The 72,089-nt window shown below is 37.1% G+C and overlaps 1 protein-coding gene across 1 annotated transcript; it reads left to right on the top strand.

Moving 5' to 3' along the window:
- The first annotated feature begins 16,851 nt into the window (after positions 1 to 16,851).
- On the top strand, positions 16,852 to 35,065 carry LOC124354355. The gene is made up of 4 exons (XM_046804743.1): positions 16,852 to 16,902; positions 31,330 to 31,620; positions 33,365 to 33,637; positions 34,530 to 35,065. Exons 1-4 carry the CDS (start codon positions 16,852 to 16,854, stop codon positions 34,809 to 34,811), a joined length of 897 nt encoding a protein of 298 aa, XP_046660699.1. The 3' UTR covers positions 34,812 to 35,065.
- The last annotated feature ends 37,024 nt before the right edge of the window (positions 35,066 to 72,089 follow it).

Genomic DNA, 72,089 nt, shown 5'->3' with positions numbered 1-72,089 from the left:
TGCAACATCACATTGGTGCCTTCTACTCGGCCAGAATCGAACTTCGTAAAGTTTCTGTAGCTATACAAGAAAATTTGTGGTACTAGAGTTGCTGTGAGAGTTGAATTTACCTATTACATCTTTCCACTTTCTTTAAGGCATAGTTACTAAAGCTCCATATTTTTACCTTTTACCAGTGAACTCATTGGCAAATAACATACAAAACGTCCCCCGGATCTCCGGTTTCGGACCCCCCCCCGAAAGAAATTTCTGGCTACGCTACTGGCTGGCACCTGGCTAATGGTGGGAGAGGAGGAGACTGTTGGAATCGCCAGGTCCGGTGCACCCGCAGTCTTTAGAGGTCTCTCCGATACGACCCTCACAATCATCCTAGCCAACAGCCGCTTGCCTCTCATTGTGAGATGTTGTCCGTGCCTCGTGAAGAACTTTCGGCCGATCCCTCCCAAGTTTAGCACTCTGGCATTATATCGGGCAGCCAGTTCCTCGATGTAAGCATTGACGAGGACGGTCTGATCGTGGACAGGAAGGTCTGGGTGCAGATCATAACGGTGCGGCAGGGTGGCAATGACGAACTCGGCATCGGCTTGTCGGGCAGCAATAAATCCTTCTAGGTGGCGGTATATATTTCTCTGGGCACCGACTGCCAAATCATTTGTGCCGGCAATCAGTACCTCACATCAAGGTCCAGGTCCAGGGGATGACTGGTTCAGCTTGATGATGTCCAGCAGTCGGGCACCAGGCATGCACACGCCGCCGATCGAGGTCGCAGAGTCGGTCAACTCCCGCACAAGTCCCGTGATATGCCGGGTGTGACTGTCGCCATTAATAATTATTCTTTTACTGTGGGGAATGGATGTCTTAAAGGAATGTCTATTTTTTTTTAATTTTATGCTGATATACGCAATATATATGCTGCCATTAACGCTGATATACGCAAATATTTTTTCAACGACATATCACCGTTTCCCCAATAACGCTGATATACGCAATTATTTTTTTTAACGACATATCACCGTTTCCCCAATAACGCTGATATACGCAAATATTTTTTAAAACGACATACCACCGTTCTACCACTGACGATGATATACGCAAATATTACGAAAAACGACATATCACCGTTTCCCCAATAACGATGATGTACGCAAATATTACGAAAAACTACATATCACCGTTTCCCCACTGACGATGATACACGCAAATATTGTTTAAAACGACATATCACCGTTTTTCCATTAACGCTGATATAAGCAAATATTTTTTTAACTACATATCACCGTTTCTCCAATAACGCTGATATACGCAATTATTTTTTGTAACGATATATCACAGTTTTTCCATTAACAATGATATACGCAAATATTACGAAAAAACGACATACCACCGTTTTTCCATTAACGATGATATACGCAAATATTTTTTAAAACGACATATCACCGTTTCCCCAATAACGCTGATATACGCAATTATTTTTTGTAACGATATATCACAGTTTTTCCATTAACAATGATATACGCAAATATTACGAAAAACGACATACCACCGTTTTTCCATTAACGATGATATACGCAAATATTTTTTAAAACGACATATCACCGTTTACTGAACTGCGTCTTGTCGTTTGCAAATTTATTTACCAAGCGTAAACTCGGTATGGGACTGTCGACATCAGGTTGTGTGTATCCCCACACACACACACACTGCAGGTTGATGCAGGCGTTCCAGACAAACTGTGTAGGGTGTAAACCGCATGTAAAAATTCTCGTTGCTAAAGTACATGGCATTCACGACCATCTCTCACATCGCTCATAATGTATAGACACAAAGAGATGGTTGGACCACTAGATAGATTGACTGTCTGTAACTATGGATCTAAAGACTACGCTCAACCGGCTGCAAGCACCACGCTACACACGGCTCACCGACTTGAGTCCTAACGTACCGTACCGAGTAATGCAATTCGAGCGATGCACTACACGATTAGGAGAGACCGTCATGGCTATCCTGGAAGACAACGAGGGCCAGTACCGAGTGTTTCTCCCCGAACGTTATCTGCCTGCACTTAAAGACGATGACATAACAAAGTACGACAGAATCAGAAAGTCTTTATTTGTCAATCAATCACACATTACAAAATGAATAAAGAGCTACATGGGACAAATCCTGTGCGTGGCTCTGAGTTCCATTAAAAAAACTGTGCGCTTACTACATAATATATAAAAAGACAGAAAGAAAGATAAAAAAAAGAAACACATTACACTAAAGAACAAAATAATTTTAGAAATATATGTACAGTATACGTTAATAAAAATAAGTGCAAACTAAGACTGCTACAGAATAGTTGTAACTACACTTAATACATCAACCACCGTATTTGACTAGCACTACAGAAATACTTTTCTTCCTCATGTAGGTTCAAAGATGTTTTTAACCATTTACATTATGAAAAATACTTACGAAAAAAGTAATCATTAAAAACAATTAATGAATTAAAACATAAAAACAAAGTATGAACTGATAATAAAACCCCGGATATAAATTAATTTAAAATAGGATAAAAAGTTCAATTTAAAATAAATTCAATTAAAAATTGTGGGCTTTCCAAAAAATTTAGAACTTTAATATTTCAATACTCGCATGGACGAGGGAAGACTAGCTCAGACACAGTGCTTGTGTAGATGGTGTCAGTCAGCAATTTGATATATTCATGCATACTCAGGACAGATTAGCAGCTCCGCGTAATCAGCCCCCACCTCCACCAGCCAGGCGGTGATCAGTTTTTTTTTGTATAAACTAAGTGAAACCTGCAGATCTCTTACATGGTCAGGTATTGTTCTGTAGAGAAAATTTGCGACATAGAAAGAATTTGTGCAATTAGCAGATGTTACTACTCTGGGGACCTGCATACCAACATGTTGTGCATGTCTGGTGAAATGTTGGTGTGTAACCTCAGTTATCACTGAGTCACGATGCGTGAAGGTGTAGACCAAAACCGATTTTATATACAGTTGCCTTACTGTAAGTATTTTTGTCTCCTGAAAAAGCTGAATTGAGGGGTAGTGTTTCGGTTTTTTTAAACCCGGCTTTTATTATTGATTTTTGTAAAATGTAAAGAGAGTAAATTAGGTTTTTACGAGCGCCTCCCCAAGCAACTATTCCATACAACAGGATAGATTGCGCATAAGCAAAATATACACGCTTGATTTAATCACAATTTAGTATCCGACTCAGCTGATAAAAAACATATATTAATTTTCTAAGGTTGTTCTTAATTTTCTCGATGTGGATGTCAAATTTCAATTTCGAATCCAAAATTACTCCCAAATACTTATACTGTTCTACACCCTTTCAATGACGTTGCAGGAACAGCACCGATTTACTGCGTTACCACAAGAGTGGAGCATCAATCTAAGATCAGCGGGCGGCCCACCCGCGGCACGAAGGGCAATTGGCAAACATTTAGTTTTGCCTACGTTCATGGTTAGCACATTATCATTAAACCATTCATGAATTAATGTTATTTCTCTTGATGGAATTTGATACACTTAATTCCAGTCCCTACCTTTTAATATTATTGCCGAGTCATCTGCAAATAGAAAAAGTCTTCCTGTTAAATTCAGTTTGTCAATATTATTTATATATATTAAGAATAGTAAAGGTCCGAGTGTACTGCCTTGAACTAAACCATACTCTACACTGAGGACATCACTAGTTTGATTATTAATTGATACTACTTGTTTCCTATCATTCAAATAACTCTTAAACCAGTTCAAGACCAACACCCCTCACTCCAACACATTCTAATTTGGAAAATAGGATTTGTATGCAATTGAGTCAAATGCTTTCGCCAAGTCAGTAAAAATAACTAACACTTTTTTATTAGCATTGATTGACTCCATGATCACTTTGTTTAGCAAGAAAAGAGCGTCTGTAGTATTTTTTCCACTTCTAAATCCAAATTGGTATTCTGATAAAAAATATTATTAAGTTCCAAATACGCTTGCAATTGATATTTAACACACTTCTCCAATACTTTAGATAGTACACTAAGTAATGAGATCGGCCTATAATTGTTTAAATCGGTTTTACTGTTTGCTTTGAATATTGGAATGAACTTTGCAACCCTGAACTGATCTGGAAAGATTCCAGAAGTTAGACTTTGAGTAATGATGTGGGTCAAGGGTAAAAGTAAATACTCAATACAAATTTTGAGAATAGCGGCCGGAAAAGCATCTCCCCGACACACCTCAACACTTGGCTGGCGGAGACTGGCTCCAGATGAAACTCGTGCCCGACTCTGTACGCGGAATCATCGATCAACGGCGGGCCCAATGGCGGAGGCAGCTCAGTGGCCAACTTATTCCCTACATTTGAAAAAAAATGTATTAACCCTGCAACTGGCTTTAAGCGATTATCGACGCATTAACTATAGTTTCAAAATGGCACTAAGCTATTTTCGACGCATTAACTATGTCGTAATATGATCTCTCACAGCAAGTCTATTTTTACTTTGTTTGAAGTAAAACATACGTAAATCTAAAGATAAAGATACAAGGTTTCATATTATATCATAAAACGCTCTATAGTTAAGTTAAATCTTTCATTATAAAATTCTAAACTTGGATGTTCACATTTCCGATTGCCATTTGTTTGCGTGATTTCCGAACACGCTTAAATTACCGTATGTTTGTAAAAATTCCCTATCGTGAGTTTATGTTCTACACGATAGTAAGTGTCGTCATTGAAAACAGTGTATTCTTGGCTTTCAGAAACATCTTTTCAATAGCCAGTAGGAAAATAAATGTTTATAAAATAAGCGTTTGAAAAGCTCGTGTTTTGTAAAATCCCAAAATGCCTAACGCGTCGAAAATAGCTTCATTAAATTTTGTTATTTTTGTTACTTTATCGTTGTCTGGAAATAGTGAAAATCATATCAAAACAAAGAAGAAGAATTGCTCTAAGCAACAGTATAATAGACAACGAAGACTATGAACTAGTATTTTATTTTTGTTCTGTTGCGCAATCACCGACTCAGCCAGTACAGAAGAACAACGCATCGCATGGTTGCGGTGTTTATTTCTTTGTTGTTATTACGTCATTACCGGTATTAGTGTATTGCTTGCTATTTATTTGGATATTTTAGACTTTTCGTTATTTAGTGTGTATAAATAAAAGTTTGTTTATTGTTTTTTTTTTTTTTTTTAATTAGTGAAGTGAAAAATGTAGAGGTTAGGTTAAGTTTTAGCGAATATGTTGGATTTTTGTGAAACTGAAAATAAGCCTATGTTCACATAGGTTCAGTGTTTAATTATTTTGTAGACAATTTAATTTTAATTATAATAAAATTTTGATTTAAATTTATGCAAAGGTATTTATTATAAAAGTAAAAAAATTTTACTTTTTCTGAAGGTATTAGCGTTTTATTTCTATGACCATCGCTTGTTTTACATTTTTAACAAAAAAAATAATAGAGATAAAAATACACTGTTGTACATTTTTTTAAACTTCAATAAACGTTCTATCTTTATAAATAATATTTGGATGAAAAGAAAATTGTTAGCTAAAAAAGTTAGGCATTTATTTCACAATTTTGACTTTTGTAAAAATAGAAAAAAAGATTTTGTTGCCATAAAAATATCTTATACAATGTAAACTTCTATAAATATCATATTTTTCTCTTCTACATATATTTATCTCTTAGAAAAAAATATTTGTTCATCCAATAGATTCCAAAATGTCACAATGGTATACATAATAGTGCTATACAAACTTTTTTCAGATTTTGTAGTTTTTATAGATATATTATGTAAAAGTACCAGTAAACTTCTTTTACCTAAATATTTTTTTTGTAATTTGTAATTGAGGTATATAAGCAAACTTTTGCATATTTTAGAATTATTCTAAAAATATTCATATTAACTGAGAAGGTGCTATACATTTTGAGAAAAATTTATTCTTTTTTAATATTTTTACGTTAATCTGTAAAAAAATAAAAATATATTAAATGATTCAACCTTTAATATTTTTTTGGGAAACTGCATTTATTTCCAAAGATATTGATGTTTTTCAAATGTTTGTATCTTAAAAAATAGATGAGCAGTGATTAAAATACAAAACCCTTACAAAATCACCAAAAAGTGCCTGCCATTTTGGGAAAAATGATGGCCAGTTCCAGGGTTAAAGGGTTGTGCCACCGCCGGCACGCCCCCACCACCGACATCCGAGCCCCCCATAAATGATGCTATTGGAAAATAATTGTTATTAATTTTTTACCACCTAATTCATTGACTATTTTCCAGAAAGTCTTGGATCTCCAGATGAATCCAATATTTTTTGTCTGTAATAAGTAATTTTTGAAATTTTTATTTGGTCACTAAGTTGGTTTCTAAACCAAGTGTAATAAATTCTCAAATTTTCATTCCAAGGTTGTTTTTTAATCCGTTTACTCAACTTATCTCTTTTCCTAATATTACGTATGAGAGTTATATCTATCCAAGGTTTTAGTTTTTTAATCCGAGTATTTGGTTGTTTTGATACTTCTGACTGATTTCTAAGATTGTGATAAATTTTGAGAAATTTGTTGCAGCTCATATTAAAATTTCCCTGGGCCAGGACACTGTCCCAGGGCTGGGACTGTATTAAACCTTGTAGTTTGTACATATCAACATATATTTTAGTCAAGTCAGACGTGTCTGTGGTTACTGTTTGCACTCTGTATCAGTGACGGCGTAGTGGTCAGTCACGTCAGTAGACAGTACCCCGGAGCTGATCGCAGTATAGTCAAAGTGTTTAATAAATATATGGTCGATACAGCTCAGAGAATGTTCAGTTACTCTAGTCGGTAATGTTATACACTCAGTATAGCCAGCCCCGTATAAAATGTTTAAATAAGAGTCCTTATCATTTTTATGTCTAGTAGTTTGTAAGGTATCAATATTAACGTCACCAATAAACACTTTTGTAATGTTTTCACTAAGTCCAGTTAGATAAGATTCAAGGTCATGTAGAAATAAGTCAACGTTCATAGTAGGACTGCGGTATACTGCTGTTATTATGTAGTGTCTATTGTCGATGTCAAAGTCTAGCTTAAGTCCTGATGCATTACCAAGTTTTACCTGTTGCGATAACGCATTTAGTTCTGTCCTAATATAAACAATAACTCCATCGTTCCTATTCCAATTTTCAGAAGTACAAAATATGTCATAATTGTCTAAGTGTACAAAAAATTTGTTTTTTTTCCAGCCATGCTTCAGTAAAGACTATGCAATCGAATATTACATCAATACTGTTTAGTAATAGAATAATGTTGTCAATGTTTTTATAATAACACCTAATATTGAAATGAATAATTTTGAACCCCTTTACGAGTTGACTGATGAAAGCATCGGTTAGCTGATAGTGGTAGTCAAACTGTTCACATGGAATATTTCTGTAGCTGTCTAGTTCGAGTTCACTGTCAAGAGCACCGAACAGGCCTGCCACACAGTCCTTAGTTGCGCCATCCGTGGATGTTTTGCAAATATTGCCAATGGTTATAACTTGTACATTGAATAATTTATCTTATTTTTAATTATTTTATATACAGATAAATGTTAGGTATATTAAGCTACCAAAACTACGTAAGTCATAAGACAAATTTAATGGATAAAGATTTGTATAAATAAACATTACAGATTTAGAAGACACGAATTCAGGTGCGCGCTTACACCTGAAAACACGTTCACAAAATAAAACAAAGAAAACTTTTTGACAAAGAATAACGTATGAAAAGAAAAGTACTTTTACACGAAATATTATATTATTACATAAAGTTGCAGAACTTAACTATTAATAGTTATTTGAATAACTGAGTTATGACATGAAAAGTTACCTAGCACGTATTAATAGCATGTTTAAATTAAAATATAGACAGTAAAATAACTTAATAATTCTTCTATGAAAGTAAGTAAATGAAATAGGTGAAAGGTTTTTCCTTAGATATAAATATAAGTCCTCATGGTTTGATTTTACTCTATTGTACCTAGTATACACCAAATTGTAGATATAGATCTATACTTAGTGTATATATCGGTCACACTATACACTAGTTGTGGATAAGTAGTGCCTACCAAAAAGGATATATTTGGAAAATAAGCTATGAAATGGTAGTATTATTGTAGCATACACTTAAGAATATAAAAAAACATACCTAGGGTACAAAAAAGAAAACATCTTTCTTTAAGAACATATGTTATGCTTGAGAATAAAATATAAATTATATTACTTTAACACTTACTCGACTCAAAGTAAACATAGTTTAGGAAGACACTAATAATAATAATAATAATAACAAATAAAAGAATTTTCATTTTTTTATTCAAATATAAACAATAATCAGTTTTTGTGACCACAACATCAGTGACCACAATACCAAAGACGTTGATCGCATGTCACTGAAATACTTGGGCACAGGCAAAGGAATCGAATTTGTGTAACCGTAATAATAGTACACACACAAGAAAAAAAAATGGTCCCGTTCGGACAGCATAAACCGAAGTTACTCGGCGGAGGCACAATCTCTGATTACACACAACTCTCCGATCACAGGCCAGTGTGTCTTTTGTACAGATCACCGAAGAGAACCGACCGGGGTGACTCCAAGGTGCGACGTACAACATTACGTTTAGAGATGACATCTTGTCACGTGTTTAATAATTTTTTTTAAATTTTTGTATTTGATTTTAAACTGTATTTGGTTTTCGATACCCTTGTAAACCAGGTGTATTACGTCGAAGGCCCCACTGCTGTAGCTCGATATGATATCATTAGTCAGTATGTCGTCGAAATGTCTAGGCAAGTAAACGTAGCACTCGTTGAAGCCACCTAAATGACACAACGTTGCCAAAATGGTCGATCCGATCTTAGAGTCGACTTTTTCGAGTTTCACGACTTTGTAGTATTGATGAGGTATCAGATCAGAGACTCGGACATGGTGTCCGGGTGTACAAGTGTTCAACGCGCTCACTAGACTGATCGTTGTTACGTTGGCTTCCTCACAATCAGTTCGTAAGTCGACTCTTCCGACCGACCTGCATGTGTTGGTTCTGTGATGCCGTAACATGCACCTTTTAACCACCACTTTGCCACACACATCACAGCAGCAGTTTTAGCCTTGGGCATTGCAGCATCATCACCCGACACGGTAGCCATGTTGGTACTGGTCAAACTAACCGGACTACCTAGTATCCGACACTGTCTCAATCTCTTTACAGTATGAGTGATGTCCGTATGGGTCGAACATACAACGTGCTCTAGCAACAACAGTTTCACATACGGTACACGAACACCTAACACGTTTTAGTATACAGCCACCACTCGCGTCTTGTTACCTGAACCACCGCGCACCAGACTACCACCGTCCACTGCGCGTGTGCTACCGCTGACTCACACCGCGTTGTGTAACTCGGTATTGAAAACCCCCATGTTCAATAAATAACTATCGGCCCGTCTCAATTTTTCCTGTATTGAGCAAAATATTTGAAAAACTTTTTCTAGCGAGAATGCTTTATTTCTTAAATAAAAACAACCAGCTCTCTGAACACCAATTTGGATTCAGGAAAAATAAATCTACGATAGACGCAGTGGTGAGTCTGGTTGATATGGTTGTAGAGGGACTAGAACGTCAGGATCACACATTAAGTATGGAGTCCCTCAGGGCTCTATACTCAGCCCAATCCTTTTCCTGTTATACGTCAATGACGTACATTAATCGCTGCTGCATGGTAAAATTGTGCAGTATGCTGATGACACGACTCTCTGTTTCAGAGATAACACACAAGAAGGTTTGGAGCTACAAACCTTTGTCGATATCAACAACTGTGTGCAATATTTCAATAGCCTCAACCTTCAAACGAATTCTTCGAAATCCAACGTGCTAAATTTCGCACTGCGTCCAATGGACTCCCAATGTGGGTCAGCCGTCATTTGGAAGATTCCATATTGGAAGAAGTCTACTCCTCAAAATTCCTTGGAATACTCCTCGACCGAGGGTTGACATGGAATAATTACATTGACCATGTATGTGCCAAACTGTCCTCGGGAATATATGTTTTGAGGTCCTTGGCCCGGTACTGCCCCAGTCAGGTATTGATTGCGGCATATTATAGGCTAATTCACTCTCATCTTTCCTATGGAGTGGTGTTGTGGGGGGCCTGTACAGGCAATAATTTCCTGAGGGGTTCAAATTGCAAAAAAAAAAACAATTCGTATCATCGCAAAGTTGAATTTCAGAGAGTCGTGCAGGACAGCATTTAAAACTTTGCAACTGTTGACTTTGCCCAGTCTCTACATTTTAGAAACATCTTTGTTCTGTTTGTCTAAATGTGCCCTAACCAGGGGACGTGACATACACGGGTATGAGACTAGAGGCAGAGATAACTACCGTAATGGAAGACACAGAACGGTGGTTTATGAGCACTTACCTTCGCAGGCAGGTGTTCATTTCATCAACAGTTTGCCAAATTCTATTACAAACGCCCAAGGCGTCAAAAGCTTGTCTTAAGCGCTTCCTGGTGTCAAATGCATTTTACAGCGTTTACGAGTTTCTGGCGTTTAACTGGGAGACCGCCCAATTCGATGACTGACCCCAGCGCTGGAAGTGGGTTGAGATTGGCGAGGGAATGAATGAGACTGGAATGGATGAAAATTATGTAAGTTTGGACGTGGTGGTAATGTGGAATGCGAGTCTTAAATTAAGAATCAATTCTGACGTTTGCCATACAATGTGTAATTTATTGTGACGAGCAATTAAAGATTTGATTTGATTTGAACACGGACACCGCTGCACTGCGCGCACACATGTCAACCGCCGCACCGCCGCCCACGTGCCGCCACCGCTGCCACCGCTGTGGTTACTGTGTGTCGCTCCGCGTTGTGTTAGGTTAGGTTAGGTGACCTTTGAACTCATCCCTCACTCATCCCTCTTTGGGGCGACGTAGGATCCCCGTATCTTTACTACTCACGCAAATGAGCGCCTGAACTTCCCTCTGGGGTGTAGGAGGTCAAGTAGCTCAAGTAGTATATATTTTCTATATTTTCTGACAAGCAACTGAGCACTTTAGCCACCCTCTGTGGAGTAAGAGGTCAAGTAGCTTAGGTTGTAAATACTTTCTATATATTTTGAATCACAGGTGAAAGCTTAAACTTCCCTGTGGGGAAAAGGAAGTCAAGTAGCTCAGGTAGTACTTACTTGCTATATATTGTGCACATAAGTGAGCGCTTGAACTTCCCTCTGGGTAGTAGGAGGTCAAGTAGCTTAGGTAGGAAATACTTTCTATATATTGTGTCAAGGAAGTGAGAGCTTGAACTTCCCTCTGGGAAGTAGGAGAACATGCATCTAAGGTAGTTCATATTTTCTATGTATTTTGGCATCCAAGTGAGCACTCAAACTACATACTGTGGCGTATGAGGTCTAGTTGTTCAGGTAATAAAGATTTTCTATATATTGGGGCATGAAAGTGAGCGTTCGAACTTTCCCATGGGAAGTAAAGGATCATGTTGCTCAGGTAGTAAATAATTTCTCTATATTGTGCACATAAGTGAGCGCTCGAACTGCCCTTTAGGAAATAGGAAGTCAAGGAGCTTAGATAGTAAATACTTTCTATATATTGTGGCTCGCTATTGAGCGCTTAAACTTCCCTTTGGGGAGTAGGAGGTCCATTAGCTTAGATACTAAATACTTTATATTGTGTCACGCACCTGAGCGCTCCAACTTAACTCTAGGGAGTAGGAGGTCTATTAGCTTAGATACTAAATACTTTCTATATATTTTATCAAGCAACTGAGCGCTCGAACTCTCCTCTAGTGAGTAGGAGGTCCATTAGCTTAGATACTAAATACTTTCTATATATTGTACCACGGAACTGAGCACTCGAACTTCCCTCTGGGGAGTAGGAGGTCCATTAGCTTAGATACTAAATACTTTCTATATATTGTATCACGGAACTGAGCACTCGAACTTCCCTCTGGGGAGTAGGAGGTCCATTAGCTTAGATACTAAATACTTTCTATATATTGTGTCACGCACCTGAGAGCTCGAACTTCCCTCTGGAGAGTAGGAGGTCCATTAGCTTAGATACTAAATACTTTCTATATATTGTATCACGGAACTGAGCACTCGAACTTCCCTCTGGGGAGTAGAAGGTCCATTAGCTTAGATACTAAATACTTTCTATATATTGTGTCAAGCAACTGAGCGCTCGAACTCTCCTCTAGTGAGTAGAAGGTCCATTAGCTTAGATACTAAATACTTTCTATATATAGTATCACGGAACTGAGCACTCGAACTTCCCTCTGGGGAGCAGGAGGTCCATTAGCTTAGATACTAAATACTTTCTATATATTGTGTCACGCAACTGAGCGCTCGAACGTCCCTCTGGGGAGTAGGAGGTCCATTAGCTTAGATACTAAATACTTTCTATATATTGTATAACGCAACTAAGCGCTCGAACTTCCCTCTGGGGAGTAGGAGGTCCATTAGCTTAGATACTAAATACTTTCTATATATTGTATCACGCAACTGAGCGCTCGAACTTCCCTCTGGGGAGTAGGAGGTCCATTAGCTTAGATACTAAATACTTTCTATATATTGTGTCACGCAACTGAGCGCTCGAACGTCCCTCTGGGGAGTAGGAGGTCCATTAGCTTAGATACTAAATACTTTCTATATATTGTATCACGCAACTGAGCGCTCGAACTTCCCTCTGGGGAGTAGGAGGTCCATTAGCTTAGATACTAAATACTTTCTATATATTGTGTCACGCAACTGAGCGCTCGAACTTCCCTCTAGTAAGTAGGAGGTCCATTAGCTTAGATACTAAATACTTTCTATATATTGTATCACGCAACTGAGCGCTCGAACTTCCCTCTGGGGAGTAGGAGGTCCATTAGCTTAGATACTAAATACTTTCTATATATTGTATCACGCAACTGAGCGCTCGAACTTCCCTCTGTGGAGTAGGAGGTCCATTAGCTTAGATACTAAATACTTTCTATATATTGTGTCACGCAACTGAGCGCTCGAACGTCCCTCTGGGGAGTAGGAGGTCCATTAGCTTAGATACTAAATACTTTCTATATATTGTATCACGCAACTGAGCGCTCGAACTTCCCTCTGGGGAGTAGGAGGTCCATTAGCTTAGATACTAAATACTTTCTATATATTGTGTCACGCAACTGAGCGCTCGAACTTCCCTCTGGTGAGTAGGAGGTCCATTAGCTTAGATACTAAATACTTTCTATATATTGTGTCACGCAACTGAGCGCTCGAACTTCCCTCTGGGGAGTAGGAGGTCCATTAGCTTAGATACTAAATACTTTCTATATATTTTATCAAGCAACTGAGCGCTCGAACGTCCCTCTGGGGAGTAGGAGGTCCATTAGCTTAGATACTAAATACTTTCTATATATTTTATCAAGCAACTGAGCGCTCGAACTTCCCTCTGGGGAGTAGGAGGTCCATTAGCTTAGATACTAAATACTTTCTATATATTTTATCAAGCAACTGAGCGCTCGAACTTCCCTCTGGGGAGTAGGAGGTCCATTAGCTTAGATACTAAATACTTTCTATATATTTTATCAAGTAACTGAGCGCTCGAACTCTCCTCTAGTAAGAAGGAGGTCCATTAGCTTAGATACTAAATACTTTCTATATATTTTATCAAGCAACTGAGCGCTCGAACTCTCCTCTAGTAAGAAGGAGGTCCATTAGCTTAGATACTAAATACTTTCTATATATTGTGTCACGCAACTGAGCGCTCGAACGTCCCTCTTGGGAGTAGTAGGTCAATTAGCTTAGTTACTAAATACTTTCTATATATTTTATGAAGCAACTGAGCGCTCGAACTCTCCTCTAGTAAGAAGGAGGTCCATTAGCTTAGATACTAAATACTTTCTATATATTGTATCACGGAACTGAGCACTCGAACTTCCCTCTGGGGAGTAGGAGGTCCATTAGCTTAGATACTAAATACTTTCTATATAATGTATCACGCAACTGAGCACTCGAACTTCCCTCTGGGGAGTAGGAGGTCCATTAGGTTAGATACTAAATACTTTCTATATATTTTATCAAGCAACTGAGCGCTCGAACTCTCCTCTAGTGAGTAGGAGGTCCATTAGCTTAGATACTAAATACTTTCTATATATTTTATCAAGCAACTGAGCGCTCGAACTTCTCTCTGGGGAGTAGGAGGTCCATTAGCTTAGATACTAAATACTTTCTATATATTTTATCAAGCAACTGAGCGCTCGAACTCTCCTCTAGTAAGAAGGAGGTCCATTAGCTTAGATACTAAATACTTTCTATATATTTTATCAAGCAACTGAGCGCTCGAACTCTCCTCTAGTAAGAAGGAGGTCCATTAGCTTAGATACTAAATACTTTCTATATATTGTGTCACGCAACTGAGCGCTCGAACGTCCCTCTGGGGAGTAGTAGGTCAATTAGCTTAGTTACTAAATACTTTCTATATATTTTATGAAGCAACTGAGCGCTCGAACTCTCCTCTAGTAAGAAGGAGGTCCATTAGCTTAGATACTAAATACTTTCTATATAATGTATCACGCAACTGAGCACTCCAACTTCCCTCTGGGGAGTAGGAGGTCCATTAGCTTAGATACTAAATACTTTCTATATATTTTATCAAGCAACTGAGCGCTCGAACTCTCCTCTAGTGAGTAGGAGGTCCATTAGCTTAGATACTAAATACTTTCTATATATTGTGTCACGCAACTGAGCGCTCGAACTTCCCTCTGGGGAGTAGGAGGTCCATTAGCTTAGATACTAAATACTTTCTATATATTGTATCACGCAACTGAGCGCTCGAACTCTCCTCTAGTGAGTAGGAGGTCCATTAGCTTAGATACTAAATACTTTCTATATATTGTATCACGCAACTGAGCGCTCGAACGTCTCTCTGGGGAGTAGGAGGTCCATTAGCTTAGATACTAAATACTTTCTATATATTGTGTCACGCAACTGAGCGCTCGAACGTCCCTCTGGGGAGTAGGAGGTCCATTAGCTTAGATACTAAATACTTTCTATATATTGTATCACGCAACTGAGCGCTCGAACTTCCCTCTGGGGAGTAGGAGGTCCATTAGCTTAGATACTAAATACTTTCTATATATTGTATCACGCAACTGAGCGCTCGAACTTCCCTCTGGGGAGTAGGAGGTCCATTAGCTTAGATACTAAATACCTTCTATATATTGTGTCACGCAACTGAGCGCTCGAACTTCCCTCTGGGGAGTAGGAGGTACATTAGCTTAGATACTAAATACTGGTTCACCCTCTGTAACACCCGACAATCACAGGAGCCACTGTTCGTGTCACCGCAAGAGTGGAGTACCAATCCCATGTCCACAGGCGGCTCGCCCGCGCTGCGCAATGAGATCGGAATACATTTAGTTTTTGAAACATTCATGGTTAGAATATTTTCATTAAACCACCGTTTTACTAACGCCAATTCTCCCGCAGCAACACGGTAGACCTCCTCCCACGATCTCCGCTCAAAACAATATTGCAGTATCATCTGCAAACAGAAATATCCTACCAGTAATCTCGAGTTTAACAATATTAATTTATGTAAATTAAGAATAGAAGTGGACCAAGAGTGCTACCTTGGACTACACCGTAATCAACACTCATTGTGTCACTTAAATGATTGTTTATAGAGACTGTTTGCGTACGTCCGCTCAAATAGCTTCTGAACCAGTTCAGCTCTAATCCGCGAACTCCAACACATTCTAATTTGCGAAAAAGCAGGTTTCTGTTTATACTATCAAAAGCTTTTTGCCAGATCAATGTAAAGAAGTAACACTTTATTATTGTTATTTAAGGCATCTGTTATACATTTATTAATTGCGAATAGGGAGTCTGCAGTATTTTTTGTTTTTGCGAAAGTCGTATTGGGACTCTGACAGAATATTATTATCTTCGAGGTATTTCTGTAATTGAGATTTTTACACACTTTCTCTAGTACTTTACTTAGCACACTTAGCAATGATATTGGCCTATAATTGTGCATGTCTGATTTACTATTGTTTTTGTAAATTGGGATTACTTTTGCAGATTTGAATAATTCTGGATAAACACCTGAAGATATACTGAGATTTATTATATATGTTTTAGAGGGGACGCCAGCTTACTAATTTGTTGCTTGAGCAGGGCTACGGGGAGGCCGTCCATACCGGAGCCGATCCACCTCGCATTCCCCTGACACACTCCTCCACCTGGCTGTCCGAGACCGGGCGCAAGCGAAACTCATGCCCCCGTACCCTATGCACTGTATCATCCACCAGCAGGGGACCAGTTGATGCCGGCACTTCCATGGCCAAACTTCCTTCCCACTTGCGAAAAAAAAACAAATTAAAAGAGTTAGCCACTTCCTTTGTACTTCCACCAGGATTGTCACTGTTTTGAGTAAAATGGCGCACAGGAAACTGCCTCTCTCTTTTTCCTGACAGAAATGAACTCGTTAACAGTTCTCCAAAACATTTTTGCGTTTCCCGCTGAATTTAATAATTTTTCTTTGAAATAAGCCGTCTTTGCTCTTTTTATTTCATTGCTTAAGTTGTTCCTAAAATCAAGTAGTAGTTTCGTAATCGTTCATTAAATGGTTGTCTTTTTAATATTTTACTTAATTTATCACGTTTTCTAACAGCATGAATTAAATTATATGAAATCCAAGGTTTCAGTTTTTTTATTTCTTGTAGATAGATATTTTTGTTCGCAACGAAACTTGCTCTGAGCTTGTCAAACGTGTTTAGGAAAGCGTTACAGCTAGCATTTACTTCTTGTAAGCCGAGGACATGGTCCCACGTCTGAGCCGCTACCAGCCCATCCAACACCTTCATGTCCAAGTACGTGTTGTTTGTGTCCAAACCGCGAGGAGAAGTAATTGGAAGACGTATCATAACAGTGACAGCATAGTGGTCGGTAATTCCTGTTTTTAAAATACCTGAAGTAATAAAGTCATAGCTATCATGTTTTAAGAAGATATGGTCAATACACGTCAAAGAATGAGCAGTAACCCGTGTTGGTTTGTTTATACAGTTAATTAGTCCAGCTTTGTACATTAATATTTAGATAACTGTCTTGTTGAGCGTCGTTTATTGTACTATCTAAGATATCAATGTTTATATCACCAGTGAATATGTAGGAAGTATTGTTTGCCAGTTTCGAGTAGTAAAGTTCTAGATCAGATAAGAATAATTGGCAGTCCATCGCAGGGCTGCGGTAGATAGCTAATATGTCAAAATGTCGGCCGTCAACGTCAAAGTCAAGTTGTAGTCCAGTCGCTTCCCCTAGTTTAATTTGTCGCGAGCCGCCGCATAGATCTGTTCTCAAGTAGACCACCGTACCATCACATCTGTTCCAGTTGTCAGTCGTACAAAATACCTCATATCCATCTATATTAGTTAGAGTCTTGTCTGAGTCAATCCACGATTCTGTAAACACAATGATATCATAAATAATGTTCAAACTTTGTATTAATATTAGTGCCTGGTCGATATGTTTATAATAACTACGTATATTTAGATGAAATATTTAAGACTTCTGTTTATCCCCGTTATGGAAACATTCAGTCAGTTCAGTATGGCAGTCAAACTCCTCACAATAAACTTGTCCGTGGCCGTCAAGCGCAAGTAACACGTCCCTATCCAACCTTAGCAACAACCCGTCCGTCCCGCCACGACCCCGCCGCGCCAACAGCCGCACTGTTTAATTTTACAGACCCCTATGTTCACAATTTGATTACAATTTAATAAATATTATTGCCATTGAACTTTATAAATAATTTTTAAAACATGACAGTTATAAAAGAATGTTCAACGATTTTAAAATAAGTAAGTTTTATCGTTTATCGCCGCCACGACCCCGCCGCGCCAACAACCGCAACGTTTAGTTATACAGGCTTATATATACACAATTTAATTGTAATTACAATTTATAATAATTTTAAACGTAGCTGACTTAAAAAAGATGTATAAGAATAAAATAATATAAGTTATTTAACTATATCTTTCCGGTACCGTAGGTGTTTCTTTCGCTAATTTTTCTGTTATAAAACAATGATTAGTTACATCTCCGTTATTCCCATACCAACATTAAAATCTTTTCGAATAACTTATACCATTGTTACCACTTTCTTGCTTCTGAATATTATATAGGCTTTATCCTCAAACAAAGAACATACCTTGTACATAATTATTTCTAACGCCAAGCACACTCACATACAGACACACGTACCCTACATACAGAACTATACACAAGTTGCATGGTATATTACAATTATCTACTGAAAAGTGTAAACAGGTAGTGCTTATGTAACTAATCTATGTAACTAAAATGTTAAATTTTGACTTGCTAATTTTAAACATGCGGTAATAGAATTACAGAAATCGTACACATAGAGATAATCATATAAGAATCATCCTAATGCTGATTAATTAATTAATTACCATCACATTATTCAATGGTTTAATAACATTTTATTGATCTCCCTTACACACACATTCATTCTACAAACATTCATCTCCATTTATTGTTTACAATTATGTACAAGTTTATAATATACGAACATAAGTATTTTTTGTCTCATAATTACCACAATGAGAGTACACGGATTCATTGTTTGATTAAAACCATTACTTGTCGTTACTTATGTAACCAAAATAAAGAAAATAGGAACACGTTAAACTAAAAACTGATAACACTAGATGTACTAACCTACCCAAATTAGTACTATTGAAGTAAAAAGAATCTGTCTGTTGCTTTAGATACTACTTAAATTGAAAATAAACTTAAATTGTCCAGATCCTAACAAAAGTACTAAATGAAAAAGAGAATTATTCATTGAATATGCTTAACCTTAGCTTAAAATAAACTAACACATTTAAGTAAAGATCTTTTTTAATAAACAAAAATTTATAATTCTCATTAATGTAGAAAGTTATATAAACAAAAAAAATTCAACAAGAACCCACGTTACTTACTGGACCAAGGACACTTATCGGACATGGACTTAAATATGGCTATTCATTCGCTAGAAAGCTCCAAATCCTCAACAGATTTTTACAGCTTAGATACTAAATACTTTCTATATATTGTATCACGACACTGAGCGCTCGAACTCTCCTCTAGTGAGTAGGAGGTCCATTAGCTTAGATACTAAATACTTTCTATATATTGTATCACGCAACTGAGCGCTCGAACTCTCCTCTAGTGAGTAGGAGGTCCATTAGCTTAGATACTAAATACTTTCTATATATTTTATCAAGCAACTGAGCGCTCGAACTCTCCTCTAGTAAGTAGGAGGTCCATTAGCTTAGATACTAAATACTTTCTATATATTGTATCAAGCAACTGAGCGCTCGAACTCTCCTCTAGTGAGTAGGAGGTCCATTAGCTTAGATACTAAATACTTTCTATATATTGTATCACGCAACTGAGCGCTCAATCTCTCCTCTAGTGAGTAGGAGGTCCATTAGCTTAGATACTAAATACATTCTATATGTTGTATCACACAACTGAGCGCTCGAACTCTCCTCTAGTGAGTAGGAGGTCCATTAGCTTAGATACTAAATACTTTCTATATATTGTGTCACGCAACTGAGCGCTTGAACTTCCTTCTGGGGAGTAGGAGGTCCATTAGCTTAGATACTAAATACTTTCTATATATTGTGTCACGCAACTGAGCGCTCGAACTTCCCTCTGGGGAGTAGGAGGTCCATTACCTTAGATACTAAATACTTTCTATATATTGTGTCACGGAACTGAGCGCTCGAACGTCCCTCTGGGGAGTAGGAGGTCCATTAGCTTAGATACTAAATACTTTCTATATATTGTGTCACGCAACTGAGCGCTCGAACGTCCCTCTGGGGAGTAGGAGGTCCATTAGCTTAGATACTAAATACTTTCTATATATTGTATCACGCAACTGAGCGCTCGAACTTCCCTCTGGGGAGTAGGAGGTCCATTAGCTTAGATACTAAATACTTTCTATATATTGTATCACGCAACTGAGCGCTCGAACTTCCCTCTGGGGAGTAGGAGGTCCATTAGCTTAGATACTAAATACCTTCTATATATTGTGTCACGCAACTGAGCGCTCGAACTTCCCTCTGGGGAGTAGGAGGTCCATTAGCTTAGATACTAAATACTTTCTATATATTTTATCAAGCAACTGAGCGCTCGAACTTCCCTCTGGGGAGTAGGAGGTCAATTAGCTTAGATACTAAGTACTTTCTATATATTTTATCAAGCAATTGAGCGCTCGAACTCTCCTCTAGTAAGAAGGAGGTCCATTAGCTTAGATACTAAATACTTTCTATATATTTTATCAAGCAACTGAGCGCTCGAACTCTCCTCTAGTTAGAAGGAGGTCCATTAGCTTAGATACTAAATACTTTCTATATATTGTGTCACGCAACTGAGCGCTCGAACGTCCCTCTGGGGAGTAGGAGGTCCATTAGCTTAGATACTAAATACTTTCTATATATTTTATCAAGCAACTGAGCGCTCGAACTCTCCTCTAGTAAGAAGGAGGTCCATTAGCTTAGATACTAAATACTTTCTATATATTGTATCAAGCAACTGAGCGCTCGAACTCTCCTCTAGTGAGTAGGAGGTCCATTAGCTTAGATACTAAATACTTTCTATATATTGTATCACGCAACTGAGCGCTCAATCTCTCCTCTAGTGAGTAGGAGGTCCATTAGCTTAGATACTAAATACATTCTATATGTTGTATCACACAACTGAGCGCTCGAACTCTCCTCTAGTGAGTAGGAGGTCCATTAGCTTAGATACTAAATACTTTCTATATATTGTATCACGCAACTGAGCGCTCGAACTTCCCTCTGGGGAGTAGGAGGTCCATTAGCTTAGATACTAAATACTTTCTATATATTGTGTCACGCAACTGAGCGCTCGAACTTCCCTCTGGGGAGTAGGAGGTCCATTAGCTTAGATACTAAATACTTTCTATATATTTTATCAAGCAACTGAGCGCTCGAACTTCCCTCTGGGGAGTAGGAGGTCAATTAGCTTAGATACTAAGTACTTTCTATATATTTTATCAAGCAATTGAGCGCTCGAACTCTCCTCTAGTAAGAAGGAGGTCCATTAGCTTAGATACTAAATACTTTCTATATATTTTATCAAGCAACTGAGCGCTCGAACTCTCCTCTAGTAAGAAGGAGGTCCATTAGCTTAGATACTAAATACTTTCTATATATTGTGTCACGCAACTGAGCGCTCGAACGTCCCTCTGGGGAGTAGGAGGTCCATTAGCTTAGATACTAAATACTTTCTATATATTTTATCAAGCAACTGAGCGCTCGAACTTCTCCTCTGGGGAGTAGGAGGTCCATTAGCTTAGATACTAAATACTTTCTATATATTGTATCAAGCAACTGAGCGCTCGAATACTCTCCTGAAGTAGGAGGTCCATTAGCTTAGATACTTTCTATATGTATCAAGCAACTGAGCGCTCGAATCTCTCCTCTAGTGAGTAGGAGGTCCATTAGCTTAGATACTAAATACTTTCTATATATTGTATCACGCAACTGAGCGCTCGAACTCTCCTCTGGGGAGTAGGAGGTCCATTAGCTTAGATACTAAATACTTTCTATATATTGTATCACGCAACTGAGCGCTCGAACTTCTCCTCTGGGGAGTAGGAGGTCCATTAGCTTAGATACTAAATACTTTCTATATATTGTATCAAGCAACTGAGCGCTCGAACTCTCCTCTAGTGAGTAGGAGGTCCATTAGCTTAGATACTAAATACTTTCTATATATTGTATCACGCAACTGAGCGCTCGAACTTCCCTCTGGGGAGTAGGAGGTCCATTAGCTTAGATACTAAATACTTTCTATATATTGTGTCACGCAACTGAGCGCTCGAACTTCCCTCTGGGGAGTAGGAGGTCCATTAGCTTAGATACTAAATACTTTCTATATATTGTGTCACGCAACTGAGCGCTCGAACTTCCCTCTGGGGAGTAGGAGGTCCATTAGCTTAGATACTAAATACTTTCTATATATTGTGTCACGCAACTGAGCGCTCGAACTTCCCTCTGGGGAGTAGGAGGTCCATTAGCTTAGATACTAAATACTTTCTATATATTTTATCACGCAACTGAGCGCTCGAACTTCCCTCTGGGGAGTAGGAGGTCCATTAGCTTAGATACTAAATACTTTCTATATATTGTATCACGCAACTGAGCGCTCGAACTCTCCTCTGGGGAGTAGGAGGTCCATTAGCTTAGATACTAAATACTTTCTATATATTGTGTCACGCAACTGAGCGCTCGAACTTCCCTCTGGGGAGTAGGAGGTCCATTAGCTTAGATACTAAATACTTTCTATATATTGTGTCACGCAACTGAGCGCTCGAACTTCCCTCTGGGGAGTAGGAGGTCCATTAGCTTAGATACTAAATACTTTCTATATATTGTGTCACGCAACTGAGCGCTCGAACTTCCCTCTAGTAGAGATAGGAGGTCCATTAGCTTAGATACTAAATACTTTCTAGCAACTGAGCGCTAGGATATCATTAGCTTAGATACTAAATACTTTCTATATATTGTATCACGCAACTGAGCGCTCGAACTTCCCTCTGGGGAGTAGGAGGTCCATTAGCTTAGATACTAAATACTTTCTATATATTGTATCACGCAACTGAGCGCTCGAACTTCCCTCTGGGGAGTAGGAGGTCCATTAGCTTAGATACTAAATACTTTCTATATATTGTATCACGCAACTGAGCGCTCGAACTTCCCTCTGGGGAGTAGGAGGTCCATTAGCTTAGATACTAAATACTTTCTATATATTTTATCAAGCAACTGAGCGCTCGAACTTCCCTCTGGGGAGTAGGAGGTCCATTAGCTTAGATACTAAATACTTTCTATATATTTTATCAAGCAACTGAGCGCTCGAACTCTCCTCTAGGGAGTAAGGAGGTCCATTAGCTTAGATACTAAATACTTTCTATATATTGTATCACGCAACTGAGCGCTCGAACTTCCCTCTGGGGAGTAGGAGGTCCATTAGCTTAGATACTAAATACTTTCTATATATTGTATCACGCAACTGAGCGCTCGAACTTCCCTCTGGGGAGTAGGAGGTCCATTAGCTTAGATACTAAATACTTTCTATATATTGTATCACGCAACTGAGCGCTCGAACTTCCCTCTGGGGAGTAGGAGGTCCATTAGCTTAGATACTAAATACTTTCTATATATTGTATCACGCAACTGAGCGCTCGAACTTCCCTCTGGGGAGTAGGAGGTCCATTAGCTTAGATACTAAATACTTTCTATATATTGTATCACGCAACTGAGCGCTCGAACTTCCCTCTGGGGAGTAGGAGGTCCATTAGCTTAGATACTAAATACTTTCTATATATTGTGTCACGCAACTGAGCGCTCGAACTTCCCTCTGGGGAGTAGGAGGTCCATTAGCTTAGATACTAAATACTTTCTATATATTTTATCAAGCAACTGAGCGCTCGAACTCTCCTCTAGTAAGTAGGAGGTCCATTAGCTTAGATACTAAATACTTTCTATATATTGTATCAAGCAACTGAGCGCTCGAACTCTCCTCTAGTGAGTAGGAGGTCCATTAGCTTAGATACTAAATACTTTCTATATATTGTATCACGCAACTGAGCGCTCGAACTCTCCTCTAGTGAGTAGGAGGTCCATTAGCTTAGATACTAAATACTTTCTATATATTGTATCACGCAACTGAGCGCTCGAACTCTCCTCTGGGGAGTAGGAGGTCCATTAGCTTAGATACTAAATACTTTCTATATATTGTGTCACGCAACTGAGCGCTCGAACTTCCCTCTGGGGAGTAGGAGGTCCATTAGCTTAGATACTAAATACTTTCTATATATTTTATCAAGCAACTGAGCGCTCGAACTTCCCTCTGGGGAGTAGGAGGTCAATTAGCTTAGATACTAAGTACTTTCTATATATTTTATCAAGCAATTGAGCGCTCGAACTCTCCTCTAGTAAGAAGGAGGTCCATTAGCTTAGATACTAAATACTTTCTATATATTTTATCAAGCAACTGAGCGCTCGAACTCTCCTCTAGTAAGAAGGAGGTCCATTAGCTTAGATACTAAATACTTTCTATATATTGTGTCACGCAACTGAGCGCTCGAACGTCCCTCTGGGGAGTAGGAGGTCCATTAGCTTAGATACTAAATACTTTCTATATATTTTATCAAGCAACTGAGCGCTCGAACTCTCCTCTAGTAAGAAGGAGGTCCATTAGCTTAGATACTAAATACTTTCTATATATTGTATCAAGCAACTGAGCGCTCGAACTCTCCTCTAGTGAGTAGGAGGTCCATTAGCTTAGATACTAAATACTTTCTATATATTGTATCACGCAACTGAGCGCTCAATCTCTCCTCTAGTGAGTAGGAGGTCCATTAGCTTAGATACTAAATACATTCTATATGTTGTATCACACAACTGAGCGCTCGAACTCTCCTCTAGTGAGTAGGAGGTCCATTAGCTTAGATACTAAATACTTTCTATATATTGTGTCACGCAACTGAGCGCTCGAACTTCCTCTGGGGAGTAGGAGGTCCATTAGCTTAGATACTAAATACTTTCTATATATTGTGTCACGCAACTGAGCGCTCGAACTTCCCTCTGGGGAGTAGGAGGTCCATTAGCTTAGATACTAAATACTTTCTATATTGTGTCACGGAACTGAGCGCTCGAAGTTCCCTCTGGGGAGTAGGAGGTCCATTAGCTTAGATACTAAATACTTTCTATATATTGTGTCACGCAACTGAGCGCTCGAACTTCCCTCTGGGGAGTAGGAGGTCCATTAGCTTAGATACTAAATACTTTCTATATATTGTATCACGCAACTGAGCGCTCGAACTTCCCTCTGGGGAGTAGGAGGTCCATTAGCTTAGATACTAAATACTTTCTATATATTGTATCACGCAACTGAGCGCTCGAACTTCCCTCTGGGGAGTAGGAGGTCCATTAGCTTAGATACTAAATACTTTCTATATATTGTATCACGCAACTGAGCGCTCGAACTTCCCTCTGGGGAGTAGGAGGTCCATTAGCTTAGATACTAAATACTTTCTATATATTTTATCAAGCAACTGAGCGCTCGAACTTCCCTCTGGGGAGTAGGAGGTCCATTAGCTTAGATACTAAATACTTTCTATATATTGTATCAAGCAACTGAGCGCTCGAACTCTCCTCTAGGGGAGTAGGAGGTCCATTAGCTTAGATACTAAATACTTTCTATATATTGTATCAAGCAACTGAGCGCTCGAACTCTCCTCTAGTGAGTAGGAGGTCCATTAGCTTAGATACTAAATACTTTCTATATATTGTGTCACGCAACTGAGCGCTCGAACTTCCCTCTGGGGAGTAGGAGGTCCATTAGCTTAGATACTAAATACTTTCTATATATTGTGTCACGCAACTGAGCGCTCGAACTTCCCTCTGGGGAGTAGGAGGTCCATTAGCTTAGATACTAAATACTTTCTATATATTGTGTCACGCAACTGAGCGCTCGAACTTCCCTCTGGGGAGTAGGAGGTCCATTAGCTTAGATACTAAATACTTTCTATATATTGTATCACGCAACTGAGCGCTCGAACTTCCCTCTGGGGAGTAGGAGGTCCATTAGCTTAGATACTAAATACTTTCTATATATTGTATCACGCAACTGAGCGCTCGAACTTCCCTCTGGGGAGTAGGAGGTCCATTAGCTTAGATACTAAATACTTTCTATATATTGTGTCACGCAACTGAGCGCTCGAACTTCCCTCTGGGGAGTAGGAGGTCCATTAGCTTAGATACTAAATACTTTCTATATATTTTATCAAGCAACTGAGCGCTCGAACTTCCCTCTGGGGAGTAGGAGGTCAATTAGCTTAGATACTAAGTACTTTCTATATATTTTATCAAGCAATTGAGCGCTCGAACTCTCCTCTAGTAAGAAGGAGGTCCATTAGCTTAGATACTAAATACTTTCTATATATTGTATCACGCAACTGAGCGCTCGAACTCTCCTCTGGGGAGTAGGAGGTCCATTAGCTTAGATACTAAATACTTTCTATATATTGTGTCACGCAACTGAGCGCTCGAACTTCCCTCTGGGGAGTAGGAGGTCCATTAGCTTAGATACTAAATACTTTCTATATATTGTGTCACGCAACTGAGCGCTCGAACTTCCCTCTGGGGAGTAGGAGGTCCATTAGCTTAGATACTAAATACTTTCTATATATTGTATCACGCAACTGAGCGCTCGAACTTCCCTCTGGGGAGTAGGAGGTCCATTAGCTTAGATACTAAATACTTTCTATATATTGTGTCACGCAACTGAGCGCTCGAACTTCCCTCTGGGGAGTAGGAGGTCCATTAGCTTAGATACTAAATACTTTCTATATATTGTGTCACGCAACTGAGCGCTCGAACTTCCCTCTGGGGAGTAGGAGGTCCATTAGCTTAGATACTAAATACTTTCTATATATTGTGTCACGCAACTGAGCGCTCGAACTTCCCTCTGGGGAGTAGGAGGTCCATTAGCTTAGATACTAAATACTTTCTATATATTTTATCAAGCAACTGAGCGCTCGAACTCTCCTCTAGTAAGAAGGAGGTCCATTAGCTTAGATACTAAATACTTTCTATATATTTTATCAAGCAACTGAGCGCTCGAACTCTCCTCTAGTAAGAAGGAGGTCCATTAGCTTAGATACTAAATACTTTCTATATATTGTGTCACGCAACTGAGCGCTCGAACGTCCCTCTGGGGAGTAGGAGGTCCATTAGCTTAGATACTAAATACTTTCTATATATTTTATCAAGCAACTGAGCGCTCGAACTCTCCTCTAGTAAGTAGGAGGTCCATTAGCTTAGATACTAAATACTTTCTATATATTGTATCAAGCAACTGAGCGCTCGAACTCTCCTCTAGTGAGTAGGAGGTCCATTAGCTTAGATACTAAATACTTTCTATATATTGTATCACGCAACTGAGCGCTCAATCTCTCCTCTAGTGAGTAGGAGGTCCATTAGCTTAGATACTAAATACATTCTATATGTTGTATCACACAACTGAGCGCTCGAACTCTCCTCTAGTGAGTAGGAGGTCCATTAGCTTAGATACTAAATACTTTCTATATATTGTGTCACGCAACTGAGCGCTCGAACTTCCCTCTGGGGAGTAGGAGGTCCATTAGCTTAGATACTAAATACTTTCTATATATTTTATCAAGCAACTGAGCGCTCGAACTTCCCTCTGGGGAGTAGGAGGTCAATTAGCTTAGATACTAAGTACTTTCTATATATTTTATCAAGCAACTGAGCGCTCGAACTCTCCTCTAGTAAGTAGGAGGTCCATTAGCTTAGATACTAAATACTTTCTATATATTTTATCAAGCAACTGAGCGCTCGAACTCTCCTCTAGTAAGAAGGAGGTCCATTAGCTTAGATACTAAATACTTTCTATATATTGTATCACGCAACTGAGCGCTCGAACTTCCCTCTGGGGAGTAGGAGGTCCATTAGCTTAGATACTAAATACTTTCTATATATTTTATCAAGCAACTGAGCGCTCGAACTCTCCTCTAGTGAGTAGGAGGTCCATTAGCTTAGATACTAAATACTTTCTATATATTGTATCAAGCAACTGAGCGCTCGAACTCTCCTCTAGTGAGTAGGAGGTCCATTAGCTTAGATACTAAATACTTTCTATATATTGTGTCACGCAACTGAGCGCTCGAACTTCCCTCTGGGGAGTAGGAGGTCCATTAGCTTAGATACTAAATACTTTCTATATATTGTATCACGCAACTGAGCGCTCGAACTTCCCTCTGGGGAGTAGGAGGTCCATTAGCTTAGATACTAAATACTTTCTATATATTGTATCACGCAACTGAGCGCTCGAACTTCCCTCTGGGGAGTAGGAGGTCCATTAGCTTAGATACTAAATACTTTCTATATATTGTGTCACGCAACTGAGCGCTCGAACTTCCCTCTGGGGAGTAGGAGGTCCATTAGCTTAGATACTAAATACTTTCTATATATTTTATCACGCAACTGAGCGCTCGAACTTCCCTCTGGGGAGTAGGAGGTCCATTAGCTTAGATACTAAATACTTTCTATATATTGTATCACGCAACTGAGCGCTCGAACTTCCCTCTGGGGAGTAGGAGGTCCATTAGCTTAGATACTAAATACTTTCTATATATTTTATCAAGCAACTGAGCGCTCGAACTCTCCCTCTGGGGAGTAGGAGGTCCATTAGCTTAGATACTAAATACTTTCTATATATTGTATCACGCAACTGAGCGCTCGAACTCTCCTCTAGTGAGTAGGAGGTCCATTAGCTTAGATACTAAATACTTTCTATATATTGTGTCACGCAACTGAGCGCTCGAACTTCCCTCTGGGGAGTAGGAGGTCCATTAGCTTAGATACTAAATACTTTCTATATATTGTATCACGCAACTGAGCGCTCGAACTTCCCTCTGGGGAGTAGGAGGTCCATTAGCTTAGATACTAAATACTTTCTATATATTGTGTCACGCAACTGAGCGCTCGAACTTCCCTCTGGGGAGTAGGAGGTCCATTAGCTTAGATACTAAATACTTTCTATATATTTTATCACGCAACTGAGCGCTCGAACTCTCCCTCTGGGGAGTAGGAGGTCCATTAGCTTAGATACTAAATACTTTCTATATATTGTGTCACGCAACTGAGCGCTCGAACTTCCCTCTGGGGAGTAGGAGGTCCATTAGCTTAGATACTAAATACTTTCTATATATTGTATCACGCAACTGAGCGCTCGAACTTCCCTCTGGGGAGTAGGAGGTCCATTAGCTTAGATACTAAATACTTTCTATATATTGTATCACGCAACTGAGCGCTCGAACTTCCCTCTGGGGAGTAGGAGGTCCATTAGCTTAGATACTAAATACTTTCTATATATTGTATCACGCAACTGAGCGCTCGAACTTCCCTCTGGGGAGTAGGAGGTCCATTAGCTTAGATACTAAATACTTTCTATATATTGTATCAAGCAACTGAGCGCTCGAACTCTCCTCTAGTGAGTAGGAGGTCCATTAGCTTAGATACTAAATACTTTCTATATATTGTATCACGCAACTGAGCGCTCGAACTCTCCTCTGGGGAGTAGGAGGTCCATTAGCTTAGATACTAAATACTTTCTATATATTGTGTCACGCAACTGAGCGCTCGAACTTCCCTCTGGGGAGTAGGAGGTCCATTAGCTTAGATACTAAATACTTTCTATATATTGTATCACGCAACTGAGCGCTCGAACTTCCCTCTGGGGAGTAGGAGGTCCATTAGCTTAGATACTAAATACTTTCTATATATTTTATCACGCAACTGAGCGCTCGAACTTCCCTCTGGGGAGTAGGAGGTCCATTAGCTTAGATACTAAATACTTTCTATATATTGTATCAAGCAACTGAGCGCTCGAACTCTCCTCTGGGTGAGTAGGAGGTCCATTAGCTTAGATACTAAATACTTTCTATATATTGTATCACGCAACTGAGCGCTCGAACTCTCCTCTGGGGAGTAGGAGGTCCATTAGCTTAGATACTAAATACTTTCTATATATTGTATCACGCAACTGAGCGCTCGAACTTCCCTCTGGGGAGTAGGAGGTCCATTAGCTTAGATACTAAATACTTTCTATATATTGTATCACGCAACTGAGCGCTCGAACTTCCCTCTGGGGAGTAGGAGGTCCATTAGCTTAGATACTAAATACTTTCTATATATTGTATCACGCAACTGAGCGCTCGAACTCTCCTCTGGTGAGTAGGAGGTCCATTAGCTTAGATACTAAATACTTTCTATATATTGTATCACGCAACTGAGCGCTCGAACTCTCCTCTGGGGAGTAGGAGGTCCATTAGCTTAGATACTAAATACTTTCTATATATTGTATCACGCAACTGAGCGCTCGAACTTCCCTCTGGTGGAGTAGGAGGTCCATTAGCTTAGATACTAAATACTTTCTATATATTGTGTCACGCAACTGAGCGCTCGAACTTCCCTCTGGGGAGTAGGAGGTCCATTAGCTTAGATACTAAATACTTTCTATATATTGTATCACGCAACTGAGCGCTCGAACTTCCCTCTGGTGGAGTAGGAGGTCCATTAGCTTAGATACTAAATACTTTCTATATATTGTATCACGCAACTGAGCGCTCGAACTTCCCTTAGAGAGACTAATATTCTTATTTTAAGCAATGAGCCAATTCCCCTGGGAGGAGGTCCATTCTTAGATAGTATTCTAATTTATTAATACAAACTGCTCGATTCCTCGGATATGAGGCTTGCTTATCTAAGATTTCATATATTTTATCTAAAATTAGCGCTCGAACTTGGGTGGGGGGGGGGGGGGGTGGGGGGGGGGGGGGGTGGGGGGGGGGGGGGGTGGGGGGGGGGGGGGGTGGGGGGGGGGGGGGGTGGGGGGGGGGGGGGGGTTCAATAAAGAGACCTCACGAACAAGAGTGAAAACGGAGATTCGGTATGCATGAACAGCTCGCGTTGAAGACTGAGGTCTAACAAACGGTTCAAAAATAATTTAACAGCCACCCATTTATGACTGTTATCATCACTTTATGAATTAGCAAGCACTATAAAAGGTAACATAACGTTGGTATAGTAAAAATCGCGTTTTTCTAGACAATGCATAGCGTGAAACTAAAGCATTAGAACTTCAAGGATATGTTATATATTTAATCTATTTATATTGCCTTTGTTTATATGTAGTATCAGTCTGTGAGAAGATATTGCATCCAACGCTAAAATCCTTTGCCACTTGAATCGTTATAATAGTGCGCTATCTAGCAGAAAAAGACTGAAACACCAATTTAAATATACTATGGTTAATACTATTTTGTATTGATTAAACTCTGGCAATAATGAAAAATACTAATTTTCAATTTAATTCCTATGATTTAAATGGATTAAAACGTCGAACAGATTTAGTTTAATAGCGATATTTATAGACTGGAAAGAGCAGAACTAGATTTATGAAAACATCTGCCACACAGTCCTCATATGGAACCAAGGTCAATTCAATGTAGAGTAAAACATACTATCGACAAATAAAAAAAATGAATTTAGCAAATAAAGAAGAACTTAAATTTAACTTCTTTGTAAAAAAAATTAACTTTACAAATCAAAGTAACATTGTTGCAAATGGCTGACTGACACTAAGTAGTAAAATGTACACATTGTCCACAGTGTTCTGGAAATGGCCCGACACCCCTTAGCCTCCAGCGGCTCGCTTCTTGTCTCCAGTCAGTAGTGTCGCTCTTGGAGTGTCCAGTCTGCCTGGAAACCATCCCGCCTCCAGCCTTCCAGTGCTGCAATGGTCATACTCTGTGCGGGGTCTGTCGCTCGCTCACAGATCGCTGTCCTGTGTGTCGGGTAGCCTTGGGACCCAGAGGGCGCTGTCTGCTAGCCGATAAGCTGCACATGCTCTTCGCCGCCACCTTCCTCCAGTCCGGCGGAAAGAAACAAAAACGCTCCAAGGTATTCCTCATTATATTCATTAACAATAATAACCAAGCCCAAGATGGTGGTAGCAAATAGTAACTGCAGCTGGGGTCTGGTAGTTTACACCAACTCACACACTGACCCCACACATATGCGGAGGAGATTGCGACCGGCCGTATTTCCGCCCCAAAAGTGCACTTAACTAATTCTTCACCAGATTTTTGTTATTTATTTGTAATTTTATCCTAAAGTGATTATTACATATATATATATATATATATATATATATATATATATATATATATATATATATATATATATCGTAAACACCATAAAAGGAAAAATTATACCAAACAACGTATAATACACTGAAATTGTCACAGAGTATTCCTTAGCCATGAGTCTAAGACCTACCTGAAATAAGCAGCTGCTGGGGTGAACCCCAACCCTCTGCGCTCATGCGTACGTGCCAGGCAACTACCTGGCCTTTAGTCGCAATCGCTAATTGCTAATACTTTAATATTACCAAAACTATAATAGGGCCTGTTGTACTAGTTTGTTTTTAATTGCAATTAACGGTATGTCGATTTAAACAAAATTAAATACACAAACAAAGAGGTATAAGCTATTTACCTATCGCAGTAGTCTTCCTTACTGCGCATAACGCTCAGGATATTGTTTATTTATTTATTCATTCTTCCAACTGAATTACACCAGTAGTACAAGTAAATAAGTAAAAAAAAGAGTATTAAAGAGTATAGTCTCAACACTAATAATATTTACTTATATAATTAAATAACCAACAGTGTTAAGAATAAATAATCAACAAAGCAATGAATAAGTAAAAAATAAGTTAGTTAACAAACAATCATCAAAATAATAAAATCTAGGCAAAGACAATATTAAATATTACAATATCAAAATGATAACAGTAATAAATTTTTAATAACAAACATTTAATAAGAAACAAATAACAACAAAGTGATAAAAAAGTTATCAATCATAGGCAAAAATAAGCAACGTGCAAGAAAAGATAAATAGATACATGCGAAAACATAAGAAAAAAACTAATCAACAACATTCTTAACTATCTAAATAATCATAAAAACTTGTTTTTAGTTTGTTTATTTTTTGTGGCCTTCAAAATATAATGTTAAATAAATAACATATACTCTTTAAGTACCTAGGAGTATAATCTAAGTTTATCAGTTCACAACGTGTCGAAAAATTGCTGAAACGATTAAAGTCCTTCAAGACACTTCAGCCTCGTTATGGAGAGTCATCTAAGTCAACAAATGTTGACCAAATATGTCCAAAACTGGCAGAACCAATAGTGCACATTCACAGATGAGTGAAGGGGATGGGGCTTTATCTTAACTGGCTTTATCTAATTGCTCAATCCAATTCAACCAATCAGCGATTAATATAATTGTTTTATCAGGAGCTGCCAGGTTTTCGATAATCTGATGCTTAAGTCTTGAACATGGCTCTCTAAAAATATCTCAGGATTTTAACCGTGTGAGTAATGTTTGCGACAGTGTGAACTGGTAAACTTTGATGGTATTCGTGACACCGACCGTGGGATCTTAAGAATCAAGATTTTTCAAGTATTTAGTTTGCCTATAAATCAATACATGCCGTAGTCCATTCTACGACAGAGGCATTTAAATACAACACTATTGTGTTGGTGTAAATCGACGGTTACTGTACGGTACGTAACATTGCCTATGCATAAAGTGAATCCAACATTCTTACAACACACTAAGTCTATACTTTGCAGGCTTGGACACGACAGCAACTCCCGACACTACATCTACCCTCGCGCTTGCTGCCTCGCATTGTTCCTACCCCCTCCGTGGAGCGCACCCCTAGGCCGACCCAGCAGCTCTACAACTGCCCCCTGGACTCTTGTGGGTCCGTAGTCAAATCCTGTGATCTCTTGTCTCACCTGCAGCACCATGGAGACGGCCCTTTGGTGCAGTACTTCTGCAAGGAGTCCTCCACCTTTTTACGGTTCCCTGTAACGCGTCTTACCACCATAACTCTTTCACAGGTAAATATGAATTATCCAAGCTATTTGTATCTACCTGTTTTTAAGATCTAGAATTAATATTAAAAATTTGATGGGAGATGTCTCGTTTTAAAATATAATAAACACGCATACAAACGATTTTTATTTTTATCAATATTCTCATTGATTATTGAGAACACAGTACAATAATTTGTAGCACTTTTGAGTTTCAATATTCAATATACACTTACATATTTACACTACACATATTAAAAAGGCGTTTGGATGCATACTAACCATGTTTTGAAGACGAGGCATCTCCAATCATTCTACGAACAAAATTATGGACATAAAAGTGTTTTAAACGTAACATTGTTCTTATGGTGTAAAACGATTCTGTTATTGTAGCCGTTTCTGAATATTTCACTTTATATAAAAATTGTTGCAGTGCAATGTTGATTTGATTGGCGTGCCAATAAATTCATCAATCACAATTTCAACAAAACATCATTTGTAAAGGAAACAAACTTTTCCAGACATTGACCATCGTAGAAGGTGGTAACTTTCTCTGGCATCACTTCACAGTAGAAAATGTTTCCATCACAATACTTCCATCGCCAAAAACAATATTAAACAAAGAATCCCATAATTTATTTTTCACTAAATGTTTGTCTTTTTATGAGCAATTTCATGAAACCTACACAAAATGCTATGGTTACAAAACCGTAGAATTCTGGGTTTTATTCAATGTATTATTCTGAAATGAACCTGTTTTTTTGTACTGTTCTCTCGTACTTTGTAACCTATATATACAATTTTAAATGTTATTAAAGGAATAATAAAGCATTTTCCTCCTGACTATCACAATTATATACCTGTGCCACTTAATAGTTTTTATGTTTATAATTTATTATTACCTGTTATGTTCCTTCAGACTCTGACGTTTGTGCTTCATGTGACCCCACACCCGGTAGCCAGCTGTCTTCTTCTCTGGCTGTGGATCGCATCCGAGGACGCCTCCAGTTACCGCCTCCAGCTGGAGCTTCCAGGACGTGCGGCGGTTCGCGGGCAGGTGTTCCCCCTCTCCTGGACCTCCCAGCAGGTCCTCGCCCTCGCCGCAGACAAATGTGTAGTTCTCAACGATGATGACTTTGATGCGAACTGTTCGAAAGTGAAAGTTACAATCCTATCAAAATGTGATTCTACAACGATATGAGTTTTATAACACGACCTTAAAATCCACTACTACTTTGTGTTAAAAACACTATGTTTGAATCTAGTATTTGTTCAGTTCTAATTATATTGTATGTAGTATGATAATACAAATATAATATAGAAGGACACTGTTTTTTTTTATCAAATTAGTGACACGCATTAAAAGACTCAAGCTTTTTATAGTCCAGTGTAAATAGTATTATTGGCTTCGTTATTGTGATATTTAATTTAGTTATTAAATGTTTTTAAAATTTTTGTGACGTCAAAATATTTATTCGCCTCATATTTATCCTGATTTCTTCAAACAATTTGAAGAGAATTCCACATTCCCAAATGAATGCAATCTACAAGAAGAAGTAAAATTTACGCGATATTCCCTTACAATATTGATCTATGGCCCCATTAAATTGCCCATTAGTCCTACACTTCCTACTCTTTTAATGCCAGATGAAAGAGCGTGTGTTTCAATAAATTCTATTATGTGAACAGCATCACTGGTACCTGTTATCAGTATTTGTCATGTAACAGGTAAGTTTATAGAGTGACAAGTTTTATACAACCGAAAGATTTTCAAACTGAAATACAAAAATACTTGGTTCCGAGCAAGCAGGACAATTACTAAATACTAATACTATTTATTAAATAGCATTTTCCGAAGCATCCTGTTTTTGAGTCATTACTATGTAAACTAATAACGCACAAAAGAAAAAATATTTATGTTTGTATATATGTTATATATTTTGTTTTATTACATACCAGATTTATTAATATTATTTGCATGGACATGAAGTCACGTATGCGTTTGACACACAAATAATAATTAGTAATACACCATTTCCGCTACCCCACTACTTAAATCCTTACTATATATCTTGATTCTTCTATAGCCATGATATTAAATAAAGCTTTTTAAACTACATGGGCTGTATGTTGATTATAATAAATCTTTATTGGGTGTTTTGGAAAGAACGATAATTTAAACAACAAATTATTATTGTAACAAATTGCATATAGATTAGGTTGAAAAGCCTAGTAATACACTTTATATCAAAACTAACAGCCATTAAATGTGAAAAATCATGCTTGTTTATTCCTTTCACTAGTATTATTTCTTGACAGTTTGTATGCAGATAAATAAAAACTTACTACGACCGATAGTGTTAACTTGATCGGGAGAATCTCAAAGTTATATTGCTCAGAACCTAGATAACTTTTTACCAAACCATAAGTAGTTCAGGACCAAAGATTATATGTATTGTCATCGTAGGTTATTTATGAGAACAAATACAATCTCGATATCGACTACTCTCTTACAAGGCGTCTCACATTTTGGTTTTTTGTATTCAGTATTCGTAAATGACATTTTTATTTTAGGTAATCTTTGATTTTCATTGCCCTTTAGAAATAATCATCAAACGCCATTTGCTTAGAGAGCAATATAAGTCGTCTCGCATTGCATCTATTGACGTTGGGGTAAATGCCTAAACATAAATATCCGTAGTATAAGGAGTATGATAGAGTATATAGGCTAATGGCTTTCAACTGTTGGTGGGCTCTGCAGCTTGAAACTCTAGCTATTTTTCTTATAAAATTGAAGCCACAGTCCACACGCATGCAGAAAGGAGCTTAAAATTCGCTTTGACAAAGCTAAAATTTAATTTCCTTAATGGCAGTTTACACTAGTTAAATAATGTTTGCTTACAAAGAAATGTAACATGTGTAAGATAATTTAAACACATTTTCTAAGTAACAAAACTACAACTAACTAGTAAATTTATTCACGTATCCCATCACCTGATCGGTTTTTGTCAGTTAGTGAACTTATCCATGACTATTGACTAAAACATCAAGACGAGACGCACGTAAAACATGTGTATCTTTTTTGTAAAATTAAAATCGTCATCTAGAGGTTATGACCGGTCCAAAACTCATCATTACGTACTAAGGCTACAATAATAGTTAATTCTCCGACTATAAGTATGGTAACGTTTAGCTTAGACTGAAGTAATAAAACACTGCAGTTTACGTCAAAATTATTTTCTTCGGATAAACATAATCTTTATTAATTTCCCCTTTATTAAACAGGATGTTGTATGAAAGGTCAAATAATTGCCATGTTCCTTGGACATATATGTAAAGCAACCGAGCAGCTCTCATTCAGACTTCCACAAATTGTTCCGAGAAGATGCCTCTTCGATAACATCTCTTTCCAGTCTGGTTGTTACGTAACGGGTTCTAGCGGTGTGATAAATAAAACGGAATAACAAACCTACACATTATAGTGGTTGTAGGTTGACAAAGGGGCATTGCGGTATTACAGCGCAAGCGCAGAACCGTTGAGAAAGCGTGGCGCCAGAGCAGCGCAGCGTACCGGTGACTCAACAATGAGTTACGTCAGATCAGCTGATTACAAGCGGTCACCGTACACGACCTAACCTCTAAACCGATTTGTCCGGTAGCCAGCTGTTTCTGCCAGACTTTGTGTACAGTCGACTTCAATAGGACATCTCTCACAAAAACCTTAACACAGAAAAAATAATTAATTTAACTTAATATAATATTGGGTAGTTAGCTTTTTTTACTACACTATTCTAATACACAGCTGATTAGCGAAAACAAACAGATGCAACTCCATGGCACGATGAAAATATTACGCTTTCATATCGATGTATTGGAACATTCAAATGTCCATGCACATACGTTTAGCTAAACCATACGATGAATCCATACCTTCGAGTTGGTATTTCAATGTTATTGTTTATTAGGAGTTCATTTGAATGGAGACTTTATTTCTAAAATATAAACTTTCGATCCATTATTACCCCACCTTTTTTGTCCTAGGAATAATCATATGGAAGTATAGCTAAAGTCAGTTTGTTCCGTCGTGTTTTAAGGGCTTTCTTAATGTCCTTGAAATATTTATTACGTTAAAATGAAAATGCCTAGCTTGATTTAAACTAAATCATTACATTCGTGGTCTGAGTCCCAGAGTGAAGGATTCAAAACAGTTTGGGGATGAGCAAAATATCAAAGTGAAAAATTGTGTCAGGAGGACAGGAACAAATAGGTTGAGACTAACCACCAACACTAAAACATAATCTGGTAGTAAAACAATAGATTACAGTAATAATGGCGGCCTTGACTATGGTATTTACTTTCCAATCATCTGAATCTTTTACAACGTCTAGGTTTATGATAGTATTATTAAAAAAAACGCCTTCACAGGATGTCCTAACTTACAAATAATAAAACTTCAGGATTGATTGTAAGGGTAAGGTAAAAATTAAGGTTTTCATTCCTATGTTTGAAAATAAATTGTTGTATGGTGTAACTTTACACAGTTTATGGAATATTTTTAAAACAATACGATACTGGATACACGCTCAAACATTGGATAAACAAACACTTCATCAATATTGGAAGGCATTTATGTTGTGTTATTCGAATTTCATTTTATAATGGACCCACTAAAATGGCTTAAAAAATGGTAAGATTTGTAAATATATATACATGGGTATAATTCAATGGGCATTTGTATTATTTAAGTATTTAAGAGACGGCTGTATCAGCCACTATTTTGATTTTAGCTTCATAAGAACAATATTAAACACAAGGACAAAGCTAGCGGGGGTTCAAGGGGTCCAGACTCCAGAAATATTTCTTTTTTCTATTGCTTTTTTAGTAAACTATTATTACTATTTAACTAATTCAGTATTACTCACATGTACTGCTGAAAGATCGTTCTCAGCAAAGAAATGAGTCAAGAACTTTTTAAGGAACAAAATGGGACCTTTACTCTTTGTCCACTACGGGAAAATGTCAATTGTCTGGACACCCCTCGAATTTTTTCCTGGCTACGTTCTTGATCAAACCTCAATCACATTTACGCCCTTATTTTTTCTCATACAATGATGGATGATGTCTCATTTTTAACGTATAATTGGTTTGGAACGTATAACTAATACACATTCAAATGCTTTTAACGTTTTTCGATATATCTATTGGTTTTTAGATAAGAGCATCTTAAATCGTTATTTTTATAGTTTAAATGCCAAAAAAGGATGGAGTTGACAAGGAAAATGAGAAAGCATATGCCACAATTATTCTACTACCAAAAATGAACTGATACAACGGATTATGTATTGAAGAATATGACAGAACGCAAAGAAACTCTACTGGACTGAGTGTAACGTTTTTCCTCGGATTAGGGAAAATTGATGGTCGATAACTCAAAATATTCCTTTTACAAGCTTATTAATTAATTGTGAAAGTTCAGGTTGTACTGATGAATGGAACACAAAGATTGTAAGGCTGACTGGCAGTAGTGGTTGCATGTGTTGACTAACCTAACTTTTGACAAAACTTACCATACTTTGCTTCCCTTGGATTTTTTGTTCTCATTTTATCTACAGACAACATACTATAGACACTATATCTACACACACTTCCTGAAAAAACTGAACATTCAGTTTGGTACATTGTTGAGTGGACGAAATTTCATAGTAAAACTAGTCCTCTTGGATATGTTAAAATGGCTTCTCCACGAAAGTTCAAATGTGATGCAAATCAATAGAAGTCTGTCTATAATGAAAATAAACAAAGCTGTCTGAAGATTCTGGGATGGCTTAATTATTATCTAACCTTTTGATAAAAAAAGCTAATGTGGATAAAATGTCAAACCTAAAAATTACGTTATGTGCATGTTCAACCAGTGAGGATTCCGAGGAAATAAATATAATTATTGTACATATAATTAGTCTTAAGTCAAAACCAATGATCCGAACTAACTTCGATAAACGGTGTCCGTTTTAAGATTTTGAATATTGAAAACTAAATAGTCCTCAGTGTTTTAAACATGACAACAATTCAAACCACCAAAAAAAACAAACACGTGTCGACACAGCGGAGTATCGAAGGAGCCGATGGTCCAAACGAAAGTACAGTATTACCAACCAAGCCAACTAAAGTAACTTCATGATATGTATTGGTATTGCCACTGAAAATGACATATATGATTGTACTCCGTTTGTTTGCAGATTTGTTTACTCTACATTTTTTATTGCCGTCATGATTACCCATGAAAACTCTTTTACCCTTTGACCTTTCGAGCCCCAAATCAATTGAATCTTGGATTACGAGTTATCTATGTATCAACTTTCAAGTCTTTAGGGCCTTTCTATAATGGGTTATCGCGCTGAAAAATAGACAACGATTTTAAGAAGGATTTGTTGAGTCCTTAAAAAAATAGAATAACAGTTTCAAAAATGAGTCACAACGGATTATTAAAGGATCCGTCAGAGAGTACCCTTTCACCATTGAACAACCAATGTTCCAAGTTTCAAGTCTCTTTCCATCAAACAGTTATGTCACACAGTCGGACATACAGACATACGAACTGCCCTTTGACTTTTTGACCTTAAAATCAATAGTCCTTCCTTGGAACCAGAGAACCTATATATCAGGTTTCAAGTCGTTGTTAAGACCTTCACATTAAGATTTATCGGATAGACAGACAGACGGATGGACAAACTGACAACAACACGATATTGAAAAGGACCTTTATGTGTCCAAATAAGGACTACATCTTTGAGATTATGGGGTAAACCCTAAGGCCACTTTATTATTACTGGCTCAAATTCCAATGCAAGTTCCAAATTCCTAGAACAAATGATGCACTCAAGATTTTGGGTTTCCAAGAATCAAGATGCGCTGTATGTGTGTAACTTGGCAACGCAGCATTGATACCGGCTTGTACCACGACTGGTGTCTCGCCTTGGCCTGGAACCACATACAGCTTCCTGTGTTACACCGGTCTGTCTACTCCTTCCGTGTCGTCACCGACCTCCTTCTGAGTCCTGAGTGGACCGGACACCGGTCATCCGCACATTACTCCGCTTCTCTCCTAATTAGCACATTTAGATTACATCTCATACTGAGCAACCCATAAGTTATACTAATGCACTTTGCATTATTGTGCAATATCTCTGTAGCTGTATTACATGTAATATCTTCAAAGCTGAACTGCAGAAAAAGATAACGATACCCAGTAATGACGTTATGGTCCAGAAGCCGATAGCCAATTGGCACTGTATACGCACAAAACAGTTTTTCTTGAAACCGATAGAGGAATTATTCCTAAGAAATAAATCGTGAATCGTTCGTGAGCTACAATCATTTTGGTGGTAGTCGGAATGGGAAGGCTTCGAGAGGGTTAACAATATGAAACGATATTGTTTTCTCAGACTGTATTTATGCTAACTTCAGACACAGTTATTATAATATACGATGAAAATCTCCACTTTAAGGGTCTGTGTATGGTTGCCTGACACAGATTTAACATTAACGAGTATGGCGATTTGTTTTAATTGGCCAAGGTAAGAAAAATATGATATATGGTCGAGAAAAGGCATCCTTTAATAATTTTGCCATAGACCTGAATTTACTAATAGGAAAAGTTACTCTCAGAAACAAAATGAACAATTTCATTGAATTTAGAATATGCAAAAACGGCTTGACAAGAATTTGTTAAATTAAAAGAAATGTGTATGCTAGTATTTTAAAGATAATTATTTGTATTACACACCTTAATTAATTGTATTACATTAAGGTGTCAGTTTAAAAATTCTTTATATCGGTCTCTTTTTGTGCTTTTGTCCTGATGGTCAAAAAGAACACGATCAACTCAAGAAGTCGATGGTCGAAGTGACTTGTTTGCGTGTCACTTCGAGTTTCAAAGTCAAAGAACATAAAATGTACTGAGCAGTAAGTTACCAGGCCTATGCATTCTTGTCATAATAATTATCAATGATAGCAATTACCAATGTATTAATTTACTATTCACTCACATCATAATATATATCCTACATACCAAGTCCATTTAGACCAAGATTCATGTGGTCTCTGATATTGGAAATTGTATTATATTTAATCTGTTGTTTATACTTGATTAGATTCAAAATTAAGGCACTGACAACATATCAAAGATTACTGCTTTTTTCTTAAATCAGAAACAGATTTTGTATATCTAATTGTATAACCATACATTATACGTGTGTATTAAGAAAATTTTCATACAATAAGCAGTAAACTCCTGGTACAGGAAGTTCATCATTCATAATAGGTACTTTTTAGATAGACCCGAGGGTCTATTCATGGTCGTGACATTAAGTTATGATGGGATACGCCGATTAGGATTATCAGAAATCAGTAATCAGCACATCTTCCATTGGCCACGCCTTCAAAGTCTTCTTCAGCGAATAGTTCACTGCGATGAGTCACTGCCTTTGTTACATCATGCTCTCCCTTTTCCTTATCTTGAGCTGTTGTGCACAGATTGCGTGAGCTTTCACCTTCTCCTCTTTTCTCTACTCTATTTGGCCAACCAGATGTCAAAGACAAATCCATTTCTCCCTAGGTTCTTGACTTCCAATCGTCATCCTCGCCCTGAATACCTAATAGAGATTCATAAAAGATTATTTGCTCCTTTATAATCTTTTGTATTTAATTTTCCTTCTCTTAAAATGGACTAAAAATTTTAATTTTCACCACAACACATTTTATGCTTAGCCGCCAATAGTGGTTAATAAGTGTTATTAGGCTTAAGTACGTCCTTGATTAAATAACACTTCAAGATTTCTTAGATCCTGCAGAGACAATTTACGAGTGTATAAAAGAGATAAATTTCTGTCTTCCTACTCATGTTTTCCTTATTCCCGTCGTTAACTGTGCTTCACTAACCACGTTTCTCTGCATGAAATTAGCAATGAGCTAATCAGCAATATTAAGCACACCATACTCTGTGTATCAGTTTTTTCGTTTTTTTAAATTCTCTTTTAAGCCTGAGCTCTTAGGCTATGCTGGTTTGTTTTTGGTCACTGTGGCTATTATTCCTCTCTTGATTGGACCTCCCCGGGATTTGAACCCGTGATCTCTCAGTTAGAGAGCCGTGACTGTATCCACTAGGCTACGGAGGAGGACATTTGTGTATCAGTATCAGTTACAATTCTGTTATTTCTGCTTGTTATCGGAAACAAAGCTTCAGAAAAAATTACAAGAGATTATTTTTAGTTTTGTTAAATATCTTTAGTAATATATAAATAATTATTTTTATTTTGTAATATTAAATATTGTATATATATATATATACTTTTATATTAAACAAACTTCAAATCAAATCGTTTATTTGTCATTGACAATAAAATTGCATAACAAACGTCAGAATTAACACAACAAAATTAATATACTAAACTAACTTAATTATACTACATTCCTGTCAGATAAGAAAGCATTAATAGAATAGTATTCTTTGTTTAAAAGAAACCTTTTCACATTTTTCCGGTATACACAGGTATACTCTGTTCAGATCTTAGGTATACCGGCAAGTGATTAAATAGTTTAATTGCTGAGCCCAAAATTTGTTTTTCAATTGTAAAAATTGTTTACTTCTGTTAACTGCTTATGGTTTGTAAGTCTTGTTCATCCCTATCACTACTATGTGCATGAACTCAACAACTTGCTATGAGCCTTAGAATACTCTCAGGTTTCAGGGATATTATCTCTCATTCTTATCAGCTATGATTGCAGAGAGACGTTTTGGAATGTAATGTTTTAAACAGATTATACACATCATTGTTACAGCATATTATTCTTTTTTTCTCTTTTTCGTTCGCTGCGTTATGCATTATATTGTGTCATTTGTACTTCTCTGAACTGTGGTTCGTTAGTTAGCTAATCAGACCTACCAGACATAAGAAATTCTACTTGAGCAGTCACACTTATGTAAATGCTCAATAACCTCTCTGAGCAGTGATCAGAAAATATTGTCCCATTCGTGTTTACTAGAGATTATGTACTCTCCTGCAGCGTCATGCTTTCCCTTTCCGTCTCTTTTAACTGCCTTACACTGAGCACCAACTTTCCTTTCTCTGAACTTGACCTCACAAACTACTTGCTCTCTCTCCTTCACGAGTTCACGGGATCAATTTCGCAATGATTCGGATTTATAGTACTACTGCCCGTGTTGGAGATAACGCTAATGCCTCGTTGGGCATTCCTGTAAGATCGTGTCATTAGCACAGTCATAGTTATGTAACATCTTGTTAGGACTCCTTTATCATTACTTAATTTTAGTGATTGTAGTTCTTAGAAGATTGGTCTGTACCAACATAAAAATATGTTACTAGTATCTAGATAATTTATGAATGCTATATAATCCATTGTATAAGAGTCCATAATTTGTTTTATATTTATATTTAATTATTTTATACTTATTTATGTTTTTGGAGTTTAATTTTGCATGTTTTTTTCTTTAAAAGTAAAACAAATAGCATAATACGGTTTTGGTTCCAGCTCTACATGTTACACATTCTGATTCTGCATTCATAAAAATATTATACTATATCTATGTACTGCATGGTTTTTTTATAATTTTTCTATCAGTAAGGATGGCAAGTTTTGAATTCCCACATGAGAAAGTATCTATCACTTGTTGGCTGAGCGTCAGCGAAGCCTATCACTTGACGGAATGGAAAAACTGTATTGTCCCCAAGATATCTAGGAAATGGACTGACTTTGAATTTTATATGCTAACCTTCATTTCTATATGTAACATTTCTATGGTGGTGCATGTCACTCCATGGAATTTGGCTGAGCGTTAGCAAAGATTTTTATATTTTGTTTTATGGGCCCATTATGGCAACGAGAAAATAGCAAAATAAATACACTTTTAACAAACTAAGTAAAACAGTAATTATTAAAACAAAACTTTCCAACAGTATTAATTTTTTAGAAGAGGCCATTTGAAACCAAAGGTTTCATGGTCGGGCAACTCCTAAAATATATTTTGTTCACTTTCTCAAACTAAATGAAATCGAATGACGTTTTAACATATGGCATGTAGCCTAACTTTCCGCAAAGTGTTTCGAAAAAACGTATTCTTTATATATTTTATTTCTTATGAATCTCCACTCTGCATGTATAAAAGAATGCATTCCATAGTGTACGTCCATCAGTTGGCTGGGCGCCAATGAAGCATATCACTGAGTAGGCTGGTACAATTTCTCTTTTATCTGTCGGTAGGATTTAAATAAACATTTATATCCTCTATGATTCTCTGCTTGTCTATCTGCCGCAGGACATCTCAGGAATGAAATCACCTACAGACTTGAAATGTTGCATGCAACCTCACGGAAGCATGTTACGTGATACATGAGGTAGTGTACTCCTACCATGTATAATTAATTATTGCTCTTTAGTACTTACTGCCAATTATTTGAATATAGTTTGTCATTGACGATGGAATGTTAAAAATATAGTAGGATTTTTGTCATTTACCATCGTTATGTACTACAACATTTTCTTAGTGCCAGTTCATTTCCGCACGTTGTAGGTTTTAAGTACCTTTTAAATGTATTAAACTTGACGAATAGGAGAGATTTCAATCCTTAAAAAGTAGTGTTATACACGCTGTAACATTTAATGATATTTCCGAAATCCTATATTACTACAAATTATTTTCAGTTAACTTTCTAATGTTTTATTCAAAATTTAATTTACGAGGAATTAACCCGTGATAGTTTCAGTGGTTGAGTCAGTTCACAACATAACTCCACAGTTAATTTGCCAGGGAAGCTTGATGGGCCGAAATGGCGCTGGTGGGAATTGGATATGGACTTGAGCGTGGGGTCCCACAGGAAGAATCCTATAGTGAGGAATCTATCAAGAATCCCACAACGAAGGATTTCATAGATATGAGTCTCACAGCAAGGCGCCTAGCTGTAGGATTCTTTCCTGGAAGATCCTTAGCTTTGGGACTCTGCAGGTTAGAATCCTAGCTATGCGACTGATTTGTTAATTTTTTTCCATAAGAAAGACAAGTGGTTGGAGGATTGCGAAAGGAGGGGAAGGCTAGATTAGCATTTCCTGTTTTGGGAGTTTCTCCCTCATAAGAGAGAAATTGCTCGATTTGGTGTCCTCACGCCCCGACGCGCACACACCGTCACGCGCGCAACCCTGTCTACCTGCCGTCACTGTAGTTTTGATAACGCACAAACGAGGCTTTAGTTTACAACACTGCTGATTTTTGTTCTTCATTTAAAGTTAATATTCTTGTTACTTTTTAATTTCGCATTTGATTTTGTGAAAATAGAGTCTACACCCGAACTGCCTACGAAATTACGGACGTATCTTACAAATAAAGGGGTTAATGATCAACTTACCTATTTAAGTGAGGCCCCATTTTGTCCTTAAAACGTTCTTGGCCCGTTTCTTTGTTGCGAACGATCTTTCAACAGTGCATGTCAGTAATATTGAATTATTTAAATAATAATAATAGTCTACTAATAAAGTACCTAATTGAAAAAAATTGAAAATGGTGGGAGGAGAGCTCGCACTCCTTGGATCCTCTCGCAGAGTGCGTACCTTGCTACCATCCAAACTGATAGAAACCATGTCCTGCAAGATTATTTTAATCCTCCGAGCGCTCACCATCACATTTTGCGATAATTCGGCTTTTTAATAAATACGAATGACGCAAATTGAGAAAATTAATAAATGCTCGCCTGTAGGTTAGAAATAATTGTATCAGTGCTATTATGAAATAAAGGCTACAGGCCAACCTAATATGTAATAGTAACTATATCATCATGATTTGTTCCTCATGTTTAGTTGTTTAACATTTTTGGGTGGGTAGAGTATGATAAATTTGTGTTGATCCGTTTTATATTGATTTTATTAAACAGTACATGTATTGCATATTTACACCTATTGATATAATGAGTAGATATTAATTAATTAATTTAATAGTTGACATAGTAAGACATCTGTATCGACGTAAATAAATTTTAAGAGTGTATACATAACATTTGTTAAGTGACTTCATTTAAAAAACATTGTTAGTTTAATAACTAAAATGCCATTGAAAGATGATTACCTGCTTTTATCTTGGCTTTGACGTTTGTTTTGTATGGTTCGTTAGAATTTAAATGAGATTATTCATATTACACATCCTAACTGGTTGTTTGATTGTTATCATTTCTTTATTATTTATGGTGTCGAGAAATTTTCCTCCTCTATGTAATTATATCATAAGTATTAAATTAATTAATTTAATTTCAATCCTATGACTTATTTAGTATTTTACATACGTATATAGTTCTATTATTCGATTTAGGAAGTAACGATGATAATACTAAGCTATACAAAAACCGGCTCCGCTTACCGTACTCTGTCACTTTGAGACACGTTACCTAATGTAAAAGCGGTAATTTATGGTGAGGACATATGAAAAAAGGAAGTTGTGGTAGAAAATAAGGAAGTTACGGTGGTTGACTAGGGTAGACAAGGTGGCTATGGGGTAGACCGGGCAGCCCTTAGGTAGGTCCGACTGCCAAGTAGTTAGGTTAGATGATTTTTAATTAGTTTAGCTCCAATTAAAACAGTTAAATTATAGACAATACTCTCAGTTAGGCTGGTGGGGTGGGGTACCAAATAGGCCCGAGAGCCAGGTAGTTATGTTTTTAATTAGGTTGTACTCCAAATACGTCATTGATCTAGGGGATGTTGAAGTGGTGATTGCAAAACTGTAATTAAAGGCACTTTGTTGGCAGTTGTACACATCATCATTTAAGAAATATGTATATGAGGATGCACTATAACGGTTTATGGTAAAAACACTGTTTTGTTACAATAACGTTATTTTTTGTTTAAATTAAACAACGTATACAATATTTGCTATTTATTTACATCGTTTAGTAACAGTTGTTTTATATATATATATATATATATATATATATATATATATATATATATATATATATATAATTATATAGCAGCCCAGTCACTGAATATTTCTATTCAGGGCATTTTGAAAACAACGCGACGTTATTTCAGCGGTTAGGAATATACTCCTATTAGAGGAGTATATTCTAAAAAAATTTAATAATTTAGTAACAGAATTAGTATAAAAAAATCCTTAACCAAATCCCTGCAGTTCTTCTTAAATTACTATAGAAAATGCAAATATAAGTTTTAACCACATCTTCTCTAATAAAAAAAACGTTTTAGCTCACCGGTCTCAAGAATTTGTTAATTTCCGTTTCAATTTAAACTTAAGTTACAGAACCAAATGGTTCCATAAAAAATCCAAGAAACTAACTATGAATATTCTAAGTTCCCTCTTCTGAGAGTTTACAACCTAGTCATATTTATACACACATATTACTATTGAGACAATGAAAATGAATTGTAATTTATACAAACATGGGGTGTAGTGGAATACGGCGTCCCCATATCACTCAATACATTGCAGATAGCATGAAAATATAAAGTAAATATATATTTAATAATGTTGATTTTGTTATTTAATTTCGTATCTCTGAACACAGATTGCAACAGTGTAAAGTAATAAATAATCAAAACTGTACATACACTAAATTATAAAACTAATACAAATAAACAAATAAGTAACCAGATTTTAAATTAAACTAATGTTTACAATATGTTCTTATTTATAAAACAAGTGAGAATAAAACTAATACAAACACATAATTACATGTAAAATGCCCTCAAACACTTATTGGTTTGTTATAATACAGAACACATGAAACCATGGAAACAAGCAAGAATTGGCTATGCACTTAGCTGACATACCTATATTCAGAGTTCAGGAACATTAATGTAATAATTAATGATTATAATTATAAAAAAAATAAAAGCCAACAATATAATTTAACAAAGAAGTCATTAATACAAAAATAATCATAATCAATTTGTGCAGATTGCCAATTTTTTATTATTGGGTGTTTTTATACCTGAAAAGAAGATAGATTCCAATCATTGAAGAAGTTTTCATTGTTTTAACATAGCATTAGCAACCAAGTTGGTTCAAATTAGTATAAAATTATGAAGATTTTATAAATGTATTAATTGTGTATGGATGCCAAATGTCCAAAATTCTCGTACACTTTCAAATCATCCATTGCCAATAACAAACTTTAAACAATGACTAAGGGGATACATTTTCGATTACGAATTACGAAATAAATTTGATCTTACAAAAGAATTTTATCATATGTAGTTGCTAAATATATATTATTTTTATTATAAGAATGGAATATAACAATACTTGTGGTTATTACTCGTGAATATTAATAGGTATGTTATAGTTCAACACTTTAAATTTGTAATTTAAATTGTTCTTGAAGATAATTTTCAATATATAGGATTTTTATGATCAGTTTCTTTTAGCATTTAATTCCATAAAAGTAAAGCAATTTTAATTTTAATGTTGAGTTTAGTTCCAGTTCACCTTCTTTTTTTATTAATCCTTGGTATTTAACGCTGTCTCAGACTTGACTGCTTGAATTTGGAGACATGTTCGTCTGAAGAGATCAAAGAAAATCGGCGACAAAGAAGCTCAAACGAATTTTTCCTTCGTTTCCACATCAGAGACACCTATGAATAGGTGAAGTGGCAGTCTCATTGTCTTATCAGGTGCACAATCGAAGGCGAAACTGGAGCTAAACTCAACATTCAATTGAATTAACCCTTCCTACCATAGCTACGTTATGTGAAGTAAAGCAATTTTTTTAATATTTATTCAAACTATATGTTTATAATTTACTCTATCTGTACCAAGGGCAATGAAAGGTCCCTCTACAACAAGAAAGTGCTAAATGTTTATTTTAATCATAATCACTTATAAATGACAAGACATACAATAACATAGATAAATTAAATATTACAATAACAATTAAAGTTTTTGGTACAGTCCTGAGCCAGCAATCCTACACAATGGCCCCTAGAGGATGGACTGATATTTAGGTAGTGTGTCTAAATATGTGGCACACAAACATGTGTTCACATTGGTTCACAATATGTGTTGCTTGATGTAAAATGTACACTACGCAACTACGAGTCTCTGGTGGGTGTGCAGAAGGAGCTGTAGTTAGCTGGTGGCTGGGCTACTGGTACTGGTGGACGGTGGCCTTTTGGAACAGTTAAAGAAAACCAATAGTCCAAGCGGGTCACGGATATTAATATAGTACTAATATAATATTAATAAGTAAAGTACTTGTTACCAAATTTTATCAAGTCAATTTATATATTTTTTCCAAATATTTCTTTTATTTTCTCAAAAAAAAAAGGAAAACTTGGAAAATTTGAAATAGTCGAATGATTTATTATTTTAATTTTGACATAATTCTCCAAATCTGCTGAGCTGGAGATACAAGTGACCTATGACCAGCCAATCAGAAAGGTACCCGCCAACTTTCGTTTCGAACACACAGAGCTGTCTCAGCCAGACTCGTGGTCGATATGAGTATACATGTTTTTATCGTCCTGTGAGTGATGTAACCAACCTCGTTGTTATAACTTCTGGCCTAAGATGACCTTGTAGTCTCTATACTGTCCATGTTAAGAATGGAATGTTCGGGTACGCTTGGAGAAAAACCAGTTGGTTTACAGATGTCTTTATACACTGTTTATACCTTTTTGGAGCAATGATTATTTTTTATCCGCAAAATCAATAATCACAATGTTTTTAAATATATGTATATAAAACGATCTAAACTATACAATTTGTATACACATAAATATACATATAGGCTACATACGTATATTAACGTTCAAAGATACAAATTTAATACACTGTTTTAATAAATATCTTACACTATAGTATGAAACTTTCCTGTTGTATGTTGAATACCCTTAAATTTTGTTTAACGTTTAAATGTTAAAAGTGTACCCGAGTGTCAAGAAAAGTTATTTTGCAGAGGTGAAAGCTCTAAACATGTACTGTTACCACACTAAAATAGTTGAGCACCATACTCTGCAGCAGTTTCTCCTTCCTCGTCTTCCCTTTTTTTTATATTTTGAATTATCACACATATTATGAGAGAACGAAACACAGAAAGGACTAACCCAAAATTTTTGATTTTGAGTTGGCAACGCGAGCTGATCCCTTAGGCAATGGTTTATTTTATATTCAGTAAAATGAGTTACTGAATATAACTCATATAACAAATTGAATTTTTTTATATTCCTGAAAGACATTATCACTTTTTGTAACTCTTTTAATTACTCTTATACTACGACCTCTACCAAAACTAGCGCCTACAATCCGTTTCTTTCTTAGGGGAAGGTTTTCTAATGATTATGAAATAAACAAGTCGTGTGTTTATAGTGCAAAGTGGCTCTCAGCTCCCAGAATGAAGCATTTTTGGTGAGTAATTATGCTTCTGTAAATCCTTAACGCTTTACTTTTTATACCTTAAACTATGTTGTTTTAATGAAATGTTTTATTGTGTTTTTACAGAGCCAGTTTTTTTTAGAGTTTAGATATTACTTTTATATGCAAAAAGTGTTTTAGTGTCTTTTCAATTACTTGTTAAACACTAAGTTGTTTATACTCCACTAAGTAAATTTTACCAATCGTGTTCATGTCATCATCACGTAAATGAAGCCAATCGTTTTTTTGCACGTCGGATATTTCTAGGGTAGTAAGTGTTGGGCTAAACGACTAGTCTAGTCGTTGTTTAAAATGTAGTCGACTAGTCACTAGTCGATTGTACAAGTAGTCAATAGTCCCATCACTATTCCGTGGTATAATAAACAACAGAAATAAAACCTTAAAATACGTCAGAACGAATGACATGTACGAAACGCTGTGACTGTCTGAAATGTGAGACTACAACGATCTGACAAGGTGTAAACACTCATTACAGAGGACCAAGGAAGTGCTGGCATCTAGTAGAATACGCCAGAACTACTCGTATTTCCACGACGCCTGGTTGACATATAAATGTTTCTTGTACAATATTACAGTGCAATAGTTCGTCATTCGTACTTTTACGCAATCGCTATGAACGTCAAAACCCGTGAAGGGGCTATGTGTTTTGAAGTGTGCAAGGGTCGAACAAAAGACTAACGGATTTTGGCACACTGCAAATATTTAAAAATTCAAGAAAACATTGATAAACTGTTTAAGGGTTGATATTCTATGGAATTTCTTTCACTATTTAACGATAATCCATTTTTTCACATTCGATATTTATCACTTTATATGCAAAACCTCTTCGCTCAGGAGACTCGAAATAACTAATGCTTGAACTTTTGTAATTTGTAGAATATGACACTTATGGCTCGTTACAGTCATGTCATGGGAGACCTGATCTCTGACCTAATTGGGCCTGTACTTACAACTAAACTGACTAAAATGTTGCAATCTTGTAATCTGACTTCACTTCGCACTTAAGCCTCAAGGGCGTTTTGCGCACCCCGTAAACACACCATGAGGCCTACCAGTCTATGATTTCAGCAGTTCCACAAACCGCCGAAAACAACCTATCAGGTCCTCCTGGGGAAATTCACCACCCTTGTCCCAACTTCTAAAGATTGCATACCGCTCCCTTGCTATTGGAGGGCAGTCAAAGAGCAGGTGCTCATCAGTTTCATCCTGCTCATCACACATTCTACAGAGCGGATCCTCCTGAAGGATGCCGACTCTGTGAAGATGCTTCCTCAGGTGACCATCCTCCGTGATAAGACCAATAACCCAACCCGAGAAGACATTGATCTATTTAATGAGAGAAGGTCCGACGCCACTCTGGAGGAAGGCGACTGTAATACCATTCTACTTATTCTCAAGCCCGGATGCAACCTCCACCTTCTCTCATGCTCCGCGCGAACCCATTTCGAGACAGCCCTAAAGGATTCACACCTTGGAACACCGCAGAATGGTTGAGGGCCCGTCATAATTGACGCTGATCCCCGGTTGGCTAGGGTATCAGCTCTTTCGTTCCCAGGGATCCCCCCATGACCAGGAACCCAACAAACGGTCACATTGTTGATTCTGGCACGGGAGTAAACGGCTTGATAGCAAACCCAAACTAGTTTGAATTTGATCACACAAGAGTCCAGCAACATCAGAACTGCCTGACTGTCCGTAAAAATATTAATCGTGTTGCTCCTATATCGCAGACGAAAATTCTCACGAGCACATTCCAGAGGTGCTAATTCTACAGTGCCCACTGCTGCAGCCCTGCCAGAGTCCCATCTGCTGAAGACAGTAGGCACTCTTCCTGGCCATAGCCCGAATGACAATGTCCAGAGGGCGAGTTTGACAAGACAGTATAGAGCTGCACCTGGCGCACTAGGAAAAGCCCCAGTGATAGTAAGGCAAGCCATCCTTTAGATACCCGCCAGACGAGCTACCACCATCTTGGCCTCCGTTTTTGGCCAGCTGAAAACAACTCCATACATTATTGCAGGTCTGACTACGGCCAGTACAAAGCCTCGGCCAGGACCCACCTATCACGCGTCTGCATTGCATTATAGACCATTTCCCCCTGGCGATGACCATGTTCCCCCTCATCGCACCAATATCCCACCATGTTCAGAGCAGCATTGGTCAGTTCCGTGACTGTTGTGTTGAACTTGCCACTCAAAAGAATCACAATATCATCTGCGTACCCCTGTGCAAAGACACCGCTACTATGCAAAGAATTTAGAAGGTCGTCCACAACCAGGTTCCACAGGAAAGGAGAAAGGACTCCACTCTGCGGACAGCCCCTCATAGTCTTCGCGATAATACTTGCTCCCATGAGGGTTGTAACAACCACCCTGTCCGTGAGAAAGACCCTTATCCAGTCACATATTTGACCATCAATTCCACATCTTGAGACCGCATCGCCTGAATGGCTGTGTTGTCAAAGGTTCCTTCGATGTCCAGAAAGACACCTATGGCTACCTCTTTTGCTGCCAGCGTCTTATCAATCCTGCATACCAATTGATGCAGGGCCGAGCCGCATGAACTTCCTGGAGTGTAGGCATGGTGATTAGGTGTAGAGGTCGCTCTAAAAGAGATCCCTCCCATACAAACCTAGCAACCATTTTCTCCATGGTTTTGAGAAAAAAGGAGGACAGGCAAATCGGCCTGAAAGACTTCGGCCGATCCATGCTAGCCCTCCCCTCCTTCGGTATAAACACTACTCTGGATACTCTCCAGGATAGTGGAATGTAGCTGAGGGCCACGGAAGCTCTGTACAGCTGGGGAAGGAGAATATCCAGCCCCCGCTGCAAGCAAACCGGTCTCACCCCGTCCCCCCAGGAGCTTTGTAGGGACTAAAGAGTTAATCACCCACTCGATCCTTCTGAAGGTTACGACACGGTGCGCCAGACACCACTGCAAATGAGTGGCGCGTCCCGTATGTCTCCCCTCACTGTCGAATGGTTGATCACTGTCATGAACAATACAGTCCGGAAAGTGAGTTCCCATCATAACTTTTAGAACTCTTTCCGATTCAAACGTGAGTACATTTCCCCATTTGCAATCACTAGACTACGGGACATGTATTCCAGCCAGCTCTCTGGAGGGCGTAGAGTCCACATCATCATACGGGAGTTAAGATGATGCAATCAGCAGGGTTCGTCCAGACCCAGCCATCATCAGCCTGACTGTGGCGAGATCCCTGCAACAAAATTCTAGAACAGGAATGTTGTCCACCTTGTACAAGCTCTGGCATTATCAACCTGGGTACTAACAATTTTTGACACCCTCTAGTCTCTCCTTTTAAGAGTAGCTGAATACTGCTCATCAACCAAAATTACCAACGTTCTGGACTCTTCCGTGTGGACATCTCTAACAACCCTCCAGTCGGACATGGAGATCCCAGCATTTTGTTTTTTGATGGCCCCAAGAATGGTCGCAGAGTCCTTCTCGATCATAGGACCATCGACACTGAGGAAGATTTTCATAGATCTTATGAGTTCCTTGTAGTACCCACAAATCACACCTATCCCCCCAGGGCCACCGAGTCCCAGCCCTGGAGCCAGACCTCGCATGAGCATGACAAGAGCCCCTTTCCGGGAAGCACCTCTTGAACTGCAGGCACACACACTCCGCTGAGAGGACCTCGTCGTGGATGCGCCCCCGCAGCTCCATGGCCTCCTCCTCCGAGAGGCGTCTTTCAGGAAAGCTCACAGGGACCAAGGCAAGCTTGTTTCTTGTCAGAACCTCCCTGAAAGTGTCTCGTACTCCCTCCTCCGTCTAGGGATTCGTATTCATAGCACGCTCTGCTTGCTCAGGAGGTGCGGTCGGGCAGTTCTTCGGTGGAAAACCCCCTGCCGAAGAACCGCCCGAGCGCCCTCTTCCCACTCGGAGTAGAGTCAGCGCCTTAAATTCCCCCCGACGCTGATTCCCTCTGCTTTCTCAGCGTTTTTATTTTGTTGCCCGTTTGCCTCCTCCATTCACCGTCCGGCTGTTTACGCTTGGGGGCGCCCAACCCCCAAGGGCTCCGTTCGCGACACACAACCCCTGCTCCATGCATTCCTTAGGCACGGGTCGCCTCACACCGTGGGGCCCCAGTCATTTCGAATTTGTGTGGTGCGATTCCAGGCAGACCAGCCGAGACTGGTCATATCCGGACTGGCATCATTACTGCGCGGCGCCGAGGGCCGTCACCGCGCAGAGAGCACATGCGGGGCACTTGCCTAGATCCTGGGGTTCTGTCGAAAGCAGGGGCCACCTCTTGCCGGACACTAAATAAGCGTTTATCCGAGCCCAAGCATAGGTTGGATTCGGATCCCCCTTCGGTCTTGATCGACACCTTGATGGTGTCACCCCTGGAGAGGTACTTTTCCTGTTCATTGGGGATCACCCGAACTAAGGTCAGCCCGTCTTCTAGGTCCCAAGCATGATCTAATTTGTTGCTAAAAATAATTTAAAAAAGCATGATTAATTTTTCGACTGTAAATTCTGAACTACCTACCAAATTTATGCCAAAAATCATTAAGTACCGGAAATACAGGGACTTAGATCATGCTTCTCTCATTGATGCTGCTGCTTTGCCTTGGTATGAGGTTACTGCCGCCAATAACGTGAATAGCGTGGTTATCAATTTTAACTCTTTTCTTATCAGTTTATTTGATAAAAATGCACCGATAGTCATAAAAAGAATCTCTAAAGCTCCCGCCCTTTGGATGAATGATTTCATAAAAGATTTGCAGATGCATATAGACTCAGCTTTCCGTTGGCACTATATACAAACTCCAGGAATCCTAAGCAGCAGATCAGAAAAGCCAAAGTTAGGTTTTACCATAGAACTCTGTTTCAGCGACAGTCCTCGAGGTCGCTATTGAACAGGGCTAAGGGCAGTAGCGTAGCCAAAAATTTCGTTCGGGGGGGGGTCCGAAACCGGGGGATCCGGGGGACGTTTTGTGTGTTATTTGCCAATGAATTCACTTGTAATAGGTAAATACCAAAAATATTGAGCTTTAGTAACTACGCCTTATAAAAAGTGGAAAGAAGTAATAGGCAAATTAAACTCTCACAGCAACTCTAGTACCACAAATTTTCTTGTATAGCTACAGAAACTTTACGAAGTTCGATTCTGGCCGAGTAGAAGGCACCAAAGTGATGTTGGATTCACTGGATAAGAAATAAAAAGATCAAAACAGAGCTTCACTCAAACGTATAATTCTGTGGAGAAAATGAAATACTCCTTCGGGGACATTGGGCCACTGATGACGGCCGAAAACCCTTTAGAAAAGAAGGGCGATTTTCGAGCGTTGCTCGGGTACAGATCAAACTAACGGTCGGAAAAAGCACCGGAAAAACTCTACTGATTAGAAGTTCGGCCACTTTGGATTTCACTGATTGGGGTATTTATGAATGAGTTATAATGACGATTTTTTGTATCATTACACTGTAGACGAGTATATTATCGGAAAAATCACTTTCGGTCGGAAATAAAATACACCTGAAGAACTTCAACTACTTCGGACTTCGGTTATTGAGGTAAACGTGGTATTTTTTTATTGAGTTAGGACGACGATTTTTTATTATCATTAAACTGTACTCGACTACCTATATAATTATCGAGAAAAAAATCACTTCCGGTCGGTAAATACCAAAGAAAAGCTCTCTACTGATTCGTTTTGACGATTTTGGATTTCACTGGTTGAGTGGTTGAGGTAAAAGTAGTACTTATAATTATGTTAGGACATTGAATTTAGAGATTAATTCAACGCCGACTAATAAATATATAATTATCGAGAAAATAAAAAAAATAATCACTTCCGATCGGAATATACTAAGGAAAATGAAATAATACCTCAGTCAGTGAAATCCAAAGTAGTCGGAACTTCTTATCAGTAGAGTTTTTCCGGTGTATTATCTGACCGGAAGCGATTTTTTCAATTTTTATTTGATAATTATATAGATTATTAGTCGGCGTTCAATTGATGCTTAAAATCAATGTTCTAACATAATTCTAAGTACCACTTTTATCTCAACGACTCAACCAGTGAAACCCAAAATCGTCAAAATCTGAATCAGTAGAGCTTTTCCTCGGTATATTCCGACCGGAGGTAATAATAATACTTTTTATTGTGTCAACAATAATAAAAATTGCATACAATCGTCAAATTAAATTATTTAGAAATATGTATATCTATTTTAAATTTCCCCTATTCATACCCGTTCATACACAGTCCACACTCATTCCTAAGACTGATACATACTTACAGCTATACGTTTTAAAATCTTCTAAATTTTACCACCAGAAATAGAGGATGATCGAATTACTTAAAATTTCATCCCAGCGGCTCATCTTAAACTCTTCCACTGAATAAAACACCCTCGACACCAAAAAGTGTCTCAATCGAGCTTTAAATTTTGTTGGTTCATTCAAATTTTTGATTTCATCAGGGAGCTTGTTGATCAGCTTAACACCAACCTCGGATGGCAAACGTTTAAATGCGGCTGTTCTGTGCGGATGTAACCGAAGGTTGTCCCTGCCTATTGTCCCGTATTGATATACGTCCCTGCCCCGGACGAACTCGCACTTAAATCGGCAGAACAGGGCGACATCGAGGATGTAGAGACAGGGCAAAGTTAGCAATCCAAGCTCCCTAAAGGCATCTCTGCATGTATTTCGGGATTTCAATTTTGAAATGATGTGGACAGCTTTCTTTTGACTTCTAAATACTCGCTCAAATTTGTATTTAGAACAGCTGCCCCATAGCCTCAACTCGTACATTAGATGAGGGTGTACAGGGCCGAAGTAAGCCATTTTTAGTACATCCCGGGAGCAAAAATTTGAAAGGTTCCGTAGAGCATAAATGCCTGAAGAAACCGTCGAGCAGGTACTTTCAATGTGATTGTCTCAAGTCAGACTTCGATTAAGGTACATTCCGAGGAACTTGGTGGAATCATTTTCTTCTATGAGGACATCGTCCGTCATCACAGCAGCGCGATCCTCAATCTCTCTTTGCCGCAAACAGAAATTTAGTGCATTTGATTTGGAGTTGTTGGTCCTCAGATTTAATTTAGAAAAAAACTGAATACATGAATTCAGTTCTAAAAAGGAAATGATTTCTAATTCATGTTTTGTTGGAGCTTTAATGCAGAGCGTTGTATCGTCAACATACTGGACCATTTTCCCTCTCAGGAGCGATGAGTTCCGCCTGCTGATGTACACAATGAACAAGACTGGTCCAAGTATAGATCCCTGTGGGACTCCATAGGAAGAAAGTCGCTAATTTAAAATGATTTAATTGTTTTTTTTCTCGATAATTATATATGTATTAGTCGGCGTTGAATTCATACCTAAAATCACCGTCCTAACATAATCCTAAGTACCACTTTTACCTCAACCAATGAAATCCAAAATCGGCAAAACTTGAATCTGTAGAGAGCTTTTCTTCGGTATTTACCGACCGGAAGTGATTTTTTTCTCGATAATTATATAGGTATGGTGTACAGTTTAATGGTAACAAAAATCGTCGCCTAACTCAATCGAAAACCCCACGTTTACCTCAATCATTGAAGTCCAAATTAGTTAAAGTTCTAATCAGTAGAGTTTTTCAAGTGTATTTTCCGACCGAAAATGATTTTTTCGATAATTATATACACGTTTACAGTTTAATGACACCTAAAATCAACGTCTTAACTTAATTCTATGTAGTCACTTTACGTCCCCACGACGAATTTGAACGAAGTGGTCGCTAATTTAAACTGTTCGCCGTGTTACGGTTCAGGTTACTTTGCGACGTCACGTGACCGCGCCCTATAGAAATACCGTGATTACACTACACTATCCGAAAGACCGAGCCCAAAAGTATCGTTTGATACTTTATGATTTAAACGAAAGGACAATTATATTTTTAACAACGGTCACTTTAATCAGTGAAATCAATAAATTTAATGTTTGTAGACAAGAGTAATGATAACTGTCCTTTTTTCTCCTGCTCCATGCTTTATTTTTTAATATGTCTTAAAATTTCGGGAGGGGTCCGGACCCCCTGGACCCCCCCCCTTCGCTACGCCACTGGCTAAGGGCCTGGGTATTGGAAACCAAATGTCTGTACCTCTGTTTCCTTTGACCTCAATGTAATCAGTGACTATAATAGATGAATCTGCAGCTCACGGTTATGTCGCCGAGCTGAGGGTTGCTTCTCGGGATGCGGCCGGCTGTCGGTTCTCGTTTGTACCTGTGAGTGAGGCTGACGGCTTGCCGCGTTTTCGAGAATGACTAGCAACGTGGTCGGGGATGATAATACACCTCTACGCTTTCTGGAGGATACCCTACCAATCACACTACATATTATAGTTGTGATTTTCAAATGTTCATTGAATTCTTCTGTTTTCCCGATATTTGGAAGAGCGCCATAGCAATGGCAGTAACAATTTAACAAGCTTAGAAGTGCGTATACATAAAAAAACCTGCACTATGACTAGTGTAAATAGTCCCAATCTCATATCATTTTAATGTGCCTTGGTCTATAAAATTGTATTATTTAGACACTGATATGAAACTCTATTAAATGGACAACAACGTGAATGAATTCTATGTTGGTTCATGTCCGGAATTTGGCTAAGCTTAATTTGTGTCGCTGAAGCTTATCAAGGCTGACGCATTTCCCTCCCGTTTTTCTGAGGGATGTAAACATCTATTTTCCGTATGATTGTCTGTCGTTCCAATGTCAATAATGAAATGAACTATTTCCTTGAAACTTTGCATGCAATCTCAGCTAAGCCTATTAGGTGTGGCATACCCATATTCCTTGTCCTATACATTGTGGAGAATACGGATGCTAGAGATGTTCACAAGTACAAATCTCTAGCAGATTGCGGGGTAGGCCTACTGCTGCTAATCGTGCCGCTGGCCTCTTCCAGCTCGACGGATGGCTCAGACCAAGTATAATAGTTTTTACCGCCGCTACACTTCTAGCCGAACTATTCAGTTTCACAGCAAGCCGCGGCAGCCGTGATCGTCTAGTGGTTAGGACATTGCGTTGTGGCCTCAATAACACAGGTTCAAATACTGATCACGGCAAGGCGTTTTATTATATTTTTTTATTCAATTTTTGCTATATAACAGTTAATCTATTATATAGCGTATTGACTATGTGAGCATACATGTTTTTAATGAGTAATATATTTAGTAAAATAAAAATTTATAATGGAAGTATTTTCTAAAAATCTATACATTTAGCCCATTTTAATTTGCAAAAAGTAACTGTTAAATAATGAGCATATAGAAACATATTTCTACAATGCAATGTAGCGATTTATATTAAATTAATTGGAAGACAGTATAATAAAGAAAGTAAAAAAAAAAAAAATGGTAGATGTGTTATTTGCATCATTTTAATGTGTAATAACAATAGTAGGCTAAATAACAATAATAAATTTACAGTTTCCGCTTGTAAAAGGGGGTTAGACGAATTCCTTTAATTCTGACCAAAAGTAATTTGTAACATTAGAAAATAAGATTTGTACTGACAATGGCCTAATTTAATCGTTATAGTTCATTCTACAAGGAAATCCCTTATAAGAACTTATTATTTAAGTTAGTGTAGGATGGTAAATCACACCTACGAATTACACATTTTGGTAAAGAAATAACAATATGCGTACGTAACATAATGGGTAATCGGACATGTATCACCGGAAACGGCTGGATACTAAACCTCTTGACCCCTTGAAAGCATGTAAAATAATTGTGAACTAAGAGTTTACCATTTATGGAACAACTGTAGAAGTCACAGTCCTTTACGATTTTCTCGTTTCTAAGTGGTTCTACAGCATATATGAAGTTCTGGTAATAGCTTATGGAAGCTACCATCCGTAACATGTCCTTGAATCTGGTTAACGATAAACATTGTATTACATCAAGAAATAAAACATTTAGTAGTGATAATAAAGCTATAACTTATACTTTCTTTCCGAACATTACCTATGGCATTATGTTATGGCTCTAAAGAACTAATCTTTTAAATAAGTGCGCGTCACGATTCTACTTTTCCCATGCTAAATGGACTTTCGCGTATCAATAACTGTTAAAGAATTGTCAAAATTACTAAATTTGATAAATGTCTCTAGAACATTTGAACTGTTGAATAACACAGTAACCCCAATACTGCTAAAATGTATAACCTGTGTCTTTACTGCCACTGAGATGATGTAGTTAAAATTTCAATAATTAGTTGTTGAGAGCAGCTTTGTACCTATGAGTTAGAGGGGAACAGCCTCCTACTCGACGGTACAGACTGCTCCACGGCGCAGAGGCGATAAGCTTTATTGAAACTCACACTTTGATGACATATAAGTTAGAGGAGGACAGTCTCCTACTCTACTCTACGGTACAGATTGCACCACGGTTCAAAGACTGGTCTTTACTGAGCCGTTTCCGTACTGAGGTGGGTCGATGTGACCTCTGAAAGAGTTTTATCACAAGACGTGGCTCATATTGAGGGCTGCCGTTTATTCAGTGTTTGCATTGTTTGCTATTCACTGAGAATATCATTGTGGGCCATGTCTTGTCATAGTAAATCTGTTCTAAATCAGCTATATTTTATTTGATTTAAATACTTTTTGTCATTAGATTTTTGATAAAATGTTATTCTTGTAATTCTTGAGAAAAATTGCAGGTTCTTAAGATTTGTAAAGTTTAAAAGTTTTAACGGCCGCCATATTGTAAATACTTAAGATAATTTCATGATATATTTTTCAGTAGCTGGCCTTGTTATAATAAAAGTTTGACCCAAATTTGGTATAATTTAATTAATTAGTTTCTAAGAAATTAATTTTTGTATAAAAACACATACAGACAGACAGATAGGAAACTAAGCATCGGAGACCCATGTTCATACGATGAAATATGTTTCTCTTGGCCTGAGTAATAACGTAATATACGTTAGTCAAGAGAGTTAAGGGACATTCTGTATATACAATTTGTAGAAGTGCTAGTATATTAATTACCCATAAGAGACAGAATAGTGGTCTAATTTATATCATACACAAAGGCGTATCTAGGGAGTAGGTTTTGGGGTTATAACCCCCTCATTTATAAACACATTCGAGGTATATTTTAACTTGAGTTAAACTGAAATTATACTCGTAGTCGAACCATGTTCATTGTCCAGATTCGTTTTTATTTGTTTTGCACTGTATCTGCAACAGTTGACAGACAGTAAAACACAACTCGTGTCTGTTATTTGATTAATGTATTGTAATAAGGAGTGCATGTGAATCCTGTAGGGATAGGGAACTACAATAAAAGCCAGTTCCTTTGAAACACTTCTGCGCCTCGAACGATAGATACGTCGAGTAATGGCGTACGCTTACAGAATCTCTATTGTTGGTGTCAGTAATTCTGTAATAGTGAGTTTTGTTAATAAGTGCCGACAGTGTTAGTAGTAGCGAAAGAAATCCAACGCTTTTAATGCACCGGTTATAATAGGAGATCTTTTATTCATTCATTGTTACTGTTTCACATCTCGGGTTTCTACCGAAATTGCCAATCTAATGTAAACAATTCAACCACAAATCTATGAGTCATACTTATAAAAATGTAATATTTATCCAAACGTGTTTTATAGTTGATTTACCTGGAGAAATAACATTATTGCTGATATGACAGACGTGCAATAATGCGTTTAATTGATCGTACAGCATATAGTTTAATCAAATGTTCACAACCATAAGTAAGTGAGGAAATATCGTGGTCTCTTTAATAATGTATGATTTGAGGTTAGTAGCATACTCTGTATTATTTTTCATTTTACACAGTAGAACACTATGCTTTTATGTATCCAGGAAATTGGATATTATACGTATGATGTCAATACATCCGTCATACACCCCAGTGAAGCCAAACCTTATTCCGTAATGATATTTGACGATATAGCCTGAGAGAAGCACAATAATATACGAAACTACTTCAACATGGTTAGACACAAGAATATTGATACATTCTAACTAGGACAGACCTACAGTCACATAGCCAAACAGCTCGTAACAGATAATGCCAACTTTATTGTACTCTTCAAACAAGACAATACAAACCTTCGTCACGCATACAGTAACCACGTTAACACTGACATGGACTTTAAAAGTTTAAGCAGATATTACACGAATAAAACATAAATAAACAATAATAATCCAAAACTCTTTATTTGCAAATAAATGTTAAGCTCATATTCAGATAATCTCGAGAGTTTCGTGAAAAATGTAAATACAAATACACCTATCCGATCTGTTGTTAACGTCCAAATTTGATCTTAAATAATACTAATAACTAACAGAAAGAGTTAATTTGTTTAGGAGCAAGGTAGAGAATATACAAATCAGTAAAGAGAGGAGTTTTGAGACACTGTCTGGCCAAAAACTATCATTCACAGCTCTGTCATGGTCCGAGACCGCAGGCTACCAAGAAGAACATGCACAATAATCCTCTGAAAACTATATTGTATCTCAGCCTTGACTCCGATATACCTCTTAAAAACCCTTGAAAGTTCGTAATCAACACGTCAAAAGCCGTATTTACCTAAAAAAGAGTCTAATTATTCTCATTTTGACTTAAAGGAGGAAGCCACAGCTTTTCGAAGAAATAATGAAACAGCGGAAATTGTGCATTGTATATGATGAAACACCTAATTGGGATAAAAAAGAAGAACTGTACAGTAATGAACTAATTTAGTGTGCTGTAGTACAATAACGCACTTTAAATTGCATTGTTCGTTCTTTAGGAATTTACGATTTTCTCAAATATTTTTTAAAATCTATATTAGTCTGAAGCTATAAAAATTAAAATTCTTCCTATTTAATCTTGTAAGAAAGTTTTTAGAAAGTACCAAAATATCGTCCTACCTAAATATTTAATTAGAAGGTCATATTTTCAATGTCTATGTTTGTTTTTTTTATTTTTATGTGTTCACGTGTGGTCTCCGACAGTTTTGACATAAGTTATAACTGTTTAGTGAGATTAAAAATTTCCGGAAATGGTAACCCCTCCCAACATTAGGTCATCCTAGATACGCCTACGACTGTACACACACACACACACACACACACACACACACACACACACACACACACACACACACACACACACACACACACACACACACACACACACACACACACACACACACACATAAACTCTTTTCCTCGTTCAAGTACTACGTATAATAATAACGTTTATCTCTAGCTATACAAAAAAAAAAAAAAAAACTAGCTGTACCACCTTAGTTTACTCATAATAAATATAACGTGACAGTTTCTATATATAGTTTGATAATTTTAATTTACACGTGAACATATATTTAGTTTACCGAGGGGAATTACTATTTACACGGTCTTGCATATTACTTAAATAGTTCTGTGATAAGAACTGCATTCATCCTGTCATTGAAGGTCTAGAACTAACACGAGAATGGGTGCAGCCGTCTTCATATTCGCCCTTTGCTATCTTGTGAGTGTTTTAATCATATTTTTACACAGTTATCTAATATTTTCACTATGAATCCATATATCACCTATAGTTAAATACTGAATAAAAGTCATAGTTAAATACATAGTAAAAATAAAAGGATCTTGTGTTAGATGCAACAAAAAGCATCATGACGATTTAAATTTAAGATATATATGTATATTTTAAATTTAAAGCGTATGAATAATATAATATATATATATATATATATATATATATATATATATATATATACACACACAGGGTGTAACAAAAAGGTTGGGCTGGCTATGTATTTTCAAATTCTGTGTGACCAATTTGCACTTCGTTTAGCCGTAACCGCCACATTGTAGTTTTTGAAACAGATTATTAAACAGCTAAAGAAACCAAATTTGGCACATAGGTTTGAATAGGTAAGAAGAAACAAAATTGTGCTATTTTCTTTAATACTAACAAAATGGCGTCTGTTGAAAATGTTTAAAGTCAAATAACCAAAAACCAGTGTAGTTATAAAAGTGTACTAGACACCAACTATTTGAGAATTTTATTGCAATCCCAACGATACTTGTTTCAATGGCATCCGTCAAAACATAAGCGATCACGGCCACTAGGTACGCTTGCACAAGCTGTGAGCAGCAAACATTTTGTCTTTTGATAGGTATCACCTGTTTTACATTGGTTATACAAATTTTTAAAGATATTTTGCCAAATATTTTGCAATTTTTATGACAATGCCAACAGTACTTTTTTTATCGAAATCCACCAACGCATAAACGAGCACGACCACTTTAAAGATACGCTTGCACAAGCCGAGAGCGCCAAACATGTTACAAGTTGAGAGTTATTAGTTGTTTGTTGCAGCTGGTTTTTCAAGAGTATCTTCAAAGCGGTCGAGCTCGCTAGTGCATTGACGGATTTCTTTGAAACAAGTACCGTTGGAATTGTAGTAACATTGTCCAAATGTTACACTATATATATATATATAATTTCAATAAACAATGAATCACAAAAAGTATATGTGTATATATATAAAATTATTTATATATATACATTAAATTTGTATAAATGGCAATAGCCTTATTTAATTTCAATAATCATTGAATCACAAAAAGTACTTGCTTCGCCGGGACTCGAATCCGGATCTCTCACTTTCTGGGTGAATGTGCTACCATTACAACACAGAACCTCTACTTTTTACAATTCAATCATTTTTATTTGGCCGTATCTGTCACATATTCGTTTAACACAATCTATAAAATTGAAACAAAATTAAGACTATAGATTTTGTAACTTTTTAGACGTACATTTTAACACAGTTGTTGAAATTTCATAATTTTTAATTGCAAAACACATAATTTACATCAATGTTTATAAATTCGTTCTACTATTACGAGTAAAATTATTAAGGAACAGGCCGCTTTAATTATCCTTATTTCCATGCCTCGTTAACTGAAATAATTAAATAATGATTTATTTCCAATTATGTTTTACATAGTTATATACATACATAAATCATCTGGAAATTTCCTGGCCACTTTTACAAGTACCAGGTGAAAAAAAACAAATTTTTATTTTAAATAGAAATTAAAAATGAAATTATGAGTCTAGCATTAAAATTATAGTTGAAAAAATGTCGTTTTATGCAGCACCTGAAAAATTCTAAACTTAAAAAATAAATAGACTTAAACTTTTTTCTAAGCTTAAAGACAAACAGTTGTTATGACTATATGACAATCAAATTTAAATATTGTTGCTAACAATTTCTTTTTACCTATCAATATAACACTATAAAAATTGTCAAATTAACAAATTTAATATACATTTATAGAAAACACACTTTAAGACGTACTATCTTATAATACTTTAACTAAGAATACTATTAAAAAAAACTTGTGTCATTCAAAGACAATCGTCATTCAAACAAACACTTTTTTGGAAAATTTAATTAAATTGCCACTGGATTTATTTCTATTGGATAACTGGTTATAATATTTTGGTCCCAAGTAGTGAAATGAATGCCGAAAAAAATGACTTGTTTACTTTTGGCAATTTAAAGTTAATTTGGTAGCTAAATCTTGTGTCATAATGCAAATTTTCCAAACCAAAATTTTCGCTTCTAATAAAAATATCCTTAGCACTTTATAAATGAAAATACGCTGAACAGGTACGTAAATTCGAAACAAAGGAAAAGAATTGTCCCTTTTTGACCCCTTTAAAATTATTCGCAAAAAGTAATTTTGAGTTATTCTAAGTTTTTCAATTAAAAATTTAAAGGTTCCACTCCAAAACACAATTCTATACTGTAATCTTGAATGAATTAATGCAAAGTAAATTGTTCTGATTAGCGAAGTACTACAAACATTTCTCAAGAAATAAAACTTCCTTATAGCTTGTCTTATTTTTGTGTGTAGAATATCAATGTGTGCTTCAAAAGTAAACTTCTCATCTAAAACAATACCTAAATACTTTATTTGTTTTACTTTGTCCAAAGGTTCACAGTGACCATTTTGAAAATTGCATAATTTTGAGTGAAATATTATAGGAAATGGAATTTCAAAACCTGAAAAATGAAAATTCAAATATTTGGATTTATTTGTGTTGACTTGCATACGATTTTCGACACACCACTCTCTTAACAATCGAAGATCTTGATTAATCGAAAGCCCAATCATGGCTTCGTTTTGTTGAGAATAAAAAAAGGCAATGTCGTCAGCAAAAGCACTAATGCTGCCTTCAAAATTTAAGTTTAACAAGTTGTTTATAAAAATTTGAAATAAAATTGCCGAGATAACCGATCCTTGCGGTAATCCGGCCTTTGAAGTACTGAAAATTTTGCCGATTTTAACACGTTGTCTTCTACCAATAAGGAAAGATTTAAACCAACACAAGGGAATCCCTCTTATTCCTGCAGCCTCCAACTTGGATAGGAGAATGCCGTGATCAACCAAATCAAAAGCCTTTTTAAAATCAATAAAAAGACTTGATGTTTATTATTGAAACTACTGTAAATTTTTTCTGAAACTGCTATGAGAGCATCCTTTGTATATTTGCCTTTTGTAAACCCAAATTGACAAGGGTTATAAAAATTGGTAGTCTGCAACAATTTTTGAAGTCTTACTACCATAATCTTTTCATTTAATTTTGAGAAAACTGAAAGTAAACTAATGGGTCTCAGATTGTCAGTTTTAATAGAACTACTATTTTTGAAAATTGGAATAACAGAGCTTAATTTTATATTTTCAGGAAATATTCCCTTACTAAAGCTAAGATTAATTAAATGTGCCAAAATTGCTGCTAATTCAGGGATAGTAAACTTCAGTAGTTGCACGGTAATATTATCAAAGCCAGAAGATTTTTTATTTTTCATGCCTATAACAATTCTTATAACCTCTTCTTCCGTAGTAGGAGTTAAAAATAAAGAGCGTGGGCAAGCGTACGATAGAGGTAGGTTCGTCGCTTGGACTTTACCCGGGCGGTCAAACTGTACAGAGGTAAGGTAATTGTTTATCTCTTCTGCGGGGGACGGCTCGATTACGCCACTGATCGTTGACCCAACGACCCTATTTGTTTCATTTCTGTAAATTGTAAATAAAGGGTCGTTGGCCAAACGAACCTTCTATTTTTATTTACTGGTATAGGTTCGTTGGGCCAACGATCAGTGGTGTAATTGGACCATGAATTAATATTAAGCAATAATATTTAAAGGGGGTCGTTGGGCCAACGAACCTAAGTTAAATGAATCGTACGATGTTCAAAAGAGGGCCCAACGACCCTACATTAGCTCATTCCAGCGGCCAGAGGGTCGATTAGTCCACTACTTCATTCTCCTTCTAAGTCCCCTTGCAAGGCAATGTTTTACTTTTTTAGCACTCCAGTTAATATGTAGTTTTAGTGTTGTTCTCGAGATACTAATGTATGTAAAAATATGTCATAACTGATAAAGTAACCACATACATATTAAATACTAAAAATCTAATATATACATATTAGTAGGAGTATGTACTATTATATTAGTATTAGTACCCACAAATGCTATTATGAGATGACATTTTGTTTTTATCATTACCTGTTTAATATTTATATAACAAGGTTGATATAAAGTATAAGTGGTTTCATATTTAACCAAATATTATATTATTAAATTTCGTTAATAGTTATATTTTGCATGGTTAATAAGAAGTCGGTAAAATGCATTAAAATCCCGTAAACGTTGTTAGACGCATATGTTTTACAAGTTTAGGAATAATTATAATATTAATATCATATAACATCTTAACGCTATTTCAAACCCGATTATTTTTCATAATGAAATGTATCGAGAATTATTTTGCATATTAAAAACCTATTATTGTAAGATTTCTCAGGGTCCATAATCCTTAATATCATGTGAAAATTAATAATTGATAAAAAATTATAACTACAGTTAGAAGTGTTATTTACACATTTTATGTTGTTTGACATTTGACACAGGTTATTAACATATTATTACACAAGAATGCAATTTTAAACGAACGTTATGTACAGTTCGATAGATGAACCACTTTCACTTAAAGATATTTTGTAATCATTTTAATTTGCAATCTTAAATCTTTGGAATCAAACAATTATAAAATACAAATAGCATAACAAGACACACAATGGAAAAGTATAACACAAGATTTATACATAAAGAAGAAAATATAATATTTGTCAATTACTACATTGCCTGTGACATAAAATAATTAAGGTCCACTGAGGTTTTGAGTAGGACGTTATGGTGTTAGCTGAATTATTCAATTAATTCGATTTAAATAATTTCGATAAGATGGATATTCTTTTGAAATAATCTATAATGAATAACTTTTATAAACTATATCAGGACTCATCCTTAATACAAACACTTATTCATTGATATAGAAAATAATTATGCAATAAATCTAAACTATTGTACTAACCGATCTGTTATTGTTTGACCACAATAAATCGATACTGGAAGTATATGATATATAAATAAAAATATATTTTAAATGACCAAGAATTAGTGCAGATTGTTTATACCAGTTTTTTCATAAAAATATTTCTGTGAAATATAAATATTTTATATTTTGCTTACGATACTTTGATACATTTTCTTTCATGCATACAAAACAATCAGGTAGGCTAATACAGTTTTATTTGTTGAGCCTGACCGTTATTTGGAAGCAACTAAATATATAATTTTATTTTAAACATAGGTCTGTGGTAAAAGAGAATTGGATACAAGCAAAATATAAAAATCAACTGTGATGTGTGTAAACTGTTGATGGTTTTCGAAATATTAAGCAAAGACAATAACAACATAATAACAGGATATAAGCAATTTAAAAAACATTACAGATTTTAAAAGAAAACTTAATTTTAAATTTAAGAATTATATCAGATTATTGGTTTTAATATCATACACATTGTACATTTCTGACTACTACATTTTAAACTCGATTTAATATTAAATCTGCTCAAATCAACAGTTAGACCAGTGTTGTAGTTTAAATTAATGAAATCGCTGATTTTGTTTTTATATACAAAAATTAAGTAATATATAGTTCTTTTAAAAGCGTTAATTCATAAACTGGCATCAAATGGTGAAAATATTGCAATGCATATATAAAATTATAATACTAATCTTAGAAATGAAATGATAGACGTTAATGTTTATGGAGAGGCTGGTCTTTTTCGAATCCTTATTCTGCTCTTCCTCATGTGCCATTGGCCTTTACGAGGATCTTAACACGATGACATCCGAAAGATGACGAAAGTTAAAAATAAGTTGCGAAATAGATATTGGAAGTACAGGCATATAGATGACTGGGAGAGGTATAAAGAAATAAGAAACCGATTGAATAATATGATCAGAATGGTAAAAAAGAGATTTTTTCTGATAAGCTATCCTCTTCAAAAAATCCAAAGGAGTTCTGGACATGTCTTAAGAAAAATGATATTGTACAAACAAGGGATTGCTCGAACATTCCACCTGAACTTAAAGCGCATGAGATCAATGAATACTTTATAAACATGGGAGCTGGCCCGAAGATTGATAAAAACGTATGGGAATTTTTTGCAACCAATGGCCGAGAAGAAATTAGAGATAAATTTAAGTTTTACGTTGTCAGTAAAAGAGACGTTATTTCGGCAATGAATGAAATAAAATCTAAAGCTGTGGGCAGTGATGAAATTTCGATTGACATGATCAAGTCAGTGAGCCCCTACGCAGTCAAAGCCATTACACACCTGGTAAACGTTTCTCTGGTTGGCAGCGTGTTTCCAAAGTCATGGAAAACAAGTATTGTTCGGCCAATACCGAAAGGGCAAACTGCCAATCAGGTAGACCAGCTAAGGCCAATTTCAATACTCCCAGCCATGTCTAAGATACTGGAAAAGATTGCCATTCGACAAATAGACAATTTTATGAAAACATCGGATATTTTACCGAAGCTGCAATCGGGCTTCAGGCGCAATCATAGTACATGTACAGCCCTGACAAATCTTTTCAGTGATATGATTGACGCCAAAGACATGGGTAAATATAACTCCATTGTTATGTTGGTTTATTCTAAGGCCTTTGATTCAATGGACCATGAGATGCTTTTAGCGAAGATGAGCTATTATGGCTTTGACTTGAGCGTAGTCAATTGGATAAGGTCATACTTAGACTCCAGGCTGCAGGTGACGCGTTTAGGGAGTGAAACGTCAACCCCGCTTGTGAAATATCGAGGCATTCCTCAAGTTAGTTGCCTAGGGCCTATTCTGTTCAATATGTACACAGCCGATATGCCAAGCTGTGTGCAAAATTGCACAGTTCATTTGTATGCTGACGACTCGTAGCTGCACTTGTCTTATGAGCTATCGCAGATGGTGTCAGCCATTGATATGATCAATGTAGACCTTGAAAAAATATTGGGGTGGTCAATGGCGAATGGGCTGAAACTAAACATAGGCAAGTGCACTGTGTTGCATACGGCGCCACACAACATTGTGCAGTCCCTCAGTGTAACAGGAGTGATGGTGAGGCTTGATGGCCAGAGTTTGGCTGTATTTGATAGGGCGAGGACTCTTGGCGTTGTGCTAGACAGCGGCCTCACGTTGTCTGACCATGTCACGCATGCCTGTCAACGAGCACTCGGTAGACTGAGGGGGCTCTACAGATTTAGAGATCTTTTACCTGAGTCTGCGAAACTACGTATCATGCAGTCACTAGTCCTGTCCGTTTTCGCCTACTGTTTCCCAGCCTACGGGAATAGCATTTCTGGAGAAGACATGCATCGCATTCAAAAGTTGCAAAACTCTGCAATCCGTTTCATTTTTAATTTGAAACGATTTGAGCATGTCTCTCCTTACAGAGATGCCGCTGGGATGATGTCGGTAGAGACCGTCTGCAGGGTCATGACGTGCTGTATGGTCTACAAGGCTCTTGTTAATCAGGAGCCTCAGTACCTTAGTGAGAAGTTCTCATTTCGGGACAAGGTCTCTCAGCGCAGAACCCGCCATGGGAATCTTCTTCACTTTCC

This window comes from Homalodisca vitripennis, chromosome 1, assembly GCF_021130785.1.
Source record: "Homalodisca vitripennis isolate AUS2020 chromosome 1, UT_GWSS_2.1, whole genome shotgun sequence".
In the NCBI taxonomy this organism is placed as follows: Eukaryota; Metazoa; Arthropoda; class Insecta; order Hemiptera; family Cicadellidae; genus Homalodisca; species Homalodisca vitripennis.
This window is presented reverse-complemented; position numbering and strand designations above follow the sequence as displayed.

What these genes read in the sequence shown, in the direction of transcription:
- LOC124354355 (XM_046804743.1), top strand. Translation starts at nt 16,852, where the DNA reads ATGGTCCCACGTCTGAGCCGCTACCAGCCCATCCAACACCTTCATGTC. An exon ending in TCCAACACCTTCATGTCCAA is followed by an intron (nt 16,903 to 31,329) that starts GTACGTGTTGTT and finishes CATTGTCCACAG; the next exon opens with TGTTCTGGAAATGGCCCGAC. An exon ending in CCACCATAACTCTTTCACAG is followed by an intron (nt 33,638 to 34,529) that starts GTAAATATGAAT and finishes ATGTTCCTTCAG; the next exon opens with ACTCTGACGTTTGTGCTTCA.